The sequence below is a fragment of the Zingiber officinale genome, chromosome 3A, assembly GCF_018446385.1.
Source record: "Zingiber officinale cultivar Zhangliang chromosome 3A, Zo_v1.1, whole genome shotgun sequence".
Taxonomy (NCBI): Eukaryota; Viridiplantae; Streptophyta; class Magnoliopsida; order Zingiberales; family Zingiberaceae; genus Zingiber; species Zingiber officinale.
Window position 1 is genome coordinate 145,479,078 of NC_055990.1, and position 72,089 is coordinate 145,551,166.

Below are 72,089 nucleotides of genomic sequence, written 5' to 3' on the forward strand. Positions count from 1 at the left end.
TAAAAAAAATTTCAAGTTTAAATTGAATTAAAAAAAAAATTTCTAAGCAAGAATGAACTTTTTAGAATATTATAAAACAAATTTCTAAGTCTAAGTTGAATGAAGTTATTTAGGATTTTCTAAAAAAAATAATTTCTAAGTTTGAATTTTCAAAAAAAATTTTAAGGAATTTTTGTTTATTTTAACAAATATTTGATAAACTTTCAAAGTATTATTTAATTCTCGTTTAATGCTTTTTCAGAAAGTTAATTAAACATTTTCTTTCAATATTTTAGCTTTCAGGTCGTGGCGAGGCACTAGACCTTCTTGGTTATTGGAGCAACAACCACTTCCTTAGACAAAGCTTCCATAAAGAATTTCAATGTTTAATTTTCTCACTGTAAGCTTTTAATTTTTGAAAAATTAATTAAGCACAGATTTTGGAACCCAATAGAGGTTCCTTCCTACAGGATTATTCAAAAATCTAGAGGGTACATAGTTTCTTGGTATTTTCCTAAGTTGACCTTGATGCATCCTTATATACCAATTTAATTTACCATAAATTCTTAATTTTGAATTTGGAAATTGATTTAAGCATGCAGCAGATTTCAGTTTTTCAATTTCTAATTTTAATTTATCATTTTCTGATTTTATACTATCATACATTTCAAGTGGACATGCTTTTGCTAATTTCATTTTTAATTCTTTATTTTTTTTCTACTTCGAATAAGTCTTTAGAAAGCGATTTAATAAATCGAAATGACTGAGACAGGGTTAGATTGCGTACCTTACTTACCTGATCTGGTGACGCTCCCCCTTCATTGCTGCTTTCTTCTTCTGATGTTCCTCCCCCTTCATCGATGCTCATCTCTGAGCTTGAGTCTTCTTCCGGTTGATGGTTCGCCAATAGCGCTAACCCTGAGAATTCTTCGATGTCCGACTCAGAGGTTGACGAATCTGACCAAGTAGCCTTCAGATTCTTGTGCTTGGAGGTTTCTGGTTTCTTGTATTTTGGCTTTTCCTTTTCTTTCTCCTTTCTCTTCAATTTTGGGCAGTCCTCCTTGATTTGCCCTTCTTCATTGCAGTTGTAGCAACAAACCGTCCTCTTCTTTCGATGATGCCTCTGCGATTTAAATTTATTAGAACTGAAAAACTTATTGAAGCGTCTTACCAGTAGTGCCGCTTCGGATTCGTCGACTGAGGCTTCGGAGTCAGAACCGTTTACTTTTGCCTTTAAAGCTATGTTCTGACTGGTCTTCTCTACTCCATTTGGCTCTGAAACTCGAGATTCGTGAAGTTCAAAAGTCGAAAATAATTGTTCTAGCGTACTTACCTCGAGGTCCTTAGAGATGTAGTACGCATCTACTAAGGAGGCCCACTCTGGAGTTCTCGGGAAGGCATTGAGCGCGTATCGGATAGAATCCCAGTTGGTTACCTCTTCTCCAAGGTTCGTTAGTTGCATTATCAGCTCCTTGATTCTCGCTTGGAGTTGCGCTACCTTCTCGCCTTGGTTCATCTGAAGGTTCGTTAACTGGTTCCGGAGGATATCGCGCTTCGCTAGCTTCACTTCGGAAGTACCTTCGTGAGCTCCAGGAATTTTTCCCAGAGATCTTTCGCTGAGTCGTAGCTTCCGATTCGATTTACCTCCTGCGGCGGTAGAACACTGAGTAGGTGGAACTCAGCCTTTCCGTTGGCGACGAAATGTGCTTGCTCCTTTTCGTCCAAGTATTTTCCTTCTTATCTTTCGGAACTGCATAGCCATATTTCATTATTAACAGAATGTCAAATTTGGTTTTAAAAAATACCTCTGATCCTGTCCGAATCGCCGAACCAAAGGACGCTGGGCACGTGGCGCTCTCCTAGTCGATGACGCAGGCCTCCAAAGCTCCGGCGATCCTGCACAGAAGTCGGGCCGGGAAGGAGTTCCCGGCGGCGACCCTCCGACGCTCAAGTCAGGTAAGTGGCGGAAAAGGGAGCTCCCAAGCTGGTAGAATGCGTACCTTCGGCGAAGTCTACGGTTCTTTATATAGGGTGATGAAAAAGCTCCTACACGCCTATCGAGGCGCGTGCATGTCCGCAGCCCATGCCTCCGTGTGTACCTATCAGAGAGCTTACCTGACGCCATACTGCGACAGTCCCATTGCGCCTTCGATGGGACAACAGGACACCCCGTTGTCAGACTAGGAGTATGGCCTAGCCATATGATTCGACGGCTGTCAGAAGATGTTCCCCCCTCTTTACTGTTCATAATCCGGGGCGTCCGACCGGCTGGACAGGGAGTCCGTCAGGCCGGCCCTTCCTCCTTTTAGGCGTTGGCCGGGCGACACTCACCTCGCGTCCGACCCGCTGTTGACATTGGTGTGCTGAGGAAATTTCCAGTAGGCGCTATGTAGAGACTGTTAGCAGTGTCATTGTTTCCTGGTTCTTCCGCTCGACTCTTAACTACTGTTTCGACAGAGCGTCGGAACCCCGACCCGGTCAGGGCGCCTTTTACTACCGAATGTCTCTTAGTCAGCCGATCGGTCTGGTCCATTTCTTCCAAGTCCGGTCGGCTCACCCTTCTTCGGCGGGATGCTTGGCCATTTGACCTCTACGTGGCGTTGACCCATCGTTAGGGGGTCCTGGGCTCTTACCACCGGATCAACCTCCATTTTGCGCTTCCATGTGGCGAAGTCTCCGTCGAACTTCGGGGGATGGATGTTCGCTCCGGCCATCGTCTTGATCGTAGTGCTTCAGTTGGCGGTTAGTCCTTCTGAGGCGATCAGGCTCTGATACCACTTGTTGGTGCAGCGGAGACCGGCAAGAGGGGGGTGAATTGCTATAAACAAAAATGAAACTACCCTCCTCGGATTTCAACTCAGAATAAATGCAGTAGTAAAATAATAAAGACAGAAAATAAAAGCAGAAATAGAAGTTTAACCTGGTTACAACCAAGAGGGTTGTTAATCCAGGGCAGTGAAAAGTGCACTAAGAAAATTCTCCTTCTCTGAAGGCGGAGAAGCCTTTTACACTCTAATTGCTCAGAACTGCTGCTAGGAATTGCTTACAGATTGATTGCTTGAGTTGTTCTTGAATTCCTAGCTCCAGGGGCCTTTATATAGCTCTTGGAAAGTCTATCCCGAGGGTCCAAGGCGCCTCCAACAAGGTTCAAGGTGCCTCCAGCTCGGTCAGCGGATAAAACTTTATCCGCAACGTAAACGGTCAAAACTGACCTGTTGAAGGCACCTTCAACAGGGTTGAAGGCGCCTTCATGATGGAAGCGCCTCCAAGCCTGCTGGAGGCACCTCCAAGCTGGCAGCACAGTTTCCAGCTTGGTTTTTCTAGCTTCCAACGCTCCGTTCTTTTGGGTGATTTCGGCCAACCAGAATAGGGCTCACTCGAATCCAATTCCCGGCCTTCTCCTCGAGCAGCCTTCCGTCCCGGCTTAACGTCCCTCGAACGTCGCACACTCTCTTCATGCCCACCGGAGTACTCTTCCGTAGCTCTTTCATCCTTCGGACGCACCGAGCCCGTCGGCTCCCTTCCCGTGCCGTCCTTCTCGCTAGCTGCGTCTTCCGTTCGACTTCTTGTGTTCCTAAGCTCCTGCACACTCAGATACAGGGATCAAACACAGCAGGACCTAACCAACTTGGTTGATCACATCAAAACTACCACGGGGTCCAACAGATTGTTTGTGTTGAGTTATTAACGATTTAAATGTTTTATTCGAACTTGACTTGTAGTCAAGCCCCGTTTTATTGTAGATTGCCTTTTGATTATTTAAAATTAGATCTAAATTTTTAGATCTAGTTGTAAATTTTTCTAATATTTCTTTTAATTTGTTAATTTCTATTTTTAGTGATAGATTCTCCTCCTTAGTGTTAGATCTTGAGTTGGATTTGAATTTTTGATTTATTCCTTAAAATTTTGATTTTCCTCAAGGAGTAATTTATTTTCTTTTTCTAATTTAACTAATTTACTATTCAGACATGCAATAATTTTAAAACATTTTCTATTTAGATTAAAATTTACCTCGTCGGGACCTTCGGAAATGAGTACGGACTCGTGGCTCATTCGGGTTCGGACCCGTCTTCCGATTCTTCGTCCGATTCTTCTTTGAGGGCCATCAATGCGAGGTGACTCTGGTGTTTATGATCTTCGGCCTCCGATTCGTTCAAGGAAGTGTCGTCCCAAGTCGCTTTGAGAGCCTTCTTCTTGGATGTCTTTGTCTTGTCGCTCTTCAGTTTCGGGCACTCGTTCTTGTAGTGGCCCTTCTTGTTGCATCCGAAGCATGTTACGTTCTTTGGTTCGAGTAGTTGATCTTTTGCAAGTCCTTCTTACTGAAGCTCTTCTTTCTCCTGGTGAACATTTTCCTTACCAGGTTCACCAGGTACTCTTCATCTTCAATCTCCTGATTAGACTCTTTTTCGGGTTCAGGCTTGTTTTTAGAATTCTCCTTAGAGGAACCTGCAAATAAGGCAACACCTTTCTTGGATCCAGCGTTAGTTTGCTCATGTAACTCTAACTCACAAAATAATTCATCTAATTTTAATTTGGATAAATTTTTCGAAATTTTGTAGGCATCCACGATAGATGCCCACAAAGTGTTGCGTGGAAAAGCGTTTAACGTGTACCTGATTAGATCTCAGTTTTTCATCTGGTGTCCTATCGCGTGGAGTCCGTTGAGGATATCTTTAATCCTCGCGTGAAGCTGACTCGCCATTTCTCCTTCCTGAATTTTAATATTAAATAACCTATTTAATAATAGATCGCGCTTCGTTACCTTGGTGTCGCTTGTCCCTTCGTGTAGTTCAACCAGTTTGCCCCACAATTCCTTTGCGTTCTGGTGCGGTCCTACCCGGTTCAATTCTTCCTTCATCAGTACGAACTAGAGCGTGTTGAGTGCTTTGAATTCCATTGAAGCTTTCTTTTTCATATCCGGAGTCCACTATTCTGGGTCCAGTGGGATTCCGAAGTTGTCGACCAACGTCTTGTAGCCTCTGGCGACACTGAACCATTGGTCGAAATCTGTCTTTGGATACACCTCCATCCGCTTCTTCTAGTATGGAAAATCATCCCCGTTGAACAGGGGAAGACGTATTGTGTTGAAGCCTTCAATTTGAGACATCCTGCACACAAGTAAAGAAAAAGATAAAAAGGTCCCAAGACTAGGTCTTGGATTAGTAGTGCGGGATAAAATAGAAATAATTTAAAAACTGAATTAGTGTTGTACCAATTCAGATTGATTGTGAAAAAAGGTTTCCAAAAAGGTAATAGTACCAGTTTGGAAAATTACGAAAATCTGAAAGCCGAAGAAAGAAAGAAAAGGCAAAGAAAAAAAAATTAGTTTCACCCCTTGTCTAATTGGTGGTTGCACAAAATCAGAGCGATACCTGCTCTGATACCACTTATTGAATTATAGACGTTCGATAGAGGGGGGGGGTGAATATCGAAAAAAAATTATCGAGAATACGCAGCGGAAAGAGGAAAGCAAAAAGAAATGACACAAGTAATTTTTTACTTGGTTTGGGGCCTGTGCCGACTCCTACTCTAAGGCCCGCACACAAGAGTGCTTTCGATGGGTAATTCACTAGTAATTCGAAATTATTTACAACTTAAAGTACACGAAAGCTAATGAATGAAAAACAATACTGACAAAAAGAAGAATGAAAGAATAGCGCTTTGTCAGAATATCTTCGCAGTGTCGCAGGAGCACTAGAGAGCGAATCGTGAGTTGTTGTTGGAGCTTCAGCCTTGACCCTCCTTATATAGGAGGTTCGGGGCTCCTGGAACCTCCAGGGTGCCCTAAATATAACGTAGCCGAGCCAACTAGGGCGCTTCGTGTGGCGAGATGACGTTGTGGATAAAAGTTCACCTCCGGACGTCCGGAACCATCCCGAGCACCCGGACCCTCATTTTCCAGCAGATTCCTTCCTGTAAGAAAACGTTAGTCCGGAGGCAAATATAAGATATATCTTGCAACACAGAGTATTAGCACAGTTTAATATTAAACAGAATATTAATTTGATTTCGTCTCTCCGAGACCAGAATCTAGTCAGGATTTCGACTTAGAGTTCCAAAATGGTTCTAAGTCGGATCGGTGCCTAAGTTCCCTTCCCGGGAATGCGTCCTCATAATCACTCCCCTCCAGTGACTTACCTTCACTTACCTGCCAGCTATCCGGTCAGCCCGTCGACCTAGCTGGACTTCGTGCCAAACGTCCGGTCAGTCCGTCAACCCGTTTGGACTTCGTGGCAGCTATCCGGTCGGCCCGTTGACCTAGCTGGGCTTCGTGCCAGACATTAGGTCAGTCCGTTGACCTGTCTGGGCTTCTCTTGCACACTCGATCAGAGTGTTAGATAACGACGAAACTAACTTAACCTATTTTGTCATTCATCAAAACTCAAGTTAGACCGTTAGTGCTAACCGCACCAATAATACTCTTCTTGATAATTAAAAGCCATGTGCTTAACCTCTATCCTTCACTGATTCATTGGGTCGTTCTCCCACACTGTGTCTAGTTAGTGCAAATTAGTTGTCTCTTTGAACCTAGTTCATGTGATCTCCAGTTAGCATAGGTTGGACGCCCTTTGCACTGATCACTGACAATGGCATCAAGCTCATTCCTTGTGATGAGCTCGTAACTAACTCTCTATTTAACCCCTTGGTTAGCGGATTCGCTAGGTTATCCTTTGACTTCATATAGTCAATAGTGATAACTCCAGTTGAGAATAGTTGTCTAATGGTATTATGTCTACGATGTATATATCTAGACTTACCATTATATAGATGGCTATGTGCCGGATTAATTGCTGATTGACTATCGCAATATATACAAATTGTCGGCACAAGTTTTGGCCATCTCGGAATATCTTCTAAGAATTATTGTAGTCATTCAGCCTCTTCACCACATTTGTCAAGAGCTACAAACTCAGATTCCATCGTGGATCTGGTTATTACCATTTGCTTAGAAGATTTCCAGGATATGGCTACACCTCCAAGAGTGAATACATATCCACTCATAGACTTAGAGTTTTTTATGTCAGATATCCAACTTGTATCACTGTATCATTCAATCACAGTAGAATATTTCATATAGTGCAGTCCATATTCACAAGTATATCTCAACTACCTCAGTACTCTTATTATCCCTTTCCAGTGCTCAACACCGGGATTACTCGTGTATCTACTCAGTTTACTTACTGCGTATGCCAAGTTTGGTTATGCACAACTCATTAAGTACATCAAACTTCCAATCACTCGAGAGTACTCTATCTGAGAGATACTTTCATATCGATTTTTCGATAGATGTTGACTCGTATCTACCGACGTTCGTGCCAACGCAGTATCACTCTCGGTGAATTTCTCAAGAATCTTGTCCACGTAATAAAACTGACTAAGAATAAGTCCTTCTGTTGTTCTAAGAATTTTGATTTTAGAATCACATTAGCTAGGCTCATGTCTTTCATGTCAAATCTTAAGTTCAACATATCTTTAATAGATTTGATTATCATATCATTACTCCTAATGATAAGTATGTCATCTACATATAGACATAAGATGACATAGTCATTCTCTGTGACTTTCATGTAGACACATTTACCACATTCATTAATTTTAAATCCACATTCCTTCATGACATTATCAAATTTCTCATGGCACTGCTTTGGTGCTTGTTTCAATCCATATAATGACTTCACCAATCTACATATCTTGTTTTTCTGTCCTAGCACAGAAAACCTCTCAGGTTGCTCTGTGTAGATTTTCTCTTCTAAATCTCCGTTTAGAAAGACAGTTTTTACATCCATTTGATATATTTTGAGATTTCATAGAGTGGCAATAGCCAATAATACTCTAATGAAAGTTATTTTCGACGCCGGAGAATACGTATTAAAGTAATCGAGGTCTTCTCATTATTGGTATCCTTTGATTACCAATCTAGCTTTATACTTATCAATTGTGCCATCTGACTTCATTTTGTTCTTGAAAATCCACTTGCAACCTAGTAGTTTACTTCTAGGAGGAAGATCCACAAGTTTTCAAGTGTGATTTTGCAAGATAAAGTCTATCTCAGATGCAATTGCCTCTCTCCAGTGAGGTCCATCAGAAGAGCTTACAACTTTTGAGTAACTTTGGGACTCACTTTCCAACATGAAAGTGATAAAATCCAATCCATAGGATTTTTCTACCCAAGCTCTTTTGCTTCTTCTAAGCTCAATCTCCACTGGTTCCTCATCATCATCTTCACCTTATGTTTCATATGCCCGCTTTGAGGAGTTAGTATCCTCTCAGGTCTTATACAGAAACACATGCTCGAAGAACGAGACATTTCTCGATTCTATTATTGAGTTCTTATGTATTTCTGGTATTTGTGATTTATACACAACAAACCGATACGCACTGCTGTTCTGTGTATATCTAATAAATATGCAATCAATAGTCTTTAGTCCTATATTAATCCTTTTCGGATCATGCACTAACACTTTGTCAAGACACCCCATATTCGTAAATTTTTAGAGGACGGTTGTCTTCCATTCCACAACTTATAAGGCTCTTATCTATTTTCTTTCAGGGTACCTTATTTAAAAGGTGTTTAGCTGTTAACACAGCTTCCCCCACATGAACTCTGGCACTCCAGAGCTCAATAGAAAAACATTCATCATCTCCTTTAGAGTTTGATTCTTCCGCTCAGCAACTCTATTTTGCTGAGGAGTATAAGGAGCTGTTGTTTCGTGTCTGATCCTATGTTCAACATGTTGGGACCTTGACGTTTGCTAGAAGGTGGGTGAATAACGTCTCACCCAAATCGTCGCTTCCTACAATGATCAGTGTGCAGCGAAAATACAAACAAACAAGTAGAAAGCTAATCTAAATACAAGACTAGAAATGTAAACCAAGCTACACGATCATTTAACATGGTTCGGAGATTAGGGCTCCTATTTCACGGTTGTCTATAAGGTGGACGATCCCGATCCGTCGGTGGATGACTTCCCGGCAAACTCCGGCTAGCTCACGTAGCTCCTTGTGGGTGGAGAAACCTCACCACAACTCTCACAAGAACATTTGAAACGCTAGGGCACAGGTAGACTACTAATAGAGGTTAACCACCTCTATTTCGTCAACCTCAACCAAGCTCCCAAGGCTTGGTTATATAGGCCACAGGTTGGAAAATCCCACCTACAAGTCGACTGCCAAAACCATCAGTCGACTGCCCTATTATGGAAATTTGACCTTTACATCCCAACGGCTCGATACCAGTCGAATGATAAAAGTACCAATCGACTACTCCACACTGGCCGAGCGAATAGAAGCATTTTATTCTGTAAAATACCGGAAATAGGCGAATATGAATAAGGGAATTTTCCAGAATTTTTGGACGTTTTCCGGGAATTTTTCGGAGCTCGTTTGGACGAGTTTACGGGGATAAAGGTGGGTCCCGAAAAGGCCGGATTAGGTTACCCCACTGAATGAGGAAAAATTTTATTTTCTTAATCTTTTCCTATTTCCCTTTTCTTTATTTCTTTTCCCTGTGTTTTGTATTTTCCCCGCGTGCCATTCTTCTCCACCGCCGAATTCACCCGTGCCCTAACCTCCTGGCGCCGGCGGTTACCTCTTTCTCTCCGATCGAACGCCGGCCAAGCTTCTTCTTCCCCTCTCTTCCTCCTCGCCAGCGTTTGAGCAAGAGTCGCCAGATCCCTCTCTTCTGCCCGACGCCGTCTGTGCCCTAGCCATCGTCTTGGCCGCGCCTCCTCCACCCGACAGCGATGTCGCCGCACGGGACAGTGCCGACGACACTCGAGCCAACGCCAGCCGAGGACCCTACTATTTCCTTTCCCCTCGTGGCTGTGTCCTAGAGCAGTGCCGCCGATTTCCTCTGTGCCAACTCCGACTACTTGACGCAACCATCCAGCCGCCCTCAGTGTGCCCTAGATCGTCGGCGCCGATTGGGGCTCAGGACATAGAGGTGAGGATCCGGTTCTGGACTAGGAGGGAAGTGTCGGGTTGGTTTTTCCTTTGCTGGTTCTTCTAATCAGATTTTGGATTCCTTTTTTGTTGTAGTTTAGGTCAAGTTGAGCCAGGAGAATTAAGTGTTGTGGTGATTTTGGGATTCAACAGCCATTCATTTCAGCCACCCGGGTCCAGCAGCCATGAACTTTGCAGTGGATCAGTGATTTCCTCTTCTGATCTTCTTCTTTGTTGTGTTTTCTCTGCTGTGCTTGTTTTTCCTCCTGGCTGTGGATCAAGGGCACGAGATTGGAGAGGAAGAGTGAAGAAGTCTTTGTTGAGAAGTTTCTATTCTTGTCCAACGACTGCATTTCCTTGCCGTGTGTTAACAGGGAGCAACTATAATAAGGTAAGCTAGAGATCAGATTTGTAGTTTGTTGATGGATTTGAATGGTATCATTAACTGGAGAAAATTGGAATTTAAATGTAATGTGTTGAGTTAGGGAACATTTGATGTGGAGGGCAGCATCCTTTTACCCTGTTTTAGTTGGCCAGCATTGTTAACTGGCGATCACAGCATCGGTCATTCTGTTTTGGGCAGGGAAACCCTTTGACCCTGAGCCACCAGCGACCATCCTGGATTTTGGGTGAGTTCTTATGAATTGGTTTAGATTAAGTTGTTGTGATGGATTATGTTAATTGCAAGTTCTGATTCGTATGGATTAGTTAAAGTCGATTGAGGAGTTAGATGATCCAATTAGGATTTATAATTGGATATGGATTTATGTTAACTTCATGAGGATTTGATTTAGCTAATTTATTTATATGTAATTAGCTAAATCTGGATATCATGTACTACAGGACTTTGACGCGAGACGAGCATCTCGACGTTGGACTTGACTGGATTGAACCTGCTATTTGAGGCGGGTACCTTGACTTATCTTTTTGATATGTCTTGTTGATATGTCTAGTAGATCATAGCCTTTAGTAATAATTATGTTCGTCATTGTTTTGGTATGTCACTTTTGGATACCTGTAACATGCTTGTTTTGCTCACCTGATATGCATTTTATGCTAGTACCCACATGATTATATATACATATGCTCAGAGAAGTAGTGACATACCATGCTTGTTATGTTCAGGACCTAGGTTTTTGATATCCTATCTGGCCTGTGTACTTTAGATCTTCGTATTTAACCATCGATATTATGATACTCATTTTATGTATATGGATATGGTTATGCTGATCAGCTTATTTCCATGCTTAGTGTCATGCATCATGATTGCATGCTGCGCGATTGTCGGCTCCACTATGGTTGAGCACATCGCCAGTTACATGTACTGCACACACCACCACTCATAGGTTAGTGGTATATCAGACAGGTGTGTGGCGGTTCTGCTGTTTGGCTCCGTTGGTCTGAGGACTCGGCGTGGTAGCCGGCAGACAGTTCCGCTCTGTTTGGCTCCGCTGGCATTTAGTGTAGCAGCGTAGTAGCCGGCAGACGGTGGACTTTGTTTGACTCCGTTGGTCAGGTGACTCAGCGTGGTAGCCGGCAGAGATACCTCCCCGTCATCGTGTACCGGGAGATGAGAGCATTGAGCTCCCCCATTTATGATTTGGGGTTACAGGACAGGAGTACTCCGACAACATCCCGTCCACTCAGTCACTCATCAGGTATAGTGACGGTAGAGTGCACGGTTGTCACAGCCCTACCCACTCGGTCTCACCATTGTGTGTGAGATGACTGACTGGCGTCAGGGGTGACCAGGACGCATCATTGACATCATATGCATTTATGCATTTACTACTTGTGTTTGCTGCACTTATATGCTGCATTTGGATGGATGCATATGTTTGACATGCATACAGGATTTATGACACTTTCGGTCTGACGACCTGATTACTCTGATAGGTGGCCCTGGTGAGTACAGTACCCTTCAGCCCTTTTCTATTATGCATTACCTTCTTTTGATTAGGAGACTGTACTCCATAGTTATTACTATTTGTTATAGTTTACTATACATGTCAACTAGGTATCTGCTGAGTTGTTGAACTCACCCCGTGGACACTATCTTTTCAGGTACTAGATTGTTTATGGAGATGCTTGGAGTATTCTGACTGCCGGTCCCCACATCACATCCGAAGACATGTCTACGTTTTTGTGTATTTTTTTACTTCGGTATTTATAATTGGTGTAATTAGTGTTGTATTCCGATTTTGTTTCTGGAGATGTTATATTGTTGTGTTGTGTAAGCCTAGCCGGCTAGCAGTTTTAGTTTTGGGTTGTATGTGTTGTCCTTTTCCGCTGTGTTTTTTTTTGTTTTAGTACAGCTGAGTAGGCTGTTAAATATATATATAACTGCGTGGTTGTTTATTTTGTTCCAGCCGAGTGGGCTGATGATATAAACTGCGTGGTTGTGTGTATATTCCAGCCGCTTGTGGCTGATGTATATTTTGTATGTAGATTTGCCTCAGACTGTCACCCGTACAGGGGAGATGCTGCCGAAATTTCTTCGGACTGAGACTCCCTCGGGGCGTGACAATTTAAGTGGTATCAGAGCAGGTATACGATACTTGCTATGTGTTCTGGATTTTTGAGATTTATCTGATGCCAATTTATTTGGTATCAGAGCTCGGTTTACGAGTTTTATTTCTCGTGTTTCGGATTTCGTGTTTTTGTCTTCTTGATGTGACTTTTTGGATTTTGGGACCTGGCAGCGACAGGACATCTCCAAGCTATAGGAGGTATGTGGTATATTGTTATTCTACATTTTTTATTAGTATATGCACTGATGACTATTATAGTTTATGACATGTATTAGCATTCCTTATTAGTACCTAGTTAGATGTTATAGCATATATGTCATGTATTAGGTAAACCACTGATCATGGTCGACTCAGATAGAGATTAAGGATTACGGTCTCAGGAGACTTTGCATATCATACCACTAGTAGTTTTAGCTTCTATTACTACTAGTAGAAGATGGAGGCGCATACCAGCCTCTACTATTATTAGTTATGTAGCGGATAGTATCTACATATTCATGTTGACTTAGCCGTAGAATACCATGTTATTTTAGTTAATTTTATCAGCAGATAATTAGTTTACTTTTGTTAGATCGGTCAGTAGAAAATTGATCTACGTTTGTCGACTTGGGTAGTCGTGGATGGATATACCATAGTGATTGCCGAGGATTAGCGGACACTGGTTAGATTTGGATAGTCGATTACTGATTCATTATTTTGGTTGGTCCGATCAGTAGGGGATCGACTTACGCTATTTTATAAAAAATACTGATCTTTGGGTGATTCGTGTTTAGTTGGATATCTTGAGTATATTGGGTACATGACTTGTACTGACGTGGGAAAGGATTGAATTAGCCATATATTATTGACGATTTGGTCAGTTGATAGAGGATCGGTGTATCCTATTTCATGAGTACTTTAATTTTAGACTGTATGTACCAAATAGGATAACTTAGAAGGTGGCATAGGGTTTGTGTGGTAGATTGGATTAAATATGCTGATTATGCATATCTATGAAGTGTACATATGATTGTTATGAGTTGAAGGAGTTCTATGATGGATAGTTCATTTGTGGATAGTGTGGGTATTCCCATCTAGATATGGTTATTGTAGGTTCCTTGTGGATTATAGCTATTTAGTTAGCTGTACGTGCCTGATTGACATATTGGAGGTATCTTATCGATTTAAATCTGTGTCGTGGTATGTGCACATGGGTGTGAATGTCATGTTGGAAGTATCTTGTCGACTACATCGGTGTTGTGATATGTACATATGTGTTTGGTGTGATATCCGAGGTATCTTGTTGATTATGTGTGATTTGTGAATGCACCTGGGTTTTAGTATGCCTTATTGGAAGTATATGTTGATTATACTCTTGGCATATGTGTATATTTGTCATGTGAGTGTTGTTTGAGGGGTATTGTTGATTTTACCTACGATGATATATGCACACGGGTTCGGTATACATTGTTGGAGGTATCACGGTGATTTATACCTATGATGTGAGTATTTTTGGTGTGTACCAATTGGAGGATTATGTCGATCATACATATGTTGTGTGTGCACGTGTGTCAGATGTATAGTTGGTAGTATCATGATGATTCTATCTATGTTAAATGTAGAATATTAAATGTCTACGTTATGATATTGGTTGTTTTACCCTGTCAACTAATTCTCCCATTAGTGGGTGACCGACCTACTAAGAGGATGATAGAGTTGACTATGGATTTGATTTGCTTACTGTGTGGTTATACCCTAGGCTACCCACAGTGATCTATGGTAGAGAGATCTTGTGCAGTCTCTAGCTAGATAGTTAGGTGCTTTGGGCACTTATGTATTGTTGTGGTAGAGCGTAGCTCCCACATGTTATGGATCGTTTGTGGTAGAGCGTAGCTTCCACATATTCTGGATTCCCACATATTTAGGGATTGTTTTGTAGTGGAGCGTTGCTCCTACATATTGCGGATTGTTTGTAGCGGAGCATTGCTCCCATATTTATTGTGGATACATATTTTGGATTATTTGTGGTGGAGCGTTGCTCCCACATATGGAGGATTTCTTGTGGTAGAGCGTTGCTCCCACATATGTGGTATTTCGTGTGATAGAGCATTGCTCTCACACTGGAGGTTCTATTCTTTGGTGATTATATATCGTTGGTGATTAGATCTGTTTATTGTTCAGGATCTTATGGTTAGGAATGTCTGTGATACGGACATTATGTGTCTTGGTTTTACCATTAGTGCTTGTGGTGCCCTAGATGTTATCATGGACTCGATGATTTGGGTATCCCTAGAATGTTTGGATCGGTTTCCATTGTCTTTGTTGACGATGTTGTGATTTATTACGGATCTGAGGTGAGTCACGTACACTACCTTTGCATAGATCTAAAGATGTTTCGACGAGAACATGTATATGTGATTATCAGTAGTGCTGATTTGGATTGTCTTTTGTGATGATGTTTGGGACACACGGTCACCGGTAGGAGTATACCATGGTTCTACAGGAGATAGAGGTTGTTACCGTTGGGAGCAGCCGAAATTAGTGCAGGAGATCCGCAGTCTTTGGGACTGGCAGGATATTACAGATCTTTCGTCGAGGGTTTCTTTCACATAGTTATGTCACTGACACGCTTAACCAGGGAAGGCGTGAAGTTCACGTGGTCCGAGGACTACGAGACCAGCTTCCAGAAGCTGAAGCGGAGATTAGTGTCGGCTCCGGTTTTGGTTTTACCCTTCGAAGAGAACGGATTCGTGCTCTATACTGACGCACCTCTACCGGGTTTGGACGCTGTTTTGATGCAGCACGATAGAGTAGTCTCCTATGCTTCTCGTTGGTTGAAGAAGCATGAGAAGAACTACCCTGTACATGATCGGGAGCTAGTCGCCATTATTTTTGCCATGAAGATTTGGCGACATTATTTATATGACGTTACATTTGAGATTCTCACTGACCATAAGAGTCTCAAATATCTGTTTTACTTAGAAGGAACCTAATCTCCGACAGAGGAGATGGATGGAGTTCCTGAAGGATTTTGATTGTACCATTAGCTATCACTCAGGGAGAGCTAATGTGGTTGCCGATACACTTGGCAGAAAGTCCAGAGAGATTTTGGCTTGCCACCGAGTTGTGGTTATGAACTTGATTCAGGGATTCTCCGAATTGGGCCTTGAAGAGCAGGGATGGACAGAGTAGGGTATTCTTCTTACCATGGTTGCTCAGTCGTCGATCAGTACGAGGATCCGAGAGCCCTATGTTACTGATCAGTATTGGCAGTTTATTTGCAGCTAGATAGCTTCCGGGTAGCAGACCGAGTTCACACGAGACGAGGAGGGTGTTATACACTTCCGAGGCAGATATTGCGTACTTCAGTCTCATCCAGTCTTATAAGAGTTACTTCCGGAGGCTCATCGCTCATGATTTGCTGTCCACCCAGGCGGTACCCGTGTGTACCAAGATTCGAGGTGTTTCTATTGGTGGAACGACATGAAGGAAGACATCGCGGATTTTGTAGCTAGATGTCTTGTCTGTCAGCAAGTGAAGGCCGAGCATTAGAGATCTGCCGGCTTACTTCAGCAGATTTCTATTCCTGAGTGGAAATGAGAACATATTACAATGGACTTTGTGGTGAGTTTGTCGAGGACATGACGAGACCAAGACGCGATTTGGGTAATCGTTGATCAATTAACCAAATCCGCGCACTTTTTAGCTATTCGGAGGACAGATTTCCTAGATCGATTGGTAGATCTGTTTTGCCGGGAGATCATTAGATCACGTGGTGGCCTATTGAGTATTATTTCGGATAGAGACCCCCGGTTCATGTCTCGTTTCTGGCGGAGTCTGCAGCAGACCTTAGGCACGCAGCTCTGTTTCAGTACAACTTTCCATCCGCAGACAGAAGGACAGTAGAGCGGACCATTCAGACTCAAGAGGACATGTTGAGGTCTTGTGTATTGGATTTTAGGGGCAGTTGGGAGGACCATTTGCCATTGGTAGAGTTTGTCTACAACAACGGTTTGCATTCGGCTATCCAAATGCCACCGTTGAAGCGTTGTATGGTAGGCCTTGTCGGACACCTACTCTCTGGATGAGGTTGGGGAGGCCCAGTTGTTGGGACCTCATAGAGCTCAGCATGAGGCGGAGTTGGTCCGTACTATTAGACGGAGAGTGTTAGAGGCACAGGATTGCCAGAAGAGCTATGCTGATCGGAGTCTGAGACTCTTAGAGTTCTCCATTTGCGACCATGTATTTCTGCGAGTTTCACCCACGAAAGGGGTGAAGAGATTTGGCCTCAGGGGTAAGCTGGCCCCGCGGTATATTGACCCTTTCGAGATCTTGTATAGGATCGGAGCGGTAGCTTACCAACTGGCACTACCACCGTCCCTGTCAGGCGTTCACGATGTTTTTCACGTATCTATGCTGAGGAGATACATACCTGACCCGACGCATGTGCTGACAGATGTCTCAGTTCCAGTTCAGCCTGACATTACTTATGAAAAGGTTCCGGTACGGATTCTCGACCGGAAGGAGCGTCAGTTGCGAAACAAGACTATCCGGCTGGTTAAAATCGGATGACAGCATCATTCGGACGAGGAGGCTACTTGGGAGCTCGAGGATACGATCCGAGCTCGATATCCCCATCTTTTCACTTGAGGTATGTGATTTATTTACCGTTCAGCATTTATACTCTATATCTGTTGTTAGTAATTGCTGATGGTAGATAACGAAATTTGGAGATCAAATTTTTATAAGTGTGGGAGAATGTAAAATACCGGAAATAGGCGAATATGAATAAGGGAATTTTCCATAATTTTTGGACGTTTTCCGGGAATTTTTCTGAGCTCGTTTGGACGAGTTTACGGGGATAAAGGTGGGTCCCGAAAAGGCCGGATTAGGTTACCCCATTGAATGAGGAAAAATTTTATTTTCTTAATCTTTTCCTATTTCCCTTTTCTTTATTTCTTTTCCCTGTGTTTTGTATTTTCCCCGCGTGCCATTCTTCTCCACCGCCGAATTCACCCGTGCCCTAACCTCCTGGCGCCGACGGTTACCTCTTTCTCTCTGATCGAACGCCGGCCAAGCTTCTTCTTCCCCTTTCTTCCTCCTCGCCAGCGTTTGAGCAAGAGCCGCCAGATCCCTCTCTTCTACTCGACGCCGTCTGTGCCCTAGCCATCGTCTTGGCCGCGCCTCCTCCACCCGACAGCGATGTCGCCGCACGGGACAGTGCCGGCGACACTCGAGCCAACGCCAGCCGAGGACCCTACTATTTCCTTTCCCCTCGTGGCTGTGTCCTAGAGCAGTGCCGCCGATTTCCTCTGTGCCAACTCCGACTACTTGACGCAACCATCCAGCCGCCCTCAGTGTGCCCTAGATCGTCGGCGCCGATTGGGGCTCAGGACATAGAGGTGAGGATCCGGTTCTGGACTAGGAGGGAAGTGTCGGGTTGGTTTTTCCTTTGCTGGTTCTTCTAATCAGATTTTGGATTCCTTTTTTGTTGTAGTTTAGGTCAAGTTGAGCCAGGAGAATTAAGTGTTGTGGTGATTTTGGGATTCAACAGCCATTCATTTCAGCCACCCGGGTCCAGCAGCCATGAACTTTGCAGTGGATCAGTGATTTCCTCTTCTGATCTTCTTCTTTGTTGTGTTTTCTCTGCTGTGCTTGTTTTTCCTCCTGGCTGTGGATCAAGGGCACGAGATTGGAGAGGAAGAGTGAAGAAGTCTTTGTTGAGAAGTTTCTATTCTTGTCCAACGACTGCATTTCCTTGCCGTGTGTTAACAGGGAGCAACTATAATAAGGTAAGCTAGAGATCAGATTTGTAGTTTGTTGATGGATTTGAATGGTATCATTAACTGAATATGATTATCATGAGAAAATTGGAATTTAAATGTAATGTGTTGAGTTAGGGAACATTTGATGTGGAGGGCAGCATCCTTTTACCCTGTTTTAGTTGGCCAGCATTGTTAACTGGCGATCACAGCATCGGTCATTCTGTTTTGGGCAGGGAAACCCTTTGACCCTGAGCCACCAGCGACCATCCTGGATTTTGGGTGAGTTCTTATGAATTGGTTTAGATTAAGTTGTTGTGATGGATTATGTTAATTGCAAGTTCTGATTCGTATGGATTAGTTAAAGTCGATTGAGGAGTTAGATGATCCAATTAGGATTTATAATTGGATATGGATTTATGTTAACTTCATGAGGATTTGATTTAGCTAATTTATTTATATGTAATTAGCTAAATCTGGATATCATGTACTACAGGACTTTGACGCGAGACGAGCATCTCGACGTTGGACTTGACTGGATTGAACCTGCTATTTGAGGCGGGTACCTTGACTTATCTTTTTGATATGTCTTGTTGATATGTCTAGTAGATCATAGCCTTTAGTAATAATTATGTTCGTCATTGTTTTGGTATGTCACTTTTGGATACCTGTAACATGCTTGTTTTGCTCACCTGATATGCATTTTATGCTAGTACCCACATGATTATATATACATATGCTCAGAGAAGTAGTGACATACCATGCTTGTTATGTTCAGGACCTAGGTTTTTGATATCCTATCTGGCCTGTGTACTTTAGATCTTCGTATTTAACCATCGATATTATGATACTCATTTTATGTATATGGATATGGTTATGCTGATCAGCTTATTTCCATGCTTAGTGTCATGCATCATGATTGCATGCTGCGCGATTGTCGGCTCCACTATGGTTGAGCACATCGCCAGTTACATGTACTGCACACACCACCACTCATAGGTTAGTGGTATATCAGACAGGTGTGTGGCCTGCTTGGTCTGCTAGTCGAGCTAGAGGGCTTGATCGTGATTCTTATTCTTCTCCAGCATTTAGCGGCCACTCGGTGGCTCCGTTGGTCAGGTGACTCAGGGTGGTAGCCGGCAGAGATACCTCCCCGTCATCGTGTACCGGGAGATGAGAGCATTGAGCTCCCCCCATTATGATTTGGGGTCACAGGACAGGAGTACTCCGACAGCATCCCGTCCACTCAGTCACTCATCAGGTATAGTGACGGTAGAGTGCACGGTTGTCACAGCCCTACCCACTCGGTCTCACCATTGTGTGTGAGATGACTGACTGGCGTCAGGGGTGACCAGGACGCATCATTGACATCATATGCATTTACTACTTGTGTTTGCTGCACTTATATGCTGCATTTGGATGGATGTATATGTTTGACATGCATACAGGATTTATGACACTTCCGGTCTGACGACCTGATTACTCTGATAGGTGGCCCTGGTGAGTACAGTACCCTTCAGCCCTTTTCTATTATGCATTACCTTCTTTTGATTAGGAGACTGTACTCCATAGTTATTACTATTTGTTATAGTTTACTATACATGTCAACTAGGTATCTGCTGAGTTGTTGAACTCACCCCGTGGACACTATCTTTTCAGGTACTAGATTGTTTATGGAGATGCTTGGAGTATTCTGGTTGCCGGTCCCCACATCACATCCGAAGACATGTCTACGTTTTTGTGTATTTTTTTACTTCGGTATTTATAATTGGTGTAATTAGTGTTGTATTCCGATTTTGTTTCTGGAGATGTTATATTGTTGTGTTGTGTAAGACTAGCCGGCTAGCAGTTTTAGTTTTGGGTTGTATGTGTTGTCCTTTTCCGCTGTGTTTTTTTCTTTGTTTTAGTACAGCTGAGTAGGCTGTTAAATATATATATAACTGCGTGGTTGTTTATTTTGTTCCAGTCGAGTGGGCTGATGATATAAACTGCGTGGTTGTGTGTATATTCCAGCCGCTTGTGCTGATGTATATTTTGTATGTAGATTTGCCTCAGATTGTCACCCGTATAGGGGAGATGCTGCCAAAATTTCTTCGGACTGAGACTCCCTCGGGGCGTGACATATTCGCTCCCAGTTGACTGGCCAGTCGACTACACAAGTCGATTGATGAAACCATCAGTCGACTGCTACAGTACTACTATAGTAACGCTACAGAACTACTATAGTAAAACCTTAATTTTAAGATTTTACCCTCGAGTACATTCACTCAGCACTCGTCCTTGCCCGACCAACCTAAACCTAGCCTTCTAGTCTCCTCTATTAGCCTTGCGTCTCTCGGATACCTCCCCATCCTTCACGTCTTGCCTTCTAGAGCTTCCATTGGCCTTGTTATTATTGTCGGGTCTTTCTTTGCCAAGAGGTCGCACGTCCGGGACTTCGTCCATTGTCAAGTCACACTTGGACTTACGTTGCCAAGACTACATGCTTGGACTTACACCGCCAAGACTCATCCTTGGATTTTCCTCCTTTGCCAAGATCATACTTGGACTTTCCTTGTTATACCTGTATCCTGCACACTCACAATGCATATCAAATACAACAATAAACATAACTTAAACCTTTGCCCAAACATCAAAATCTAGGGTACCCAGATTGCTCCAACACAACACATAACTCAGCGAACGGTGATACATATTCACTGTCTCGGTCACTTTGAACCACCTTAATCTTTCTATTAAGCTGGTTTTCAGCCTCATTCTTATAGAGAGCAAATTTCTCTATCGCTCCATCCTTACTTTTGAGAAGATACACATAACAATATTTTGTGTTATCATCTACAAAAGTGATGAAGTATTTATTTCCACCACGTGTTGGTGTACCTTTGAGGTCGCACACGTCAGTGTGAATTAGCCCGAGTAGTTCATTGCTTCTTTCAATATGTTGAAAGGACGACCTTGTCGTTTTCACTTCAACACAAATATCACACTTGTGTTTTGGGTCAAGATGGAATGTAGGTATACTTTGCATGTTTATTAATCTATGCAACACATCGTAGTTAACATGTCCTAGTCTACCATGCCACAAACATGAAGACTTATGCATATAAGTGGAAGAACTCTCATTTTTATTTATCTTAGGTCTAATCACCATTATATTTGGCTTAAACAACCCATTAAATACATAGTCTCTTCCTACAAACATTCTATTCTTAGACAACACAACTATTTCGAACTCAAAAACAATGTGAAAGCCATGCTTGCTTAGCAATGATCAAGACACTAGATTCTTCCGAATCTCCGGAACATACAACACATTGTTCAGAGTAAGGTTCTTGCCCGAGATCATTTTCAGCACCACTTTTCCTTAGCCCATGATGTCCGAGGTTGCTGAGTTTCCCATGAACAACTTGTCTCCATTGACTTCTTCAAAGTTGTGGAGCAGCTCCTTGTTGCAACACACATGTCTGGTGGCTCCAGTATCGATCCACCATTGCTGTGGATTTGAACCCACCAGATTCAACTCAGAGACCATAGCCTAGAAGTGGTCCATTTTTGGTCCCTCGTTTAGGTTGACCTCTTGCTTCTTCTTCGGATTTTTACACTCCGAAGATTTGTGACTCACTCAGTCACAGTTAAAGCACTTTCCAGAGAACGTCTTCTTGCCAATGCCTCCTCTGGGTCCTATCTTGAAAGATTTGGGATTCTTCCATTTCGAGTTTGGACCGTGCTCGACCATGTTGTCTTTCACAGTAGCTTGAGAGAAAAGTTTCCTCTCTGAACTCTTATTGTCTTCTTCAATGAGAAGTATAACAATGAGTTCCTCCACATTCATCTCCTTCCGCTTGTGCTTCAGGTAGTTCTTGAAGTCTTTTCAGCCGGGAGGTAGCTTCTCAATAATAACAGCCACCTGAAAGGTTTTACTCAGAACCATCTCTTCTGAGTGGATCTCATGCAAGATCACCTGAAGCTCCTAGACTTAGCTGATCACCGTCTTGGAGTCAACCATCTTATAATCCAGGAATCGACCCACGATGAACTTCTTGGCCCCTGCATCCTCTGTCTTGTACCTTTTTGTCCAAGGACTCCCACAGCTTCTTAGCCGTTCTCTTCATGCTATACACAACATACAACGAGTCGGCAAGACAGTTGAGGATGTAGTTTCGATAAAGAAACTCAGAATGAGTCCATGCTTCGACTGCACTGATGGTCTGTGCATCAACATCTTCAGCACGTTTGGGAGGGTCCTCGGTCAAGAACCAAGCCAGATTGAGCGTGGTCAAGTAGAAGAGCATCTTCTGCTACCACCTCTTGAAGTTCAGTCCATTGAACTTCTTTGGCTTTTCCCCATGATTGATTGACACAGTCCTTCATGTGTTGAGTTTGTTGCACCTCAACATTTTGTTTTGTGGTCATCTCAACAAAAACGAATATGTTTCAAGATTGTTGGACAATCTGTTGTCGTAGATATTGGGGAATTAACTGAATTGAAATTACACAAAATCAATTCTAACTTATCTGTCGAGATGACCTGAGCTGATAATTTCAGGCTGCCAACGGAGGTTGATTTTTGCTAATTGCTGAGTGCAGCCCGAGCACCAAGTTCGAGCAGGTGAAGTGGCCGACGGGCGAAGCGGCCGAATGAGCAAAGGGATCGAGGATCGAGGCCTGAGATGGTCGCAGTTTCCTTGAAACAGATTCACCCCACCTTCGGCTGTGCTTCGAGGTTTCCTCGAATCGTCTGTTTCCCAAGATGCAGCTGTAAAACTACGAACGCAACCAAGCACTGGTTGTTCATAGCGAACTGAGAATGCACCTGAGTGCTATCACGATCGAGTAGTTCAACCGAGCGGATGCACGATTGAGAGAACAAAATCGAGGAACGAATATGGAGGAATTCTTTCGCTTTTGCTTCTCTTACGCGTCTCCCTTTGCTTAAGATCTAACCTCTTTATATAGGAGCTCTCTCCATGCATTTGTTCACATCATCAATGCATGTGATTCAATATAAACCAACCAACATGCCATAAAACTCCTAATGTAGGACTAAAGTCCCATTTACAATGAAGCTTCTTTCCTCTTCTACCTCTTCTCTATTCACATCACTTATATCCAACAAAAGGATCCTCCTTGCTCACTGCAGACAAGGAAGAAGAGATCCTCTTGCTTACTATAGAGAGAGAGGAAAGAAGCTATGAAGAGAAAAGGTACGAAGGAAGGGAATAGGAAAGGAACGGTTGCGGGGAAAGAGAAGTCTAGGGTAGTGAAAATAAATAGGTTGAATTAAATTGTAATGACATTTATAAATTTTGTTACGATAGGGTGTCTAATATGATATATTTTTTGGAAAAAATAATTTTTGTTAATAAGTGGTATTAAAAAACACTTATAATGACATTTTAAATTGTCATTGAGAAAATATCATAATAGACCTTGTTTCTAATAGTGTCTGCAATACAAATAATGTCAGTGTCGGGTCAGGAAAGGGGTCCCCGACGTTGGCCCTTCAACGCTCAATTCAGTCACCGGAATAGTAGAAAGACGGCGAAAAATATAGCAACAACGGGAGCTGAAGTACAAAATAATGCATACCTCCGCTGGTGCATGAACCCCCTTTATATAGTGCTCTAGTAGCAGACGTGTACGTTTTCTAACTGTCTTATGAAAAGACATGTCAGAAAAATGTCTCTGACATCATTCTTTAACAGGGCGTGTAAATTCCTGACATAACAGTGGAATCTTCCGTCGTACGATTTCTCTGTTGACCATGCCCCTTGTTAGCGATACTGACTCCCAGAAGGATATGATGAGATATATGGAAGGGGTCTCATTGTTTGGCCGAGCAGGGGAGCCGCTCGACCAGGATGGCTCCTTCACTCAGTCGCTTAAGGCTGTTCTTCTCTGTGGTCGTTCGGCTCAGTAGGTCATCCCTTGCCCAGCTGTACAGGTGATCTGGTCAGACCTGCCTTCACTTGGTCACAGTTGTGAGCATCTGATGTCCTCTCTCTATAGTTGTCTCAGCCGAATGAGCGATCTGCTCAGATGAGCTTCCGGGCCGATCGGATCCTTCATGCCCGCTCGACACGTTGTCACCTGTTCAACAAACTTTGGTGAGCCGACGATTACCTTTCTTTAACCTCTTTGACTTTGATCTTCATGTTAACTACTATTCTCGACTTTGACTCATACTTGGTGGACTCCCTTTATCATCACATCACTATCCGATCATATCGAACCCGTCTTCATCCCAAATTGATCTGGTATAGGATCATGATCCAACTGTGCATGCACCCCCTTCTACACTATTCAACCGATAGGTGCCAAATTACTCAACATTATCAAAAGTACATATAAAAAGTTTGAACTAAGACTTGGCCATGAAGCAATATAATCTACCAGGCAGACGGCAACAAACTAACAGCTAAACTCCAACTTATAATTAACTCCTAATTATAATTAATTAACCACAACTGGAACTAATTACTGGACACAAACAAAATACGTATTCTATAATAATTAATCATTTGTTCTGTAGTTTATTTGATCAATCAATGAAGAGTTTAACAGTGTTTTATATATATAATATATATATGTTACAAGCTAAGGCCGGCAACTGATGACTTTTTATTATAATTAATTTTTACAGCTCTGTCATTAATCATTCAACACCAAGTCCAACATAACCCCAATTAATTAATCCTTAATTAAGTCTTTTTAATTATGTTTCCTATATATGAGCTTGCAGAGATCATGTTTCTTAATAATAATTAAATCATGGAAGGAGGTGATGGAAACAAGGAGATCATCAAGGAGGTGCAAGAGGTAGGAGAAGGAGGTGGTGAAAGAGGAGGCAGCGGCGGTGGCCGGATGATGTATGAGTGCATGTTTTGCCAAGGAGGCTTCATGACAGCACAAGCTTTGGGCGGCCACATGAACATCCACCGCCGGGAACGAGCCCGAATGATGTCGCAACTCGATCTTACTCAACCTCAAACACAATTACCACCACCTCCTCCTCTTTCCTTTTATGGCCTAATTACCGGTCCTCGCTTTACAAAAGGATCAAGTTCGAGTCAAGGAGGAGCCATTCTACCACCGCTCCCTCCTCCTTTGGATCATCATGACCTAATTATTGATTGTTGCACCGAGAGAGGATCGAGTTCAAGTCAAGCAAGAGTAGTCTCCTTAGAATTGCACCGACCGCCCGATGATAGGCCAAGCGCTGAGCTGCCACTTTTTCATGAGGATCATGATTCGCACAACCAAGATGAGTTGGATAAGAAGCAGGAGGAAGAAGTGGACTTGGAACTTAGACTTGGACGAGGACGTATAGTATGAATTGTACTCAAAGGTTTGTACGTAGTTAATTTGATTTCATAAATTTGTTTCTGATCTCTGTGTATATACATATATATACAGATTGTTAGTTAATTATGCATTCCTTTTTATTACTAATATTGTGATTCTTTCATAATATTTTGTAGACGAATTAAAATTTTGTGTATTGATAGAGCAACAAAGCTAAGAAACCCTAATTATCTACATGAAATTTAGGGCTTTCAGACATGCACAAAACAAATGATCATACACATTTAGTTAGTGTTTTTCACAAAATTTCTTCGTTCCTATATAAGCAAAGACACACGAACAAACTTAATTACATGAAATTTAGGGGCTATAAATTAAAGAAGCTCTTTAGCAAGTATATGTACATAAAGGCATGCAGACATAAAATTACATGAAGTTTAGGATTTCACCACACACCTTAACAATTAAATTTAGATGATATTGTCAGTGCAATTAGGGTTTAATTCCAATGAAATTTTCTTGCAAAGTATGTAATTAAAGTCACTCGTACACAAACTTACATGAATCATGACATTTAGGGTTTCCAACACACATGTATATAAAGATTCAATTAACAACTTTTAGTAGGGTATATATGTGGTATAATTTTCTTTGATTTGTATACATTTCTGTAGTGTCAAGCTTATTGATCAATATTTGAGAAAATTATATATGCGAAATATGTATGACATCAATGGTTAAAAAGTTTAACTATGAATGATTAGTTTTGTGATTTCCCTCCATCTTGATCAATTATCAAAATTAGTTTTATGATCAAATTTAAATATTAGTAATAGATGTTTCAATCATCAATAACCAATTTTCAATAATTCATGGTGAATTAATCAACTTTTAAAATATTTTAAAAATATTATTCTTATGTGTGCTATTGCATGAGTTTTTAGAAACATTTTATTAATACAAAATATTTATTAAATGGTAGTAAGTACATATTACTTGTAAATTAAATATGTATTATAAAATAAAATATAGTGGATCACACTTAACTATGTTTTTTTAGTACTATTGCTTCAAATTTATCTTTATTGATTTTACAAGTTCAATGTGTACTATCTAATAGAGTTATACTAATTAAAATTAATCAGTTTAAAATCTTCAAACTTTTATGCTCTTCTACAAATCCTTTTAGAATTGTTGCTTCCATATATAACCAATGCTATAGTGTCTATTCTAACTATATAGCGCTAATACATTAGCATTAACCAAATTGTCAGTCTCGTCTCCTATTTCATGTGATATCACTATGCCAAGTAATTATCACGCTCATCTCTTCCTGCATGAAGCCTAAATTAAAGGTCCCCTCGGGACGGTGTGATGGTTAAGATATGGGGTGTTACCACATGAGGTCTTGGGGTCAAAACTCGACGTAACCGAGCATAACCTCCCCCATGTCTTGGCCATTTGCACTAATGGCTAGTAGTCACCCGTGATTTACCTCCTCCGTGTTGGCCTAGGGATGGGTTGGCGGGGGCGCTGGGGGCGAACGAATCGTCTTTTGCCACATGAAGCCTAAATTAAAGGTCCCCTCGGATGGGTCTAGTGGTTAACGCGCATGAGGTGTTGTCACAATGAGGTCTATGTATTAGTCACTATTCCAAAGGCTAGTAGCCGCCCGTGATTTACCTCCTCCGTGTTGGCCCTGGGACCGGTTGGCGGGGGCGCTGGGGGCGAGCGTATTTGCCTTTTGTCACAATAAAGCCTAAATTAAAGGTCTTGTGCTCTTGGGGTGGGGCGGTGCACACCGGCGAAGTCAGCCTGGGTCATCTACTCGAGTTGTGGGCCTCAAGTGCGGATGTCGGCCAGTGTCAACGTCACTCGGGCTAACATTTTTTTTTTTTTCAAAATTTTCCCTTTCTCCTAAAAAAATCATCTTTCCACCATCGTTGGGCCTCGGGCTATAGTCCGGGTAGCCATCAACGTAACATGGCTCCGCTCTTGGTGGTGTGACGATTGAGATATAGAGTGTTGTCACATGAGGTCTTAGAGTTAAAACTCGGCACGTCCAAGTATGTCTTCCTCCATGTCTTGGTCACCTATACTAATGGCTAGTAGTTATCCGTGATTTACTTTCTCCATGTTAGCATAGGGATGAGTTGACAGAGGTGTTGGATGAGCGAATTACCTTTTACTATATGAAATCTAAAGGTCTCAGTGATAAGGCCAAACAAGCCTTCAAAATAAGATTGCCCATCGTTGTGGTCATCCAAGATCAAACAAGTTGTACTTGTTTATCACTTAAGAAGATTATAACCCTTAATGTCTAAGATAAAATTAAAATCACTTCCTATATGTTATTCTCTTAAGACAAGTAGAAAAACCCTCGATGCATCAAAAAAATCCTACAACCACAATTTGTTTATTTAAATGGATTGGTTATTAGTATATCATGTACAATTACGTACATTAATCTTACATCTTGAAATAACGATCAAAATAAAATATTGTCATTAAATAAAGATGGATTAAAATTTTAACGACTAAGATCCACACCATCTCAATATTTTTCAACTCAAACGAACAAGCCGATGTTATCCCATTGGACATTAACATTTATACAAGTGAAGAATTGTTGATAACAAGCATATGACAGCATGTAGAAGAAAGAGAAGTTAAATTGTATTGAAAAAAATAAATTCGATAATGCAATACCTTGCATTCGATTGAAAAAAATCTATTCAATTGGTTACTATGATCTGTAGTAATATAACATACAGATCCTAAACATCCTCAAGCTCTTTAGACAAGATAAGCTCACTCCAATCAAATGGATTGCTCAGTACTTTTACATGTTTTCATAACCTAAGGCTATGAGAAAGTGGTCTGCAGAAAATTCAATATATTGAATCGTTAGCTTAGCGTTTATCCCATCTGCGGCAACAACAAAAGCATCGTGAATAAACTCTCATTGTATATTACTAGCATCAGAGAGAATGAATCACACTTTCTCCTCTAATAGGTGTCACGGTAGGACATTCAGATTATCTCCCAGATTTTCACGGTTCGAACCTCAACTACGATGTATTTACAGGAATTTTTCTTTTAAATGGGGAGCGTAATTAAAAGATGTTGGACTTCTGGGCTGGCCGCCACGTGCGCTTCCTGATTTACTCTGGTGATCGGTAGGAAACTTTCGTGGGACCAGACCGATCATCCTAGAGATAATCAATAAAATTAATTGAAATTATCAATTTTTTTCTTTTAGAAGACTGTATAAGAGATATGCAAACTTGCAATGTATAAATCAACCATGTGATATGTATTCATAGCGGGTGTGAGATATGACATCAATCCTCATGTTTTTGAGCCAGATTATAGCGCAGAAGGAACCAAAGAAAAAGATACCCTCCACACGAGTAAAGGTAAGGAACCTCTCAGCAAAGAGATCCGGAAGATTTTATCTATTGACAAGCCCAATTAACTTTCCGAGCGACTGAGGGAATCATCTCATGAAAGAGATACTTCAATAAATTTGAATTTTCATATCGCACAATTATTCTATTCATAGTATACATCGCACGTTGCACAATTATAAGTTGTTAAGGCACCTTCAAGTGAAAAACTTTATTTGTCGAAGATAAAGTTTTATCTTCAGCTAACGGCTAGGAAAGACGCCTCCAACAAGCTGGAATGCGCTTTCCATGAGGTAGATCGACTCCTTAGCTAATCTCTTCATGTGGGTAATGATCCGGCTAACCGGAGTTGAACTCACCCGAATCCAACTCTGACATTTTCCTTGAGTAGGCTTCCTTCTCGGCTTCTCGTCCCTTAAACATTGCGCACACCCTTCTCGTCTACCGGTGCATTCTTCCGCAGTACCTTGTCCCTCAGATGCACCGTACCCATATACTCCTCTCCTGTACCATCCTTCTTGCTAGCTGAGTCTTTCGCTCGACTTCTTTTGTTCCTAAGCTCCTACACTTAGACACAAAGATCAAACACAACAAAACCTAACTTTAACTTAGTTAATCACACCAAAACTATTATGGGGTAATTACATACTGGACTTGACTGAAGTCTTGGCAGATTAAGGACATTAGGGAGAAATCCTTGGGGCCGAGGATACTAGGAGGGAAGCCATGGGGGTCAAGAACACCAGATAGAAGTCTAGACGGGTCGAGGACTAAACGTCTAGCAGGAAGTCCCAAAGGTTAAGATTGTATGTTGAGCAAAACTCCAAACAAGTCTGGAAAACTAGATATTTGGCAAACAAGTAATCTCTCCTAAGAGGAGTAGGTGATAACGCATGACCTTGAAGGGAATAGTAGACATCGATCTAACCTATAGTTTCAGCAAAATCCAAAAGTCAGGACTAGACAATTCTAAGATTGTCAAGTCATTCTATTTTATATTATTGTGTTTTCTATGCTAACTTTATGATGTAGGAGTTAAAGCCTAAAATTAGCTAATCTAGGTGCCTAGAAGGGATCCAAGCACCCTAAGCCCAACCCGATGATAGGATAAGGTGACAACTTCTGATTGATCAGAGCATGTTAGCTTCTAGGTGTTAGAATGTATACTAAAAGTCTACCTTTTTGTATAAATATTTATTTTGAAATAAGAATCACATTGGTCAAATATCTTCATTTAGTTAAATGCAGGTGTCCATTTAATTTATATTGTAGATAACATGGTGCGTGGTGTCACACAGAAGATCATGTTATCGGTTCCTTATAAATTATAAATAGAAGCTCACAACCAAGATGCATTGGAACAAACCATTGTAATGGTTGTAGTATAATTTGGTACTAATTTATCTTGACTATAAAATTGTTAGAGTGTATACTAAAAGCCTAGCTTTTGTAAACATTTATTTTTGAAATAAAAGAATCACATTGGTCAAATGTCTACATTTATTTGTTATGTGTAGTTGTTCAATTAATTTATATTGTAAATAACATGGTGTGTGGTGTCACATACAGAAGATCATGTTATCAGTTCTTTATAAATTATAAATAGTTGCTCACAACTAAGATGGAAAGGAACAAACCATTGGAATAGTCGTAGTGTAATTAGGTATTAGTTTATCTTGACTAATAAATTACACTAGTACACTCTAAGTGTATTGAGTAGGACCATTTTAGGTAAGTTCTTTTTATACTGACTTAATAAAAGAACTAGACCTTAGTTATTATGGAAGTGTGTGCTCTTAATCCTAATATAATAACAAGCATATATATTTAATATTTATTTCTTTAACTTATCAAAGGGTGAGATTTAGCTCGATAAATCAATAGGCCCGATACGTTGGGAAATGATATTACTTATAGCATGTGTTGTTGATTATAGAGGGAAACTGTGCCCTAGTTATCTAGGTTGAGAATGTCCCCAAGAGGAGCTTATAAGGATTGTCATGTTAAACCCTGCAGGTGGACTTAGTCCGACATGACAATGAGGTTGAGTGGTACTACTCTTGGACTAAGACATTAATTAAAGTGAGTTGTCAGTAACTCAATTAAGTTAATGGACATTCGATATCTTAAACACAGGGAGACTAACACACTCATGATAAGAAGGAGCCCATAATGTAATTTGGGATTGGTGTGGTAGTGCAATAATAACTCTCTAGTGGAATGAGTTATTATTGATGAACTTGAGTTGTGTATTCAGGGCGAACACGGGATACTCAAGCTCGTCGGAAGGCCAAAACCAATTTCTCCTCTAGGTCCCTGTCGTAGCCTCATTAAAGCCTCAAGTCCATCCATATAAAAGCCCATCTTGGTGTCCAAGAAGGGGGTCGGCCCAAGGCTTGGTGACCAAGCCAAGGGCCGACCACTATCTCCTCAAAGAGGGTCGACCCTTTGCTTGGTGCCCAAGCAACGAGGGGCCGGCCACCATAATCTAAATAAGGAGTGATATTTTGAATTTTTAAAATCTTCTCTTTGTAGAAAACTACAAGTTTTAAAAGAGAGATTTTAAAATTATAAAACTTTCCTTATTTGAATTAGGTCATATGGTTTAAAAGAAAATTTAAAAGTTTTAAAACTTTCATTTTTTAACCATCCTCATAGTTTTTAGGAAAAAAGGAAGAGAAGTTTTAAATTTGAAACTTTCTATTTTTGTAACCATGTTAAAAAAGGAAATTTTAGAAGAGAAGTTTTAAATTTTAAAACTTGGTTTTAATTTTTAAAACTTTCCTTTTTTAACATCCACTTTAGCAAATTAAAAGAGAGCTTGTAAAATTTTATAAGAGCTTTCCTTCTTTGCTTATAAAATTTTTACAAGAATTATTTTCTTCTTTTTAAGGGGCCGACCACCCTTGCTTGGTGCCCAAGCAAGGGGCCGACCAATCAATGATTGATTCAATCAATGATTGAATTAATCAAGAGAAAGGAAAAGGAAAAAATAAAAGGGGAAAAGGAAAAACAAGAGGAAGATTTTAATTTTTGTAAAAAGTCTTTCCTTATTTGCCTTGGGCAAGTAATATAAAAGAAGGGGAGGGGAGGCCTTCATAATTAATCAATTCTTATTCTCTTGTTAGAGCTCTTCATTGTGGTCGGCCCCTCTCTTCTTTCTTTTCCCCTTACTCTCTTTTGTTCCTTGGTGGTGGTGGTGGCCGAATACTAGAGAAGGAGGAGCTTTGGGTGGTGTTCATCTTGGAGGATCGTCGCCCACACGACGTCTAAGAGGAGATGAGGAATACGGCAGAAGATCTCGAGGTTATTAGCATACAAAGAAGAGGTATAACTAGTAATTATTTCCTGCATCATACTAGTTCTTCTTTGTTAGAATTCCAAACACAAGAGGCATATGATTCTAGAATTTCGGATTTGTTTCGAAGTTGTGTTTTTTTGGTTTTTCAAATTTGTGATTCGATTGTTCTTTTCGGTTAAACCTAATGTTATTTTAGGAAATTAAATATTGAATTTCTATTAAAGGCTTTGTCGAGGCAGTGGTGGATGATCCCATACCCAAGAAGGCCTAGTGCCTCGCCATGTTTGACCTGGGAGCCGATTTTAGAAATAAATATTTAATTAACTTTATAACATAGGTGGATTTGGATCAATAGTGTTAAGTTCCACTAGCGATCCAAATCTAAACCATCAAGAACAGATAAGTTAAATTTGGAATCAACAATGTTAAGTTCCGTTTGTGATTCATAATTTAATTTCTAAAGAACACAATAGGTTGTTTAGGAAAGGTTCGACACATGCACACAATTTTTGTACAGTGGAACCGGTACGATCTTCCTAGGACCAACCAACAATTGGTATCAGAGCTAGGGTTTGCCTGTGTGTGTTTGGTTTTCAAATTAATTATGCACATGTCATACATAATTTAGGTAGGATAATGGTAGGATATGCTAACTCTTTAGTTGTAGGCTCCAACTATTATGACTTATAGATGTTGTGTGTGATTGGACCCTTGGACATGTCAAGGGCATTATTTTTATGTTGTGTGTAATGGTATACACTTAGATGCATCTAATAGTATCCTCCCCAACGGAGTTACTGCTATTACTTGTGTGACCAAAAAGGAAACCAACTATTAATTTGTCATAAAACTAGGTTGACAAGATAATAAAATTAATGGGTTAAAACCCCTCTTACAAATGATTGATTTTGTATACGTCCACACTAACGTGACATACAAAATTAACGGTGTTTGAGATAATTTTATTTGTCATAAAGTTACGTTGACAAGATAGTTAATGAGTAAAACTCTCCTCTTACAAATGTTGATTTTGTATACGTCCACACTAACGTGGTATGCAAAATTCACGGTGTTTTGAGGTGTTGGTAAATTTAAATAGTATTATTAGAGGAATCAATATTATTTTAAATTTAGAGTCTTGACCAAATATTTGATCAAAGACAGATCAACTATTAATTTTATTTGTCATAGGTTGACAAGATAATAAAATTAATGGATAAAATTTCCTTTTAGAATTTTTATACGTCCACACTAACGTGGCATACAAAATTCACGGGGATTTTGAAATGTTGGTCTTGACCAAATAATTTTGTGATTCTTAGGTTTACAAATGTTAGTCAATCCTCTAACTGTTATACTATAGAATAGACTTAGTAGTCCCAATTGTAATGATTGAAAAACTTGGACATTAAGGTAGACTGCCCTCACAAAACTGAGAACAATAACGGTGTATTTTATTAGTTGTTGAAACAAATTTAGTGGTGTTATCTACCAGTACTTGGTGTGTAGATACAGGAACCACTGATTATGTCTGCAATTCATTGCAGGGGTTCCAGGAAATCCGACAACTATATAAATCACCGTCCACATGGGCACTGCTGTAAAAGTAGCAGCTATTGCAGTGGGAGATATTTATCCTTTGATAGGAATAAAATATGGATTATTAGAAATTATCTTTACGTACTAAGTTTAGAAAGAACCTGATTTCAATTTCTAAACTATTAAAGAATAGATATTCTGTCTATTTTTGATAACAAACTTGTTATCAAGAAAAATAGGGTAGTTATCTGTTCTGGTACGTTGGTTGACAATTTATAATCCAATAACTCCCATGATGCAATAAATAGAAATTAATAACATATTTTCTAACTTTAAGAGAAAGTAACCTTCGAAAATGAACCAATCATATTTTTGACATCCAAGGCTAGGTTATATTAACTTGAGTAGGATTCAAAGGATAATAACCAATAAACTCTTGAGTTCATTGGTAGTGGAAATCTTTCCAACTTGCGAGTCTTACTTGGAAGGAAAAATAACCAAGAAGCTTTTAAAGGGGTATAGAGCCAAAGATATGTTGGAATTGGTTCATTCTGATTTGTGTAGACCTTTGACTACTAGGCAAGAGGTTGTTTCGAATATTTCGTCTCTTTTATAGACGACTATTCGAGATAAGGATACATTTACTTGACTCACCACAAGTCTAAGTGCTTTGATTAGTTCAAAGAATACTAGGCTGATGTGGAGTAACGTCAAAGTAAAAGTATCAAGATACTACGGTGAAATCGTAATAACAAGTACCTCTTAGGAGAGTTTAGGAGTCACTTATCAGAAGTCGGGATTCAATCACAACTAACTGCACCTGGTACACCCCAACAGAATGGTGTAGTAGTAAGAATGTATAAGGCTCTTATAGAATAATTAGATCAATGATGAGTTATTCAGAAAATTATCAAAATCATTTAAAGGATATACACTGGAAACGGAAGTAAACATAGTACCTTCTAAGTCAGAACTCTCTACTCCCATAGAATTGCAGAATGGGCATAAGCCTAGTCTGAGGTATATTCGGATTTGGGTGGTCTAGCACATGAGAGACACTGATAAGATTGGACATGAGTTCACTTGTTTGTGAGTTATCCTAGAAAAACGAAAAGAGGTTTATAGACCTTAAAATCGGAGGGTCATTATTGGCACCAATGCCCGATTTTAGAAAAGGACTATACTATGAACCACAAGTCCATGAGTAAAAAAAAAATTGTTCTTAAGGAAATTAAAGGACATGTCTAATCTAGTACCAACTGTACAAGATGAAATATCACAAGAAACTGCAACACGTATCACAAATGATACACAATTACAAAAAGTGCCTCGTCATAGTGGGAGGGTTGTTAGGCAACCTAAGAGATTCATGTTTTGGGAGAGTCTTTGGACCTGATCCCTGGTGAACATGAACCTGATTCCCAGACATATGACAAAGCGCTCCAAGATAAAGATACAACATCTTTGTAAAGAGCAAAGAATACAGAATTAGAATATATGCATTCTAATAAAATCTGGGAGCTTATAGAACCACCAAATGGTGTAAAAGCTATTTGGTGTAAATAGGTCTACAATAGGAAAAGAGGGATAGACAGGAAGGTGGAAACTTTCAAATCAAGGCTTGTTAAAAAAAAGAAACTTTTTCGCCGGTAGCCATCCTTAAGTCTATCCGGATTCTTTTATCTATATGGACTATGAGATTTGGTAAGTGGATGTCAAGACAACTTTCCGTAATGGAAGTCTTGAAGAAAATATCCATATAAAGCAACCAGAAGGGTTCATCGCAAAGGGAAAAAAGCATCTTGTGTGCAAGCTCAATCAATCTATAGACTGAAGAAAAGCTTCAAGGTCTTGCTTCATCTGGTTTAATGAAGTAATCCAGACCTATGGATTTATTCAGTGTCTAGATGAGTCTTGTGTATACAAGTAGTGATGGAAGCGTGGTGGTATTTCTTGTACTATACTTAGATGACATTTTTGGTAGTTGGAAACAATATCAAAGTGTTGTCGGAAGTAAGGGTATGGTTGCCCGAACAATTCAATATGAAGGACTTGGGAGAGTGCGCACATATTCTCAGGATCACAAGAAAAGAATGTTGTGCTTATCCCGAGCTTCATACTATCCTAGCTCGTCTAAGCATGCAAGACTCCATAAAAGGTTTTTCTACCTTTTGTACATGGAGAAACTTTATCTAAAGAGATGTCTCCAAATGACATCAAAGCAGATAAAGGACATGAAAGCAAGTTCCTTATGCTTCGGCTGTTGGAAAGCCTAATGTATATGCACAAGATTGAATATCTGTTTTGCCCAGTGCATAGTTAGCAGATATCGAAGTAACCCAGGATCGGGACACTAGACTGCCGTAAAGTATATGCTAATTTACAAGGCAGATAATTTGATCCCTGTGGGTTACACAGATTTTGACTTCCAATCAGATAAGGGACGATAGTAAGTCAACCTCGTGGTTTTGTGTTTACTTTAGGAGGTAAAGCCATAACTATAAAGGAGTGTTAAGCATAGATGCTTTTCAAACTCCACCATAGAAGTTGAGTATATGGCAGTCTCTAAGGCAACCATAGAAATTAAATGACTCAAAAACTTCATGATGGACTTAGATATGATTTCTGGTTTGCCCAAAATTATCATAATTTATTGTAATAATATTGGTGCAGTAGCAAACTCGAAGAAACCATAAGTCCATAAGGCAAGTAAACACAATAGAGCGCTAGTACTACCCAATACGAGATTTCGTATAACAAGGAAAAGTTGTTGTCACCTAGATTGCATCAAATGATAACTTGGAAGATCTTTTCACTAAGGTCGTTAAGGCAAGATCTTTTGATGGACATATTGAAGGGATGAGAATCAGATGTATGGTAGCATTTATGGCAGCATAGTCTTTTAGTATAAGTGGGAGATTGTTGGAGTGTATACTAAAAGCCTAGCTTTTGTATAAACATTTATAAGAATCATATTGGTCAAGTGTCTACATTTATATATACCAAATGTAGATGTTCAATTAATTTATATTGTAGATAACATAGTGTGTGGTGTCACACACAGAAGATCGTGTTATCAGTTCTTTATAAATTATAAACAGTAGCTCACGACTAAGATGGAAAGGAATAAACCATTGGAATATTCGTAGTGTAATTAGGTATTAGTTTATCTTGACTAATAGATTACACTAGTACACTCTAAGTGTATTGAGCAGGACCATTTAAGGTAAGTTCTTTTTATACTGATTTAATAAAAGAACTAGACCTTAGTTATTATGGAAGTGTGTGCTCTTAATCCTAATATAATAACAAGCACATATGTTTAATATTTATTTCTTTGACTTATCAAAGGGTGAGATTTAGCTCGATAAATCAAAATGCCCGATAAGTTGGGAAATGATGTTACTTATAGTGTGACTTGTTGATTATAGAAGGAAACTGTATCCTAGTAATCTAGGTTGATAATGTCCCCAAGAGGAGCTCATAAAGATTGTCATGTTAAACCCTGCAGGTGGACTTAGTCCGACGTGACGATAAGGTTGAGTGGTACTACTCTTGGACTAAGATATTAATTAAATGAGTTGTCAGTAACTCACTTAATTAGTGGACATTCGACATCTTAAACACAGGGAGACTAACACACTCATAATAAGAAGGAGCCCAAAAATGTAATTTGGGATTAGTGCGGTAGTTCAATAATAATTCTTTAGTGGTATGAATTATTATTGATGAAGTTAAGTTGTGTGTTCGGGGTGAACACGGGAAGCTTAATTTCATCAGGAGACCAAAATCAATTCCTCCTCTCGGTCCCTATCGTAGCCTCTTATATATAGAGATTTATACCCACCACATACCCACCTTCTTATCCATCCTAATGGGGCTGACCAAGCTAGCTTGGAACCCAAGCTAGGGCCGGCCAAGACCAAGTGGATGAGCCAAGTTGGTGGCCGGCCAAAGCTTGGGTCCCAAGCTTAGGTGGCCGACCACTAGAAAATTAAAAGAAATTTTTATTAAAATTATTTCTTATGTGGATATCATGGTTTTAAAAGAGAGTTTAAAATTTAAATATTTCCTTTTATAGCTTTCTACAAAAGATTAAGAAAAGATTTGAAATCTTTTCTTATTTGTAGATTGAAAAGAGATTTTAATTTTGAGAAAACTTTTCTTTTTAACCATGTTCATGATTTAAAAGAAAGTTTAAAAATTAAATATTCTCTTTTATTAGTTTCTACAAAAGATTAAGAAAAGATTTGATATCTTTCCTTATCTGTAAATTGAAAAGAGATTTTAATTTTTAGAGATAACTTTCCTTTTTGGAAATTATCCACATGTTTAAAAGAAAGATTTTAATTTATAAAATTTCCTTTTTACTAACCAATCATGAAGGGATTAAAATTATTGGAGAATTTTTTTATAAATTTTCGGAAACAAAATAGGAAGTTTTAATTCTTCTTTTAATTAAAACTTTCCTTGTTTTGGGGAGAAAGTGGCCGGCCAAGAAAATTGAAAAAAGAAAATTAATTTTTAATTAATTAATTTTTCTTTTTCATGGTAAAAGAATTAAGGAAGTTTTTATTAAAATTTCCTTATTTGCCAAGACCAAGGATTATAAAAGAGGGGGTAGAGGTGCCTTAATGACGAACGACTCTATTCTTTTCTTCCTCCTTTGTGGCCGGCGGCATCAACTTAAGGGAAGTCCATGGTGGCCGGTTCTAGCTAGGAGAAGAAGGAGAGAAAGAAGGCTTCGTTTCTAGCATCCCTTGGAGCTTGGTGGTGGTGGCCGGACCTTTACTTCTCAGGGAGAATTAATGGTGGCCGAATCTAGCTTGGAGAAGAAGGAGCTTGGTGGTTCTCGTCTCGGAAGATCGTTGCCCACACAACGTCCGAGATAAGAAGAGGAATACGGTAGAAGATCAAGAGGTTATTTTGCTTACAAAGAAAGGTATAACTAGTAATTATTTTCCGCATCATACTAGTTTTCTTTGTATAGTTATTTATGGAAATACCAAACACAAGAGGCATATGATTCTAGAGTTTTCGAAATAGTTTTTTTTCGAGTTTGTGTTTTCTTCTTTTTCGAATTTGTGATTCGATTGTTCTTTTTGGTTAACCTAGATTTATGTAAGGAAATAAATATTAGCTTTCCTTAAAAGGCTTTGCCTAGGCGGTGGTGGTTGCTCCCATATCCAAGAAGGCCATGTGCCTCACCATGTTGGTTGCTACTCGGAAAACCTAGAGGTTCCACTGTACAAAATTTTGTACAAAGGTCTGAACTTTTTCCTAGCTACCATGTGTTCTTTTAAATTAAATTTTGGATCGCCTGCGGAACTTAACATGTTTGATCCAAAACTTAATCTATTCGTTCTTTTAGGTTTTGACTTGGGTCTCCTGCGGAACTTAACACGTTCGACCCAAATCACCTTAAGTTATTAATTCCATTAAATATTAATTTTCATAATTGGTTCCCAGTACTGACGTGGCGAGGCACATGGCCTTCTTGGATATGGGAGCAACCACCACCGACTAGACAAAACCTTTTATGGAAAGCTAATATTTAATTTCCTAAAATAACTTTAGGTTAACCGAAAAGAACAATCAAATCACAAGGAAAAAAAAACAAAACAAAAGAACACAACATCGAAAAACATATTCGAAATACTAGAATCACATGCCTCTTGTATTTGGTATTATTTCCAAAAATAACTAGTATGATGCGGAAAGAAAAATTACTAGTTATACCTTTTAGAAAGACCTCTTGATCTTCTACCGTATTCCTCTTCTAACCTCGGACGTTGTGTGGGCAACGATCTTCCGAGATGAGAAACCACCAAAGCACCTTCTCCTTTCTTCAAATTTCGGCCAAGCACAAAGCTTCCAAAAGATGAAGATCTTTTCCACCAACCAAGCTCCTAGGGATATAAGCTTTTCTCTCCTTCTTCCTCAAGCTAGATCCGGCCACCAATTAAAACTCCATGAGGATGAAGAGGTTCGGCCACAAAGAGAAGAAGAAGAGAAGAAGGAAGGGCCGGCCACACCACCAAGGAAAAGAGGGAGAAAATAGAATAGAGTCATTAGCCTTGAAGCCTCCTCTACCCTCTCTTTTATAATCCTTGGTCTTGGCAAATAAGAAAATTTAATTAAAAACTTCCTTAATTCTTTTGCCATGAAAAAGAAAAATTAATTAATTAAAAATTAATTTACTTTTTACAACTTATAACTTGGCCGACCACTTAATTCCACAAATCAAGGAAAGTTTTAATTAAACAAAAATTAAAACTTCCTAATTTGTTTCTAGAAATTTATAAAAATTTCTCCAATAATTTTATCCCTTCATGATTGGTTTATAAAAAGGAAATTTAATAAATTAAAATCTTTCTTTTAAACATGTGGATAAAAAGAAAGTTATCTCTAAAAATTAAAATCTCTTTTAATCTACAAATAAGGAAAGATATCAAATCTTTTCTTAATCTTTTGTAGAAACTTATAAAAGAGAATATTTAATTTTTAAACTCTCTTTTAAATCATGAACATGGTTAAAAAGGAAAGTTTTCTTAAAATTTAAAATCCACCTTTTAATCAACAAATAAGGAAAGATTTCAAATTTTAAACTCTCTTTTAAACATGTAGATGATTTACAAATAAGGAAAGTTTTACCAAAATTAAAACCATCCTTTTAAACTACAAATAAGGAAAGAGATTAATCTCTTCTCTTAATCTTTGTAGAAAGTTATAAAGGAAATTTTAATTTTAAACTTTCTTTAAAAACATGATATCCACATAAGAAATAATTTTAATAAAATCCTTTTAATATTCTAGTGGTGGCCACCTAAGCTTGGGACCCAAGCTTTGGCCACCTTCATGGCTCATCCACTTGGTCTTGGCGGCCCTAGCTTGGGTTCCAAGCTAGCTTGGCCCCATTGGATGGGTAAGAAGGTGGTATCGGTGGGTATAAATCTCTATATACTAGAGGCTACGATAGGGACCGAGAGGAGGAATTGGTTTTGGTCTCCCGATAAAATTAAGCATCCCGTGTTCGCCCCGAACACACAACTTAATTTTATCAATAATAATTCATTCCACTAGAGAACTATTATTGAACTACCGCACCAATCCCAAATTACATTTTGGGCTCCTTCTTATTATGAGTGTGTTAGTCTCCCTGTGTTTAAGATAACAAATGTCCACTAATTAAGTAAGTTACTGACAACTCACTTAATTAATATCTTAGTCCAAGAGTAGTACCACTCAACCTTATCATCATGTCGGACTAGGTCCACCTGCAGGGTTTAACATGACAATCCTTATGAGCTCCTCTTGAGGACATTATCAACCTAGTATCTCTAGGACACAGTTTCCTTCTATAATCAACAACACACACTATAAGTGATACCATTTCCCAATTTATCGAGCTTATTGATTCATCGAACTAAATCTCACCCATTGATAAATTAAAGAAATAAATATCAAATATATGTGCTTGTTATTATATTAGGATTAAGAGCACATACTTCCATAATAACCGAGGTCTTTGTTTCTTTATAAAATCAGTATAAAAGAAACGACCTCAAATGGTCCTACTCAATACACTCTAAGTGTACTAGTGTAATTATACAGTCAAGATAAACTGATACCTAATTATACTACGACCTTCTAATGGTTTGTTCCTTTCCATTTTGGTCGTGAGCTACTGTTTATAGTTTATAAGGTACTGATAACATGATCCTCTGTGTGTGACACCACACACCATGTTATCTACAATATAAATTAATTGAACAACTACATTTATCACAAATGTAGACATTTGACCAATGTGATTCTTATTTCTAGATAAATGTTTATACCAAAAGCTAGGCTTTTAGTATACACTCTAACACACCATGCAGTCCTAGAAGCCAATTTTGGAAATTAATATTTATGGAATTAATAACTTAGGTAGATTTGAATCAATAGTGTTAAGTTCCGCTTGCGATTCAAATCTAAACCATTAAGAACAGATAAGTTAAATTTGGAATCAATGATGTTAAGTTTCGTCTGCGATTCCTAATTTAACTTCTAAAGAACACAATAGGTTATTTAAGGAAATGTTCGACACTTGTACAAAAAAATTTTGTACAGTGGAACCGGTACGATTTTCTTAGGACTAACCAACAACGGAAACGTGGTGGTATTTCTTGTACTATACGTAGATGATATTTTGTTAATTAGCAATAATGTCAAAGTGTTATCGGGCATAAGGGTATGGTTATCCAAATAATTTGATATAAAGGACTTAGGAGAATGTGCACACATTCTTGGGATCAAAGTCATAAGGGATCGTAAGAAAAAGATGTTATGTCTATCTCAAACTTCATATATAGATACAATCCTTACTCGTTTTAGCATGTAAAACTCTAAGAAAGGTTTCTTACCTTTTAGGCATGGAGTAGCTTTGTCTAAAGATATGTCTCCGAAGACATTAAAAGAGATAGAGGACATGAAGGCAGTCCTTATACTTCGGCTGTGGGAAGTCTAATGTATGTAATGTTGTGTACGAGACCTGATATCTGTTTTACCATAGGCATGGTTAGCAGATATCAGAGTAACCCTGGACAAGGACATTGGACTGCTGTAAAGCATATATTGAAGTACCTGAGAAGGACTAGAGACTATATGCTAGTTTACCAAGCAGACGATTTACTCCCTGTGGGTTACACAGACTCAGACTTCCAATCAGATAGGGACAATAGTAAGTCTACATCAGACTATGTGTTTACTCTAGGAGGTGGAGTCATTGCATGGAGGAGTGTCAAGCAGAAATGCATTTCAGACTCAACCATGAAAGCTGAGTATGTGGCAGCCTCTGAGGCAGCCAAAGAAGTTGTATGGCTCAGGAACTTCCTAATGGACTTAGATGTGATTCCTGGTTTGCCCAAAATCATCACAATTTATTGTGATAATAGTGGTGCAGTTGCAAACTCGAAGGAACCACGAGCCCATAAGGTGAGTAAACATATAGAGCTCAAGTACCACCTGATACGAGACATCATGAAGCTAGAAGAAGTTGTCGTCGCCAAGATTGCATCAGCAAATAACCAGGCAGATCCTTTCACTAAGGCCCTTCCGGTGAAAGCTTTTGATCGGCATGTGGAGGGGATGAGAATCAGATGTATGGCAGCAGATATGGTAGCTTAGTCTTTTAGTATAAGTGGGAGATTGTTAGAGTGTATACTAAAAGCCTAGCTTTTGTAAATATTTATTTTTGAAATAAAAAAATCACATTGGTCAAATGTCTACATTTATTTGTTAAGTATAGTTGTTCAATTAATTTATATTGTAGATAATATGATGTGTGGTGTCACACACAGAAGATCATGTTATAAGTTCTTTATAAATTATAAACAGTTGCTCACGACTAAGATGGAAAGGAACAAACCATTGGAATAGTCGTAGTGTAATTAGGTATTAGTTTATCTTGACTAATAAATTACACTAGTACACTCTAAGTGTATTGAGTAGGATCATTTTAGGTAAGTTCTTTTTATACTGACTTAATAAAAGAACTAGACCTTAGTTATTATGCAAGTGTGTGCTCTTAATCCTAATATAATAACAAGCATATATATTTAGTATTTATTTCTTTAACTTATCAAAGGGTGAGATTTAGCTCGATAAATCAATATGCCCGATAAGTTGGGAAATGATATTACTTATAGTGTGTGTTGTTGATTCTAGAGGGAAACTGTGTCCTAGTTATCTAGGTTGAGAATGTCCCCAAGAGGAGCTCATAAGGATTGTCATGTTAAACCCTGCAGGTAGACTTAGTGCGACATGACAATGAGGTTGAGTGGTACTACTCTTGGACTAAAACATTAATTAAAGTGAGTTGTCAGTAACTCAATTAAGTTAATGGACATTCGATATCTTAAACACTGGGAGACTAACACACTCATGATAAGAAGGAGCTCATAATGTAATTTGGGATTGGTACAGTAGTGCAATAATAACTCTTTAGTGGAATGAGTTATTATTGATGAACTTGAGTTGTGTGTTCAGGGCGAACACGGGATACTCAAGCTCGTCGGAAGGCCAAAACCAATTTCTCCTCTAGGTCCATATCGTAGCCTCATTAATGTCTCAAGTCCAACCATATAAAAGCTCATCTTGGTGTCCAAGAAGGGGGTCAACCCAAGGCTTGGTGACCAAGCCAAGGGTCGGCCACTATCTCCTCAAAGAGGGTCGGCCCTTTGCTTGGTGCCCAAGCAATGAGGGGTCGACCACCATAATCTAAATAAGGAGTGATATTTTGAATTTTTAAAATCTTCTCTTTGTAGAAAACTACAAGTTTTAAAAGAGAGATTTTAAAATTATAAAACTTTCCTTATTTGAATTAGGTCATATGGTTTAAAAGAAAGTTTAAAAGTTTTAAAACTTTTCTTTTTTAACCATCCTCATGGTTTTTAGAAAAAAAAGGAAGAGAAGTTTTAAATTTGAAACTTTCTATTTTTGTAACCATGTTAAAAAAGGAAATTTTAGAAGAGAAGTTTTAAATTTTAAAACTTGGTTTTAATTTTTAAAACTTTCCTTTTTTAACATCCACTTTAGGAAATTAAAAGAGAGCTTGTAAAATTTTATAAGAGCTTTCCTTCTTTGCTTATAAAATTTTTACAATAATTATTTTCTTCCTTTTAAGGGGCCGGCCACCCTTGCTTGGTGCCCAAGCAAGGGGCCGGCCAATCAATGATTGAATTAATCAAGAGAAAGGAAAAGGAAAAATAAAAGGGGAAAAGGAAAAATAAGAGGAAGATTTTAATTTTTGTAAAAAGTCTTTCCTTATTTTACTTGGGCAAGTAATATAAAATAAGGGGAGGGGAGGCCTTCATAATTAATCAATTCTTATTCTCTTGTTGGAGCTCTTCATTGTGGCCGACCCCTCTCTTCTTTCTTTTCCCCTTGCTCTCTTTTGTTCCTTAGTGGTGGTGGTGGCCGAATACTAGAGAAGAAGGAGGAGCTTTGGGTGGTGTTCATCTTGGAGGATCGTCGTGCACACGATGTCCAAGAGGAGGCGAGGAATACGGCAAAAGATCTCAAGGTTATTAGCATACAAAAAAGAGGTATAACCAGTAATTATTTTCCGCATCATACTAGTTCTTCTTTGTTAGAATTCCAAACACAAGAGGCATATGATTCTAGAATTTCGGATTTGTTTCGAAGTTGTGTTTTTTTTGTTTTTTGAATTTGTGATTCGATTGTTCTTTTCGGTTAAACCTAATGTTATTTTAGGAAATTAAATATTGAATTTCTATTAAAGGTTTTGTCGAGGTAGTGGTGGATGATTCCATACCCAAGAAGGCCTAGTGCCTTGCCATGTTTGACCTGGGAGCCAATTTTAGAAATAAATATTTAATTAACTTTATAACATATGTGGATTTGGATCAATAGTGTTAAGTTCCGCTAGCGATCCAAATCTAAACCATCAAGAACAGATAAGTTAAATTTGGAATCAATAATGTTAAGTTCCGTTTGTGATTCCTAATTTAATTTCTAAAGAACACAATAGGTTGTTTAGGAAAGGTTCGACACTTGTACAAAATTTTTGTACAGTGGAACCGATACGATCTTCCTAGGACCAACCAACAAAAATTACCCTAGTACACTATGTGTGTATAGAGCAGGACCATTTGAGGTTGTTCCTTTTATACTAACTGCATAAAAGAACAGAACCTCTATTATTATGGATGTGCGTACTCTTAATTCCGATATAATAACAAGCACATGTACTTAGTATTTATTTCTTTAATTTATCAAATGGTGAGATTTATTCGTTAAATCAATAGGCTTGATAAGTTGGGAAATAATATTATTTATATGGTGTGTTGTTGATTATAAAATGAAACTGTGTCCTAGGAATCTAGGTTGATGATGCCCCCTTGAGGAGCTTATAAGGATTGTCATATAAACCCTGTAGGTGGACTTAGTTCCTACATGACAATGAAGTTGAATGGTACTACTCTTGGTGCTAGATGTTAATTAAGTGAGTTGTCAGTAACTCATTTAATTAATGGACATTCGATATCTTAAACACAGAGAGATTAACACACTCATGATAAGAAGGAGCCCATAATGTAATATGGGATTGGTGCGGTAGTTCAATAATAACTCTTTAGTGATATGAGTTATTATTGATGAACTTGAGTTGGGTGTTCGGGTCGAACACAGGAAGCTCAAGCTCATCAGGAGGCCAAAACCAATTTCTCCTCTAGGTCCCTGTTGTAGCCTCTATGTATAAAGTCTCGCATCCACCTAAGTCATCCTTATGGTCGGCCACATCCTTGCTTGGTGCCCAAGCAAGGGGCCGGCCAAGATGGATTTAAAAGTGGGGTTTTAATTTTTTTAATTCTTTCTTTTTGTAGCCATCTACAATGTTTTAAAAGAAAGATTTTTAAATTTTAAAAACTTTCCTTTTTTGAAGCCATCCACATGATTTTAAAAGAGAGTTTTAAATTTAAAAAAATCTTTCCTTTTGTAGCCATCTACAATGGTTTAAAAGAGAGATTTTATTTTTGTTAAAACTTTTCTTTTTTGTAACCATGATTTAAAAGAAAAGTTTTAATTTTAAAAATCTTTTCTTTTTGTAGCCATCTACAATATTTTAAAAGGAGATTTTTAATTTTAAAACTTTCCTTTTGTAGTCATCCACAATAGGAAATTTAAAAGAGAGATTTTAATTGTTGTTAAAATCTTTTCTTTTTAGCCATTACCAAGGATTATAAAAGAGGATAGATGGTGCCTTAGAGAAAATAATCATCTACACTATTTCTATTCCTCTTCTATTTTTCTTGTGGTCGGCCCCCTCATATTCTTATTCTCTCTTTGCTTTCTCACCTAAGGCCGGCGGCATCAAGAGGCTTCAACCATCTTGTAGCCGGTGGATTGCAAGGAAGAAAGAAGAACAAGAGGTGGTGTTCTTAGATTTGATCCCTTGGTGGCCAAAAGTCTTGGAAGAAAGGACTTGGGTGGTTTTTGTGTCTTGGTAGATCGTCGCCCACACGACGTCCAAGAAGAGGAGAGGAATACAGCAGAAGATCAAGAGGTCTTTAAGCTACAAAGAAAGGTATAACTAGTTAATTGTTTCCGTTGTGTATTAGTTTATTTTTTCTTTGAATGGATCCTGAAGTACCAACACAAGAGGCTAGCGATCTTGTACTTTGATTGAGGTCTCTGTATAAACATTTATTTAGAAATAAGAATCACATTGGTTAAATGTCTACATTTATGCTAAGTGTAGTTGTTCAATTAATTTATATTGTAGATAACATGGTGTGTGGTGTCACACACAGAAGATCATGTTATCAGTTCCTTATAAATTATAAATAGTTGCTCACAACCAAGATAGAATGGGACAAACCATAGGAGTGGTTGTAGTGTAATTAGATATTAGTTTATCTTGGCTAATAAATTACACTAGTACACTATGAGTGTATTGAGCAGGACCATTTGAGGTAGTTTCTTTTTATACTGAATATATAAAAGAACAATACCTCTGTTATTATGGAAGTGTATACTCTTAATCATGATATAATAACAAGCACATATACTTAATATTTATTTCTTTAATTTATCAAAGGGTGAGATTTAGTTCGATAAATCAATAGGTCCGATAAGTTGGGAAATGATATTATTTATATGGTGTGTTGTTGATTATAGAATGAAACTGTGTCCTAGGAATCTAGGTTGATGATGTCCCCTTGAGGAGCTCATAAGGATTGTCATGTAAACCCTACAGGTGGACTTAGTCCGACATGACGATAAGATTGAGTGGTACTACTCTTGGAGCTAGATATTAATTAAGTGAGTTGTCAGTAACTCATTTAATTAGTGGACATTCAATATTTTAAATATAGGGAGACTAACACACTCATGATAAGAAGGAGCTCATATAGTAATATGGAATTGGTGCGGTAGTTCAATAATAACTCTTTAGTTGAATGAGATATTATTGATGAACTCGAGTTGGGTGTTCGGGGCGAACACGAGAAGCTCAAGTTCATCGGGAGACCAAAATCAATTCCTTCTCTCGGTCCCTATCATAGCCTCTTATTTATAAAGTCTTATATCCACCTAAACTCACCTTCTTACCCATCCCAAGGTGGCCGGCCAAGCCAAGCTTGGAGCCTAAGCAAGGGTCGGCCAAGATAAAGCTTGGATGGGTTGAGGTGTGGCCGACCCTAGCTTGGAGCCCAAGCTTAGGTGTCCGACCACATAAAAAATAAAAGGAGTTTATTTTAAAATCTTTCCTTATGTGGAAGTCATGGTTTTAAAAGAGAGTTTAAAATTTAAATATTTCCTTTTATAACTTTCTATAAAAGATTAAGAGAAAGGTTTGATATCTTTCCTTATTTATAGTTAAAAGGAAGATTTTAATTTTTGAGAAAACTTTCCCTTTTTGTAACCATCATCATGATTTTAAAAGAGAGTTTTAAAATTAAATTTTACCTTTTATAGTTTCTACAAAGGATTAAGAAAAGGTTTGATATCTTTCCTTATTTGTAGATTAAAGGGAAGATTTTAATTTTTGAGAAAACTTTCCTTATTGAAATCATCCACATGTTTTAATAGAGAGATTTTAATTTATAAAAGTTTCCTTTTATAACCAACCATGAAGGAAATTTTAAAAGAGAAATTTTTATTTTAAAAATTTCCAGAAACAAATTAGGAAGTTTTAATTTTGTATTTAAAACTTTCCTTGTTTAGAGGAGTTGTAGGGGCCGACCACATTAATAGAATAAAAGAAATTTTAATTAAATTTTCCTTTCATTGGCAAGGGAATTAAGGAAGTTTTAATAAAACTTTCCTTATTTGCCAAGACCAAGGAATATAAAATAGAGGGTAAAGGTGCACCACCTAACAACAACATATCATCTAGTATTCCTCTCTTCTCTTCCTTGGTGGTGGCCGACCCTCTCTTCCTCCTTTTCTCCTATTCTTCTTCCTTGTGTGGCCGGCGGCATCTTCATCTCAAGGAGCTTGGTGGTGGTCGGATCTTGTTAGAGGAAGAAGGAGAGATAGGAGTCTTTGTTTCTTAGCATCCCTTGGAGCTTGGTTGGTGGCCGAAAGTTCTTCATCTCTTGAAGATTGTTGGTGGCCAAAACTTGCTTGGAGAAGAAGGAAGCTTGGGTGGATTCTTGTCTCAGTAGATCGTCACTCACATGACGTCCAAGATAAGAAGAGGAATATGACAGAAGATCGTGAGGTCTATAAGCTACAAAAGGTATAACTAGTTATTAGTTTCCGCATCATAACTAGTTCATCCTTTTGTTTAGATCTTGAAATACCAAACACAAGAGGCTAGTGATTCTAGGTTTTCAGATTTATGATTCGATTTGTGTTTCTTTTATTTTTTGATCTTGTGATTCGATTGTTCTTATTGGTTAGACCTAGGGTTCATATAAGGAGATTAAATATTGAATTTCGTTGAAAGGCTTTGTCTAGAAAGTGGTGGATGCTCCCATAACCAAGAAGGCCTAGTGTCTTGTCATGTTTAACCTGGAAGCCGATCTCTGAAATTAATATTTAATCAAATTTGTAACATGGGTGGATTTGGATTAATAATGTTAAGCATCGTTTGCAATCCAAGCCTAAACCTCTAAGAATAGATAAGTTGAATTTGAAATCAATAATGTTAAGTTCTGTTTGCAATTCCAAATTTAATTTCTAAAGAACACAATAGGTTATTAGGAATGGTTCAGGACTTGTACAAAATTTGTGTACAGGGGAACCAGTACGATATTCTGAGTAGCAACCAACACTAGACGCCTAGACCCAGATAAGTTTTGACAAATAGAGCTTCATCGAGGTCACTCCATATCAGCCTTAATGAGATACTTAGAATGGATCCAGACACCTGGAACGGGCTATAAAAGAAGGGTTTGACCAACACCTCAAACATATCATTCTCCATGACTTTCATGTTAGTTGCTACTCGGAAAACCTAGAGGTTCCACTGTACAAAAATTTTGTACAAAGGTCTGAACCTTTTCCTAGCTACCATGTGTTCTTTTAAATTAAATTTTGGATCGCCTGCGGAACTTAACACGTTTGATCCAAAACTTAATCTATTTGTTCTTTTAGGTTTTGACTTGGATCTCCTGCGGAACTTAACACGTTTGATCCAAATCACCTAAGTTATTAATTCCATTAAATATTAATTTCCAAAATTGGTTCCCAGTACTGACGTGGCGAGGCACATGACCTTCTTGGATATGGGAGCAGCCACCACCGACTAGACAAAACCTTTTAAGGAAAGCTAATATTTAATTTCCTAAAATAACTTTAGGTCAACCGAAAAGAACAATCAAATCACAAGGAAAAGAAAAACAAAAGAACACTATATCGAAAATAAATTCGAAACACTAGAATCGTATGCCTCTTGTATTTAGTATTATTTCCAAAAATAACTAGTATGATGCGGAAAGAAAAATTACTAGTTATACCTTTTAGAAAGACCTCTTGATCTTCTACCATATTCCTCTTCTAACCTCGGACGTTGTGTGGACAACGATCTTCCAAGATGAGAACCACCTAGGCACCTTCTTCCTTCTTCCTTCAAGTTTCGGCCAAGCACAAGAACTTCCAAAGGATGAAGAATTTTCCACCAACCAAGCTCCAAGGGATGCATGCTTTCTCTCCTTCTTCTCCTTCCTTGATCCGGCCACATCCTCCAAGCTCCAAGAGATGATAGATTTCGGCCACAACAAGAGGAGAGAAGAGAAAGGGAAGGGCCGGCCACCACACCAAGGAAAAGAGGGAGAAAAATAGAATAGAGTCCTTAGCCTTGAAGCCTCCTCTACCCCCTCTTTTATAATCCTTGGTCTTGGCAAATAAGGAAAATTTAATAAAAACTTCCTTAATTCTTTTTCCATTGAAAAGGAAAATTTATTTAATTAAAACAATTTTCTCTTTTCAAATTACAATGGCCGGCCATAACAAATAATATCTCCAAGCAAATAAAATTTTAAACACCAATTAAAACTTCCTTATTTGCTTCCGGAAATTTATAAAAATTTCTCCAATAATTTTATCCCTTCATGATTGGTTTATAAAAAGAAAATTTAATAAATTAAAATCTTTCTTTTAAACATGTGGATAAAAAGAAAGTTATCTCTATAAATTAAAATATCTTTTAATCTACAAATAAGGAAAGATATCAAATCTTTTCTTAATCTTTTGTAGAAACTTATAAAAGAGAATATTTAATTTTAAACTCTCTTTTAAATCATGAACATGGTTAAAAAGGAAAGTTTTCTTAAAATTTAAAATCCTCCTTTAATCAACAAATAAGAAAAGATTTCAAATTTTAAACTCTCTTTTAAACATGTAGATGATTTACAAATAAGGAAAGTTTTTACCAAAAATTAAAACCATCCTTTTAAACTACAAATAAGGAAAGAGATTAATCTCTTCTCTTAATCTTTTATAGAAAGCTATAAAAGGAAATTTTTAATTTTTAAACTCTCTTTTAAAATCACGATATCCACATAAGAAAAATTTTAATAAAATCCTTTTAATATTCTAGTGGGCCACCTAAGCTTGGGACCCAAGCTTTGGCGACCACCATAACTCATCCACTTGGTCTTGACCGGCCCTAGCTTGGGTTCCAAGCTAGCTTGGCGAACTCCATTGGATGGGTAAGAAGATGGGTATGTGGTGGTATAAATCTCTATATACAGAGGCTACGATAGGGAGAGGAGGAATTGATTTTGGTCTCGATGAAATTAAGCTTCCGTGTTCAACACACAACTTCATCAATAATAATTCATACCACTAAAATTATTATTGAACTACCACACAATCCCAAATTACATTTTGGGCTCCTTCTTATTATGAGTGTGTTAGTCTCCTGTGTTTAAGATGTCGAATGTCCACTAATTAAGTGAGTTACTGACAACTCATTTAATTAATATCTTAGTCCAAGAGTAGTACCACTCAACCTTATCGTCACGTCGGACTAAGTCCACCTGCAGGGTTTAACATGACAATCTTTATGAGCTCCTCTTGGGGACATTCTCATCCTATATTACTAGGACACAGTTTCCTTCTATAATCAACAACACACACTATAAATGATATCATTTCCCAACTTATCGGGCTTATTGATTTATCGAACTAAATCTCACCCATTGATAAATTAAAGAAATAAATATCAAATATATGTGCTTGTTATTATATTAGGATTAAGAGCACACACTTCCATAATAACTGAGGTCTTTGTTTCTTTATAAAGTCAGTATAAAAGACACGACCTCTAATGGTCTTACTCAATACACTCTTAGTGTACTAGTGTAATTATATAGTTAAGATAAACTTGTTAGAATGTATACTAAAAGCCTAGCTTTTGGTATAAAACATTTATCTAGAAATAAGAATCACATTGGTCAAATGTCTACATTTGTGATAAATGTAGTTGTTCAATTAATTTATACTGTAGATAACATAGTATATGGTGCCACATGCAGAAGATGATGTTATCAGTACCTTATAAATTATAAACAGTAGCTCACGACCAAAATGGAAAGGAACAAACCATTAGAAGGTCGTAGTGTAACTAGGTATCAGTTTATCTTAACTGTATAATTAAACTAGTACACTTAGAGTGTATTGAGTAGGACCATTTGAGGTCGTTTCTTTTATACTGACTTTATAAAGAAACAAAGACCTTGGTTATTATGGAAGTGTGTGCTCTTAATCCTAATATAATAACAAGCACATATATTTGATATTTATTTCTTTAATTTATCAATGGGTGAGATTTAGTTCGATGAATCAATAAGCCCGATAAGTTGGGAAATGACATCACTTATAGTGTGTGTTGTTGATTATAGAAGGAAACTGTGTCCTAGAGATACTAGGTTGATAATGTCCTCAAGAGGAGCTCATAAGGATTGTCATGTTAAACCCTGCAGGTTGACCTAGTCCGACATGATGATAAGGTTGAGTGGTACTACTCTTGGACTAAGATATTAATTAAATGAGTTGTCAGTAACTCACTTAATTAGTGGACATTCGATATCTTAAACACAGGGAGACTAACACACTCATAATAAGAAGGAGCCCAAAAATGTAATTTGGGATTGGTGCGGTAGTTCAATAATAGTTCTCTAGTGGAATGAATTATTATTGATAAAATTAAGTTGTGTGTTCGGGGCGAACACGGGATGCTTAATTTTATCGGGAGACCAAAACCAATTCCTCCTCTCGGTCCCTATCGTAGCCTCTTATTTATAGAGTACTATACCCACCTATACCCACCTTCTATACCCACCTAAAGGGGGCCGGCCAAGCTAGCTTGGGAACCAAGCTAGGGTCGGCCTAGGTATAAATTGGGGTGGCCGGCCCTAGCTTGAACCCAAGCTAGAGGGGCCGGCCAAATTAAATTTAAAAAGAATTTTAATTTTAATTTTTATTATGTGGAAGATATAATTTATTAAAGAGAATTAAAATTAAATTATCTCTCTTGTAAAAGATCTACAAAAGATTAAAGAAAGAGATTAGATCTCTTTCCTTATTTGTAGATTGGTGAGATATTTTATTTTCTCTTTAAAAATTATTCACATGTTGTAAAATTAAAATTATGGAAATTTCTTTTTATCAACCATGAAGAGATTTTGAAGAGAAATTTTAATTTTAAAATTTCCGGAAACAAATTAGGAAGTTTTAATTGTTGATTGAAACTTGTCTAATTTGATTTCATGATGTGGCCGACCATTAGAATTTAATTGGGGAAATTTTATTTTATTTTTCTCAATTAAATCATGTCAAGAAAATTAAGGAAATTTTATTGTAATTAAATTTCCTAATTTGCTTAGGTCAAGGAATATAAAAGAAGGGGTGAGGGTGCCTTCATGAGACACAACCTCTATTATTTCTCTCCCTCTTTTGTTCCTTGGTGTGGTCGGCTATCATCCTCTCCCTCTCTTCCTCTTGTGGTGGCCGAACCTCTCTCTCCCCTTGGAGCTCTTGTGGTGGCCGGATACTACTTGGAGAAGAAGAAGAAGAAGAAGGAGAGAAAGCTAGCATCTCTTGGAGCTTGGTTGGTGTTTTGATCTTCTTCCTTGGTGAAGCTTCCTTATTGTTGGCCGAACCTAGCTAGGAGGAGAAGAAGGTGGTTGGTGGTTTCTCATCTCGGATGATTGTTGCCCACACAACGTCCGAGGTTAGAAGAGGAATACGGTAGAAGATCAAGAGGTCTTTCTAAAAGGTATAACTAGTAATTTTTCTTTCCGCATCATACTAGTTATTTTTGGAAATAATACCAAATACAAGAGGCTTATGATTCTAGTATTTCGAATATGTTTTTCAATGTTGTGTTCTTTTGTTTTATTTATCTTTGTGATTTGATTGTTCTTTTCGGTTAACCTAAAGTTATTTTAGGAAATTAAATATTAGCTTTCCATAAAAGGTTTTGTCTAGTCGGTGGTGGTTGCTCCCATATCCAAGAAGGCCGTGTGCCTCGCCACGTCAGTACTGGGAACTAATTATGGAAATTAATATTTAATGGAATTAATAACTTAAGGTGATTTGGGTTGAACGTGTTAAGTTCCGCAGGAGACCCAAGTCAAAACCTAAAAGAACGAATAGATTAAGTTTTGGATCAAACGTGTTAAGTTCCGCAGGCGATTCAAAATTTAATTTAAAAGAACACATGGTAGCTAGGAAAAGGTTCAGACCTTTGTACAAAATTTTTGTACAGTGGAACCTCTAGGTTTTCCGAGTAGCAACCAACAATTGGTATCAGAGCTAGGGTTTTGCCTCTGTGCATTTGGTATTAGTTTAATTATGCACATTTCATACATAATTTAGGCAGGTTAATAGTAGGATGTGCTAACTTTGTGGATGCAGGATCCAACTATTATGACTTATAGTTATTATGTGTGTGATTGGACCCTTGGACATGTCAAGGACATTTTATTGTGTGTGCATGATTGTATTATAAAATACAGTAGGAGCTGTATTTAGTTTTATTAGGATTTTATTTTTGATCTAGTTATATGTACATTCCTTTTATGGAATATAGGATCGATGGATGTAAATTTTATTTTATGTTCGATCTAGTTTACATGTACATTCCTTCGAGGAATATAGGATCAAAATGTAAAATTCTATTTATGTCGCGGATCGAATCTTGCAAAGCGTGGAACCTTCTAAGGACGAGAGGCGCAGCGGAACTAGGAGCAAGATGGATGCGACAGCTAGACCCGGTGGTAGTGGCCAAATATGGCAGCAGCTTGGGATGACAACACACGGAGGACAACAAGAGATAAAAGCCATAATAGTTGAAAATTAGATTTTCTATTTATTGCTTTTATATTGTGCTGTGTGTGCATGTTAGTTTACATATTTAGTAGGCTAGCATAGTTAAAATTCTTCATTTATAAATAACTAAGTGGGAGAGGGATTTTTAAGTAAATCCCATGGTTTCCATTCTTGGTTTGTAAGTGATGCAAACAAGCTTGCGTTGGCTCGAGTGCCTTCCTCCATAAGATGAGCTTTTGTGGATCACTAGAACAGACTTCCATTTTTGGATGACTATAGGAAGTTAATTAAGAGCGTGTGATCTTCCCCAACGGAAGGGGCATAATCTTATTAATGGACTTAGTGTTAAGTAATGGTATACACTTAGACACATCTAATAGTATCCTCCCCATCGGAGTCACTGCTATTATTTGTGTGACCAAATGATACCAACTATTAATTTTATTTGTCAAAAAGTTAGGTTGACAAGATAATAAAATTAATGGGTTAAAACCCTCCTTTTACAAATGTTGAATTTGTATACATCCACACTAACGTGGCATACAAAATTCACGGTGTTTGAGGTGTTGGTGAATTTAAATAATATTGTCTGAGGAATCAATATTTTTTAAATTCAAAAGTTTTTGACCAAATATTTGATCAAAGACAGATCAACTATTAATTTTATTCGTCATAAAGTAAAGTTGACGAGATAATAAAATTAATGAATAAAATCTTCTCTTCGATTTTGTATACGTCCACACTATCGTGGCATACAAAATTCATATGGATTTTTAAGGAGTTGATCTTGACCAAGTATTTTTGTGATTCTTAGGATTTAAAATGTTTGTTAATCCCCTAGTAGTCATACTATAAGAAAGACTTAGTAATCCCAATTGTAATGATTGGAAATAGGACTTGGATATTAAGGTAAACTGTCTTCTTAGAACTAAGAACAATATAGGTGTATTTAATTCATTAGTTGAAACATGTTTAGTGGTGTTATCTACCAGAACCTGGAGTGTAGATACAGATGCCATTAATCATGTCCGCAATTCACTGCAGGGTTCCAGGAAACCCGACAACTAAATGAAAATTAAAACACTGTCTACATGGGCACTACTGTAAAAATGGTAGCTGCTGCAGTGGGAGATGTTTATCTTTTGATAAGAATAAAACATGGATTTTTGAGTAATTGTCTTTACGCACCAAGTTTAGAAAGAACTAGTTTTCAGTTTCTAAACTATTCAAAGAACTTGATATTCTGCCTCTTTTAATAACAAAGTTGTTATTGAGAAAAAGAGGGAAGTTATCTGTTCTGGTACGTTGGTTGGCAATTTATAAATCCAATAACTCTCACGATGCATCAAATGGAAATTAGTAACACATCTTCTAACTTTAAGAGAAAGTAACCTTCGAAAATGAACCAATTATATCTTTGGCTTCTAAGGCTAGGTTATATTAACTTGAGTAGGATTCATTGGTAGCTGATGAACTTTTGGGTTCATTAGTAGTGGAAATCTTTCCAACCTACGAGTCTTACTTGGAAGGAAAAATAACCAAGAAGCTTTTAAGTCTAAGGGATATGGAGTCAAAAATATGTTGAAATTAGTTCATTCTGATTTGTGCGATCCTATGACTATCCAGACAAGAGGTAGTATTGAATATTTCGTCTATTTTATAGACAACTATTCAAGATACAAATAAATTTACTTAATGTACCGCAAGACTAAGTACTTTGATTAGTTCAAAGAGTACAAGGCTGATGCGGAGAAATGTTAAAGTAAAAGTCACTATGGTAAGATCGTAGTGGCAAGTACCTCTTGGGAGAATTTAGGAGTCACTTATCAGAAGTAGGGATTCAATCCCAACTAACTGCACCTGGTACACCCCAACAGAATGGTGTAGAAAAAGGAAGGTATAGGACTCTTATGGAAATAAGTAGATTGATGAGTTATTTAGAATATTACCAAAATCATTTTAAGGATATACTCTGGAAACGGAAATGAATATAGTACCTTCCAAAGACAGAACTCTCTACTCATATAGAATTACTGAATAGGCGTAAGCCTATTTCGAAGCATATTCGGATTCGGGTAGTCCAGCACATATGCAGAAGAGAGACAATGATAAGTTGGATAGGAATTCACTTGTTTGTGGGTTATCCTAGAGAAATGAAAGTAGGTTTATAGTCTTAAAAATCAGAAGGTCATTGTTAGCATCAATGACCGATTTTTAGAAAAGGACTATGTAATAAACCATGTGCCCATAAGAAAATTTGTTCTTAAGGAAATAATAAAAGACATGTCTAATCTAGTACCAACTGTACAAGATGAGATACCACAAGGAAACTGCAACACGTATCACAAATGATACACAATTATAGAAAGTGCCTTGTTGTAGTGGGAGGGTTGTTAGGCAACCTAAAAAGATTCATGTTCTGGGAGAGTTTTTGGACTCGATCCCTGGAGGACATGAACCTGATCTCCGGATATATGACGAAACACTCCAAGATAAAGATGCAATATCTTGGCAAAGAGTAATGAATAACAGAATTAGAATATATGTATTCTAATAAAATCTGGAAGCTTGTAGAACCACCAAATGGTGTAAAAGCCTTTGGGTGTTAAAAGGTCTATAATAGGAAAAGAGGGATAGAAAGGAAGGTAGTAACTTTCAAAGCAAGGCTTGATGAAAAAGGAAACTTTTTCACTGGTAGCCATGCTTAAGTCTATCCGGATTCTTTTATCTATTTGGAAAGTGGATGTCAAGACAACATTCCTTAATGGAAGTCTTGATGAAAGCATTCATATAAAGCAACCAGAAGGGTTCATTGCAAAGGGCTAAGAGCATCTTGTGTGCAAGCTCAGTCAGTCTATGGACTGAGGCAAAGCTTCAAGGTCTTGGAATATCCAGTTTATCAAAGTAATCCAGACCTATGGATTTATTGAGTAAACGGATAAGTCTTGTGTATACAAAAGGTGTGATGGAAACGTGGTAGTATTTCTTGTACTATACGTAGATAGTATTTTTGGTAGTTGGAAATAATATCAAAATGTTGTCAGAAGTAGGGGTATGGTTGTCTAAATAATTCGATATAAAGGACTTGGGAGAATGTATATATTCTTGAGATCAAAGTAATAAGGGATCGCAAGAAAAGAATATTTTACTTATCCCAAGCTTCATACATCGGAAAAATCCTTGCTCGTTTTAAGCATGCAAAACTCCAAGAAAGGTTTCTTACCTTTTCAGGATGGAGTAACTTTATCTAAAGATATGTCTCTGTAGACATCAAAGGAGATAAAGGAAATAAAGGCAGTTCTTTATACTTTGGCTGTCGGAAGCCTAATGTATGCTATGCACGAGATCAGAAATCTGTTTTGCCAAGGGCATAGTTAGTAGATATCAAAGTAACCCTGGACAAGGACAATGGACTGCAGTAAAGCATATATTGAAGTACCTTAGAGGCACTAGAGATTATATGCTAGCTCACAAGGTAGTTAATTTGGTTCTTGTGGGTTGCATGGATTTTGACTTCCAATCGGATAGGAACAATAATAAGTCAACCTCGGGGTTTTGTGTTTACTTTAGGAGGAAAAGTCATAACTATGGAAGAGTGATAAGCATAGGTGTTTTTCTGGACTCCACCATAGAAGCTGAGTATATGGCAAGCCTCTGAGGTAGCCATAAAAGCTGAATGACTTAATAACCTCAAGATAGACTTAGATATGATTTCTATTTTTTCCAAAGATTATTACAATTTATTGTAATAATAATGGTGCAGTAGCAAACTCGAAGAAACCATAAGTCTATAAGGCAAGTAAACACAATAGAGCGCAAGTACTACCCAATACGAGAAATTGTATAACGAGGAGAAGTTGTTGCCACCTAGATTGCATCAGATGATAACCTAAGGTCCTTAAGGCAAGATCTTTTTGAAAGGCATGGGATTCAGATGTATGGTAGCAGATATGGCAGCTTAGTCTTTTAGTATAAGTGGGAGATTGTTAGAATGTATACTACAAGCCTAGCTTTTGGTATAAAACATTTATCTAGAAATAAGAATCACATTGGTCAAATGTCTACATTTATGATAAATGTAGTTGTTCAATTAATTTATACTGTAGATAACATAGTATGTGGTGCCACATGCAGAAGATGATGTTATCAGTACCTTATAAATTATAAACAGTAGCTCACGACCAAAATGGAAAGGAACAAACCATTAGAAGGTCGTAGTATAATTAGGTATCAGTTTATCTTGACTGTATAATTACACTAGTACACTTAGAGTGTATTGAGTAGGACCATTTGAGGGTGTTTCTTTTATACTAACTTTATAAAGAAATAAAGATCTCGGTTATTATGGAAGTGTGTGCTCTTAATCCTAATATAATAACAAGCACATATATTTGATATTTATTTCTTTAATTTATCAATGGGTGAGATTTAGTTCGATGAATCAATAAGCCCGATAAGTTGGGAAATGACATCACTTATAGTGTGTGTTGTTGATTATAGAAGGAAACTGTGTCCTAGAGATACTAGGTTGATAATGTCCTCAAGAGGAGCTCATAAGGATTGTCATGTTAAACCCTACAGGTGGACCTAGTCCGACATGATGATAAGGTTGAGTGGTACTACTCTTGGACTAAGATATTAATTAAATGAGTTGTCAGTAACTCACTTCATTAGTGGACATTCGATATCTTAAACACAGGGAGACTAACACACTCATAATAAGAAGGAGACCAAAAATGTAATTTGGGATTGGTGCGGTAGTTCAATAATAGTTCTCTAGTGGAATGAATTATTATTGATAAAATTAAGTTGTGTGTTCGGGGCGAACACGGGATGCTTAATTTTATCGGGAGACCAAAACCAATTCCTCCTCTCGTTCCCTATCGTAGCCTCTTATTTATAGAGTACTATACCCACCTATATCCACCTTCTATACCCACCTAAAGGAGGCCGGCCAAGCTAGCTTGGGAACCAAGCTAGGGCCGGCCTAGGTATAAATTGGGGTGGCCGGCCCTAGCTTGAACCCAAGCTAGAGGGGCCGGCCAAATTAAATTTAAAAATAATTTTAATTTTAATTTTTATTATGTGGAAGATATAATTTATTAAAGAGAATTAAAATTAAATTATCTCTCTTGTAAAAGATCTACAAAAGATTAAAGAAAGAGATCAGATCTCTTTCCTTATTTGTAAATTGGTGAGATATTTTATTTTCTCTTTAAAAATTATTCACATGTTGTAAAATTAAAATTATGGAAATTTCTTTTTATCAACCATGAAGAGATTTTGAAGAAAAATTTTAATTTTAAAATTTTCGGAAACAAATTAGGAAGTTTTAATTGTTGATTGAAACTTGTCTAATTTGATTTCATGATGTGGCCGACCATTAGAATTTAATTGGAGAAATTTTATTTTATTTTTCTCAATTAAATCATGTCAAGAAAATTAAGGAAATTTTATTGTAATTAAATTTCCTAATTTTCTTAGGCCAGGGAATATAAAAGAAGGGGTGAGGGTGCCTTCATGAGACACAACCTCTATTATTTCTCTCCCTCTTTTGTTCCTTGGTGTGGTCGGCCATCATCCTCTCCCTCTCTTCCTCTTGTGGTGGCCGAACCTCTCTCTCCCCTTGGAGCTCTTGTGGTGGCCGGATACTACTTGGAGAAGAAGAAGAAGAAGGAGAGAAAGCTAGCATCTCTTGGAGCTTGGTTGGTGTTTTGATCTTCTTCCTTGGTGAAGCTTCCTTATTGTTGGCCGAACCTAGCTAGGAGGAGAAGAAGGTGGTTGGTGGTTTCTCATCTCGGAAGATCGTTGCCCACACAACGTCCGAGGTTAGAAGAGGAATACGGTAGAAGATCAAGAGGTCTTTCTAAAAGGTATAACTAGTAATTTTTCTTTCCGCGTCATACTAGTTATTTTTGGAAATAATACCAAATACAAGAGGCTTACGATTCTAGTATTTCGAATATATTTTTCAATGTTGTGTTCTTTTGTTTTATTTATCCTTGTGATTTGATTGTTCTTTTCGGTTAACCTAAAGTTATTTTAGGAAATTAAATATTAGCTTTCCATAAAAGGTTTTGTCTAGTCGGTGGTGGTTGCTCCCATATCCAAGAAGGCCGTGTGCCTCGCCACGTCAGTACTGGGAACCAATTATGGAAATTAATATTTAATGGAATTAATAACTTAAGGTGATTTGGGTTGAACGTATTAAGTTCCGCAGGAGACCCAAGTCAAAACCTAAAAGAACGAATAGATTAAATTTTGGATCAAACGCGTTAAGTTCCGCAGGCGATTCAAAATTTAATTTAAAAGAACACATGGTAGCTAGGAAAAGGTTCAGACCTTTGTACAAAATTTTTGTACAGTGGAAATTCTAGGTTTTCCAAGTAGCAACCAATAAAACTAACACCTAATTACACTACGACCTTCCAATGGTTTGTTCCTTTCCATCATGGTCGTAAGCTACTGTTTATAATTTATAAGGTACTGATAACATGATCTTCTGTGTGTGACACCACACACCATGTTATCTACAATATAAATTAATTGAACAACTACATTTATCACAAATGTAGACACTTGACCAATGTGATTCTTATTTCTAGATAAATGTTTGATACCAAAAGCTAGGCTTTTAGTATACATCCTAACATTTCACACTCGCGTGATGCTCCAAAAACCACTCTACAATGTCGAAACGCTACTCCGACAATGTTATGAACCGTAAGTGCACGATTTCATCGTCAGTAAAACAAAGATATCAAACCCACAGGGACTATTGATTAAGTATTATTTGACTTCGCACGGTAAATTATCTAGACTAACGAAGGTTGGTTTGAAAAGAAAGAGTAAGAGGTTGAGAGGGGAGAGAGAGAAGAAAGAGAGAGAGAGTGAATCTTGAGAGGGGTTGAGCTAAGAGGAGGTGGGAAATGGTTTGAGATGCGATTCTAGGATTTCCGTTTCCTTATGATAGTAGGCGATGTTATATAGATTACTTAGTTCCTATCTTCTATGTTCTTGCTCTTGTAAGAAGTTAGATTCATTACCAACTCTCCCCTACAGTAGACAAACCGACATGATCTCTTACTCCATGTCCTATGCTACTAAATGGAAGTGATTCCTATGAAGTCTATTAATGGATAACCCCTGTCACTAGGTCCCCTTAGTCATACATCACAAGAACACACTAATACATAATAACATAGAAATAAAAATAGTTATTACGCCTGATTCCCTACTTCCTTGTAGAGATTTACTTCCCCTTTCAAGATGATACCCTAAACGTTCGTTAACGGGATCTGCCTGTCACTAGCATCCTCGGTCATACGATCTAGGGTATTCCCCCTATGGGATTAATAATTCTACACAATCATTCGATAAAACATGCAAAAGATATATATATATATATATATATATATATATATATATATATATGCTTCATACACACATTTCATCAAACATAAACAAGGCATCAAACAAGTAATTGAATGGAAACATGGAAAATCTACATAATTTTACATCTCCATCATATCACAAATACTCCCTAATCATAGAAAGGAGATCTACTCCATTACAAAGGAAAAACAACCCCAAAACATAAAGTAAAGCGTACTTACAACCCTAGATGTGAGAAGAAGGGGGAAAAGAGATGCTTGCCGATGTTTCCTATGTCTTAGGGATGCCTCCTTGCTCTGGAGATGGATGGATCGTCAAGAGATGAAGGTAAATGAAGCTTTAGGGTTTCCCCCTAAGGGGAGAACCCTTCCCCAAAGAGAGGGACGAAATCCCAAACCCAAGATTCCCAAAAAAGGGAGAAAGGCCCGTTAAATAGGGTTGGGTACGGGCTTCACACGGCCCGTGCCACGGCCGTGTGAAATCCACATGACCAAGGTCTGCCTCAATGATACGGCTGTGTGGAACCACACGACTAGGTTCTTCTTAGCCTATGATCAGGTGACACGACCGTGTGGTTTCAGACGACCGTGTTCCTCTTTGTCTTGGATGAGTGGCACGACCGTGTGGGATCACACAGACATGAGCAGCTCCTCCTCTAGTCCAGCCACATGACTATGTGGATTCACACGACCATGTGTTGCTTCTCTTCTGGAGTTTTGGCACAGTCATGTGCTGCCTGGCCATGGGAATATAGCACGGCTGTGTGAGTTCACACGACCAGAGCCTTCTCCTCTTTAGGATGGCCACATGGCCATGTGAGTGACACGACCTAGTTGACGATCTTCTCTATGTTTGCTCCAATGTGTGGTTTTGCTCTATTTTCGCTCCAAATGGCATCCTGTTAGTCAACACAAGAAAAGAGCATATTTCCAAACAAAAGGAGTAGAAATATACCATTATAATGAATAGGGTGCAATAAACATATATTATGCTAATGAAATACAAGTAAATGTCCGTTAAAATATGCATAAAAGTCTATATAATCTGCACATATCACACCTCCAGACTTAAACTTTTGCTTGTCCTCAAGCAAAACCCGCATCTAAACTCATGTGATTAAATAGTGCATCATACTGTCAAGCAAGTTAATCTAATCCTATCAAATAATTTTATTGGTGAGCAAGATACAAAAGTTGTTTGAGTATGACCTAAGTAATAGTTATGCGTACTAAGTGCAATAGCAACCTAAATTTATCAAGTATCAATCCCTAAGTCTAGTTAAGTCATCATAAAATTGTGTTCTTTATGCTTCCGACGATAGACACTCCTGCCACACGCTTGGTTCATTCTCCTCAATCTAGCCATGATTTCAAAGGCGTAGTCGATATCAAGAGAAATATAGTAGTTATTTTCACAGTAATTTAACTCAATCTCAAAGGGATAACTTGCTAGTCTCCACTTACGATAATTATTTTTTATATCCTTTATTCATTCATTTTTTCATCATCATTTTTTTTCTAAGTGATTGCAAGATGCAATACTTGAACATAAATACAAATAAATGTAAATGTTGGAATATTTTGATTTTTCAAATGAGTTGACATGATTCAAGCCTCATCCAGTAATCAAAATACAGTTTGAGAAATCACTATAGAAACACTAGTACTAATCAAGTTCTATGAATCATGACTATTTTCATAATTATCTACCATAAAAAATAGACAAGGTGTAAGAGATTCTAAAACAAGGTCAATACTTAAACTCTTAAACTGAAAAACATTGCTTACTTCATGCTATCATAGATAGAAATGTTGGTTTCTACTCGGAAAACCTAATGGTTCCACTGTACAAAAATTTTGTACAAAGGTTTGAATCTTTTCCTAGCTACCATGTGTTCTTTTAAATTAAACTTGGATCGCCTGCGGAACTTAACACGTTTGATCCAAAGTTTAATCTATTTGTTCTTTTAGGTTTAGACTCGGATCTCCTGCGGAACTTAACACGTTCGATCCAAATCACCTAAGTTATTAATTTCATTAAATATTAGTTTCCAAAATTGGCTTCCGGGACTACATGGCGAGGCACATGGCCTTCTTGGATATGGGAACAACTACCACCGCCTAGACAAAGCCTTTTAAGGAAAGTTAATATTTATTTTCCTTAAATAACTTTAGGTCAACCGAAAAGAATAATCAAATCATAAGGAAAAGAAAAACAAAAGAACACAACATCGAAAACAAATTCGAAATACTAGAATCGCATGCCTCTTGTATTTGGTATTATTTCCAAAAATAACTAGTATGATGCGGAATGGAAAAATACTAGTTATACCTTTTAGAAAGACCTCTTGATCTTCTACCGTATTCCTCTTCTAACCTCGGACGTTGTGTGGGCAACGATCTTCCAAGATGAGGACCATCTAGCACCTTCTTCTTCTTCCTTCAAGTTTCGGGCAAGCATCAAAATCCAAGGATGAAGAACTTTTCCCACCAACTAAGCTCCAAGGGATGCAAGCTTTCTCTCCTTCTTCTTCTTGTTCTCCAAGTAGTATCCGGCCACCACAAAAGCTCCAAGCAAGGAAGAGTTTCAGCCACCACAAAGAGGAAGAGAGGGAGAGAGGATGGCTGGCCACAACACCAAGGAAAAAGAGGGAGAGAATAATAGAGGTTGTATCTCATGAAGACACCCCAACCCCCTCTTTTATATTCCTTAGCTTTGGAAAATAAGGAATTTAATTACAATAAAATTTCCTTAACTTTCCTTGACAAAAATCAATTAAGAAAAATTAAATAAAATTTCCTAATCAATTATATCATGGCTGGCCACCTCAATAAGAGCAAACAAGACAATTTCAATCAACAATTAAAATTCCTTATTTGTCTTCGAAAATTTTAAAAAATAAAATTTCTCTTTAAAATCCCTTCATGGTTGACAAAAAGAAATTTCTATAATTTTAATTTTTCTACATGTGAATAATTTATAAAGAAGAAAAATAAAATATCTTTCCAATCTACAAATAAGGAAAGAGATCTAATATCTTTCTTTAATCTTTTGTAGATCCTTTTAAAAGAGATATTTTAATTTTTAATCTCTCCAATAAATTATATCTTTCACATAAGAAAAATTTTAAATTAAAATTCTTTTAAATTTAATGGGGGCCGGCCACCTAAGCTTGGGTTCAAGCTAGGGCCGACCACCCATGAACCAAGGCTTGGCCGGCCCTAGCTTGAACCACAAGCTAGCTTGGACGGCCCCTACATCATGGGTACGAAGGTGGGTATAGGTGGGTATAGTACTCTATAAATAAGAGGCTACGATAGGGACCGAGAGGAGGAATTGGTTTTGGTCTCCTGATAAAATTAAGCATCCTGTGTTCGCCCCGAACACACAACTTAATTTTATCAATAATAATTCATTCCACTAGAGAACTATTATTGAACTACCTCACCAATCCCAAATTACATTTTTGGGCTCCTTCTTATTATGAGTGTGTTAGTCTCCCTGTGTTTAAGATAACAAATGTCCACTAATTAAGTAAGTTACTGACAACTCACTTAATTAATATCTAGCTCCAAGAGTAGTACCACTCAACTTCATCGTCATGTCGGACTAAGTCCACCTGCAGGGTTTAACATGACAATCCTTATGAGCTCCTCTTGGGGACATTCTCAACCTAGATCACTAGGACACAGTTTCCTTCTATAATCAACAACACACACTATAAGTGATATCATTTCCCAACTTATCGGGCTTATTGATTCATCGAACTAAATCTCACCCATTGATAAATTAAAGAAATAAATATCAAATATATGTGCTTGTTATTATATTAGGATTAAGAGCACACACTTTCATAATAACTGAGGTCTTTGTTCCTTTATAAAGTCAGTATAAAAGAAACGACCTCTAATGGTCCTACTCAATACACTCTAAGTGTACTAGTGTAATTATATAGTCAAGAAAAACTAATTCCTAATTACACTACGACCTTCCAATGGTTTGTTCCTTTCCATTTTGGTCGTGAGCTACTGTTTATAATTTATAAGGTACTGATAACATCATCTTCTGTATGTGGCACCACATACTATGTTATCTACAATATAAATTAATTGAACAACTACAACTAAATGTAGACAATTTGACTAAATGTGATTTTTTATTTAAAATAAATGTTTACAAAAGCTTAGGCTTTCAGTATACACTCTAACAAGAAAAAGATAGATTACTAAACATACTAGCACCATAAGTAACAAATAAACCACATGAAATCTAGAACAAGCATGCTAGTATTTTGTATTAAGCAACAAACAATTATGATGTGGTGAATGATGCAACTAGCAAAAATTTTATTATGCAAAAAAAAATATATATAACAAAAGCTAAACTAAACCCAAGGCATCCCTCCAGATTTAAACTTTTCATTGTCCTAATGAAAACTAAAAACAATGTGGAGGAGATTTAAAGTAAGAGAAATTATCAAATAATGTGTGCCAAATGCCCATGTCATTAACTTCTCCATCATATAGTTGCACTCCTCTTAATCCTTGAGTCCTATAAAAGAAGATAGACAAGAAAAATTAAGTAGAGGATACAGATTTATTATGAATGGAAAGAAACTAAAGCTAAAATGAAAACAAGGAAGAACTTGGGTTGCCTCCCAAGAAATGTTTATTTAAGGTTATTAGCTTGACCACCTCATTTAGATCACTTAAATCGTGACCTAGGAGGGGTAAGATATTTTAGAACCCTCTTACCAAGGGTTCTCAGTTTTTCAATAAATATGCCCTCCTTCAAAGGTTCAACACTATCTTATCCTTATGACTCCTGTGCAACATACGTCCTACCACCACCATGCTCAAAAAATAATTGATTAGTAACAGTAGATAAATTAATTGAAATTTGACTTTTACCAATCACTAATGTAAGTAAATCATCGAACATGATTTGATATTTAGATAAGGAAGGTTCTGACTCAAATGGTGGTCTTACTAAAAGAGGTGATTCTTGAGACTTTGCTTCTATTGCACAAGTCACTACACTCTCAATATCAATTAGTTCATGTCCTACATCATCCAAAGTGACTAATGGTTGTGCAACTAAGGGGAGTGATTCTTGGGTCGTCTCTACACATCCCTCCACAACTTGACTATAAATTGGTTCAAATGTAGGAAAGGAAGGCTCTTCTAGATCTTTGATATTAGGAGGTAATGGAATTAAAGTAGTGCACTCATTTGTCAAAGTCTCAGATTCATGATCCTCAAGCTCATCACAGTATGTTCTCATTATGGACTCTTGCCAAGCTAAGAGTTTAGCTGAAATTCTATTATTCATTGAGTCTCTCCTATCAAACTTATCATTCAATTGCTTGAGTTCATAATGCGTTTAATCTTGAAGAGCTTGGTGTTGGTGCGAGAAGCATCCGACGATCGAACCTATATTTTGATTATGTCAAAGGGTTCAAAGTTAAGTTGTCTTGTTATTTAACAAGGTTTATTAGTTTGTAGGAAAGTCCTAAATTGTCTTAGGCAAAAGTCTTAGCTGCGGTTAGGCAGGTGGAAAACCCTAGAGGGTGGTAACCCTAGATGATGGAAACCCTAAGGGATCATAACCTTAGGTCCTAAGGGTGGTAACCCTAGGCTGTGGAAAACCCTAGGGGTGGTAACCCTTGGTCGTAGGGGGCGGTAACCCTAGGCTGAGGAAAACCTTAAGGGGTGGTAACCCTAGGTTCTAGGGGGTGGTAACCCTAGGCATAAAGTCTAATTGGTCTGGAGGATCAATATGACAAACAAGTAAACTCTCCTGAGTGGAGTATGTGAGGACACACTCTCTGGTGAGGGAACAGTAGACATCGATTCGACCTAGGATTTTCGGAGGTGAAATTCGAAGTCAGAACTGGACAGTTCGGAGACTATCAAAATAAGTTTCTATTTATCTTATTTTGTTGTACTAACTTTATTTTGCAGGGTATACCTTGTTTGTAGACTAACATGCCTTGCAGGACAAAAATTACATAAGAAAAGTTTCGGATGAACAGTCCCAAGGTGCCCTCCATGGAGCTTAGAGGTGTTGGTTGCTACTCGGAAAGCCTAGAGGTTCCACTGTACAAAAATTTTGTACAAAGGTCTGAACCTTTTCCTAGCTACCATGTGTTCTTTTAAATTAAATTTTGGATCGCCTGCGGAACTTAACACGTTTGATCCAAAACTTAATCTATTTGTTCTTTTAGGTTTTGACTTGGATCTCCTGCGGAACTTAACACGTTCGACCCAAGTCACCTTAAGTTATTAATTCCATTAAATATTAATTTCCATAATCGGTTCCCAGTACTGACGTGGCGAGGCACATGGCCTTCTTGGATATGGGAGCAACCACCACCGACTAGACAAAACCTTTTATAGAAAGCTAATATTTAATTTCCTAAAATAACTTTAGGTTAACCGAAAAGAACAATCAAATCACAAGGAAAAGAAAAACAAAAGAACACTATATCGAAAACGAATTCGAAACTCTAGAATCGTATGCCTCTTGTATTTAGTATTATTTCCATAAATAACTAGCATGATGCGGAAAGGAAAAATTACTAGTTATACCTTCTAAAAGACCTCTTGATCTTCTACCGTATTCCTCTTCTAACCTCGGACGTTGTGTGGGCAACGATCTTCCGAGATGAGAACCACCAAGCACCTTCTTCTTCCTTACAAGTTTCGGCCACCACAATTCTCCAAGAGAAGTAGAGGTCCGGCCACCACCACCAAGCTCCAAGGGATGCAAGAAACAAAACCACCTTTCTCTCCTTCTTCTCCTAGCTAGAACCGGCCACCATCAAGAGCTCCAAGAGAGGTTGCCGCCGGCCATAAGAAGAAGAGAAGAGGAAGAAGCTAGGGCCGGCCACCAAGGAGGAAAAGAGAGGAAGAATAGAATAGAGTTGTTCACTATGAAGCCTTCTCTACCCCCTCTTTTATAATCCTTGGTCTTGGCAAATAAGGAAATTTAATTAAAAACTTCCTTAATTATTTTGCCATGAAAAAGAAAATTTTATTTAATTAAAAATAATTTCCTTTTTACAAATACAATGGCCGGCCACACCATTCCACAAATCAAGGAAATTTTAATTCACACAAGAATTAAAACTTCCTAATTTGCTTTCGGAAATTTATAAAAATTTCTCAAATAATTTTTCCCTTCATGGTGGTTAATAAAAAGGAAATTTTATAAATTAAAATATTTCTTTTAAACATGTGGATAAAAAGAAAGTTATCTCTAAAAATTAAAATCTCTTTTAATCTACAAATAAGGAAAGATATCAAATCTTTTCTTAATCTTTTGTAGAAACTTATAAAAGAGAATATTTAATTTTAAACTCTCTTTTAAATCATGAACATGATTAAAATTGAAAGTTTTCTTAAAATTTAAAATCCTCCTTTAATCAACAAATAAGGAAAGATTTCAAATTTTAAACTCTCTTTTAAACATGTAGATGATTTACAAATAAGGAAAGTTTTTACCAAAAATTAAAACCATCCTTTTAATCTACAAATAAGGAAAGAGATTAATCTCTTCTCTTAATCTTTTGTAGAAAGTTATAAAAGGAAATTTTTAATTTTTAAACTCTCTTTTAAAATCATGATATCCACATAAGAAATAATTTTAATAAAAATCCTTTTTAATATTCTAGTGGCCGGCCACCTAAGCTTGGGACCCAAGCGGCCACCTACATGGCTCATCCACTTGGACTTGGCCGGCCCTAGCTTGGGTTCCAAGCTAGCTTGGCCGGCCCCATTGGATGGGTAAGAAGGTGGGTATGCGGTGGGTATAAATCTCTATATACTAGAGGCTACGATAGGGACCGAGAGGAGGAATTGGTTTTGGTCTCCCGATGAAATTAGCATCCCGTGTTCGCCCCGAACACACAACTTAATTTCATCAATAAAAATTCATTCCACTAAAGAACTATTATTGAACTACGCACCAATCCCAAATTACATTTTGGGCTCCTTCTTATTATGAGTGTGTTAGTCTCCCTGTGTTTAAGATAACAAATGTCCACTAATTAAGTAAGTTACTGACAACTCACTTAATTAATATCTAGCTCAAGAGTAGTACCACTCAACTTCATCGTCATGTCGGACTAAGTCCACCTGCAGGGTTTAACATGACAATCCTTATGAGCTCCTCTTGGGGACATTCTCAACCTAGATCACTAGGACACAGTTTCCTTCTATAATCAACAACACACACTATAAGTGATATCATTTCCCAACTTATCGGGCTTATTGATTCATCGAACTAAATCTCACCCATTGATAAATTAAAGAAATAAATATCAAATATATGTGCTTGTTATTATATTAGGATTAAGAGCACACACTTCCATAATAACTGAGGTCTTTGTTTCTTTATAAAGTCAGTATAAAAGAAACGACCTCTAATGGTCCTACTCAATACACTCTAAGTGTACTAGTGTAATTATATAGTTAAGATAAACTAATACCTAATTACACTACGACCTTCCAATGGTTTGTTCCTTTCCATTATGGTCGTGAGCTACTGTTTATAATTTATAAGGTACTGATAACATGATCTTCTGTGTGTGACACCACACACCATGTTATCTACAATATAAATTAATTGAACAACTACATTTATCATAAATGTAGACATTTGACCAATGTGATTCTTATTTCTAGATAAATGTTTATACCAAAAGCTAGGCTTTTAGTATACACTCTAACAGGAGGCGCCTTGTGTGACTTGATCGACAGCCCCGCAGCAAGGCATGAGGGCACCCTCCATGGAGCTTGGAGGCGCCCTCAGGTGGATAAGCAGTGGATGTTGCGGAGTTTATCAGCGCGATTGACTCGGTAGGTTGGAGGCGCCCTCCATGCGATTGGAGGCGCCCTCAACAAGCTATTTAAGCTTGGTTCGAGCAGCAGCTTAGACAATCAAGAAAAACACAACCCTTCTTCCGTGTGCTTCTCAAAGAATGATCCGACAAAGTTGTAACTCGACTCCGACGACCAGAAGTCTCAAGTTTACTGATCTTAGTCATTGGTATATTTTACTGCACTTTAATTAGCTGTACTTAAAGTTGTAATATATCAAATTGATAGTGATTGCCCAAAGTAAACACTGAACGAGTATGGGCCTTGGAGTAGGAGTCGCCACAGGCTCCGAACCAAGTAAAACTCTTGGTATTCGAGTATTATTTTTATTTTTCCGCTGCATGTTTTACTCTAACGAATGAATTAGCCACGAACATTATTCACCCCCCTCTAGCACTTTCGATCCTACACTTGGAACTCCTCTAAACCTTTCAAAATTCTATCCATAGATGACGATTGAGTTTCCATAGCATCTACATAGTTTCCTTGTCCCTTATTGAAGCTAAAAGAAAATTAGGAGTCCTTCGAGTCAATGTGTGTGAATTTGATAAGGTCATTTCATCTATTTTTCTATTGAGTTCATCTATTGATGTTCTCAAATTACGTAGCTTGTAGCAACTTTCTATTGAATGACCTATTTCTTTACAAGCTTTACAAAAATTTTGCTAAGACCTTTGATTAAAGTTAGAGAAAACTCCCCTTCTTTCAACATGAATTCTATATGGACAATCAAACAATGTTGGACAATTATCATATATATGACCAGTTGCACAACA

The 72,089-nt window shown here is 38.0% G+C and overlaps 2 long non-coding RNA genes across 2 annotated transcripts; both read left to right on the forward strand.

Moving 5' to 3' along the window:
* The first annotated feature begins 9,489 nt into the window (after nucleotides 1-9,489).
* Nucleotides 9,490-10,819, forward strand: LOC122054102. Its single transcript, XR_006132561.1, has 4 exons — nucleotides 9,490-9,922; nucleotides 10,023-10,312; nucleotides 10,407-10,550; nucleotides 10,765-10,819. It is a non-coding gene; the product is annotated as an uncharacterized LOC122054102 (long non-coding RNA).
* A 6,845-nt stretch (nucleotides 10,820-17,664) lies between these two features.
* Nucleotides 17,665-18,744, forward strand: LOC122054103. Its single transcript, XR_006132562.1, has 4 exons — nucleotides 17,665-17,833; nucleotides 17,934-18,223; nucleotides 18,332-18,475; nucleotides 18,690-18,744. It is a non-coding gene; the product is annotated as an uncharacterized LOC122054103 (long non-coding RNA).
* Nucleotides 18,745-72,089: the final 53,345 nt, after the last annotated feature.